The sequence below is a fragment of the Saccoglossus kowalevskii genome, chromosome 3, assembly GCF_978046115.1.
Source record: "Saccoglossus kowalevskii chromosome 3, keSacKowa6.1, whole genome shotgun sequence".
Taxonomy (NCBI): domain Eukaryota; kingdom Metazoa; phylum Hemichordata; class Enteropneusta; family Harrimaniidae; genus Saccoglossus; species Saccoglossus kowalevskii.
Window position 1 is genome coordinate 13,365,660 of NC_140643.1, and position 56,631 is coordinate 13,422,290.

The 56,631-nt window shown below is 36.4% G+C and overlaps 2 protein-coding genes and 1 pseudogene across 2 annotated transcripts; all 3 read left to right on the forward strand.

Moving 5' to 3' along the window:
* The first annotated feature begins 8,666 nt into the window (after positions 1-8,666).
* Positions 8,667-22,980, forward strand: LOC100376009 (ATP-binding cassette sub-family C member 9-like). The gene is made up of 28 exons (XM_085497296.1): positions 8,667-9,298; positions 9,592-9,828; positions 10,117-10,311; positions 11,063-11,215; positions 11,925-12,080; positions 12,299-12,469; positions 13,284-13,577; positions 14,250-14,408; positions 14,495-14,573; positions 14,869-14,974; positions 15,092-15,190; positions 15,317-15,482; positions 15,731-15,868; positions 16,101-16,317; positions 16,469-16,677; positions 16,864-17,103; positions 17,688-17,845; positions 18,210-18,302; positions 18,785-18,887; positions 19,177-19,290; positions 19,396-19,507; positions 19,617-19,747; positions 20,125-20,203; positions 20,421-20,529; positions 21,110-21,213; positions 21,338-21,471; positions 21,566-21,628; positions 21,759-22,980. Exons 1-28 carry the CDS (start codon positions 8,702-8,704, stop codon positions 21,900-21,902), a joined length of 4,560 nt encoding a protein of 1,519 aa, XP_085353422.1. The 5' UTR covers positions 8,667-8,701; the 3' UTR covers positions 21,903-22,980.
* LOC144362985 (ATP-binding cassette sub-family C member 9-like) lies at positions 22,335-36,224 on the forward strand. Its single transcript, XM_085497297.1, has 25 exons — positions 22,335-22,388; positions 26,832-26,994; positions 27,211-27,251; positions 27,580-27,873; positions 28,547-28,705; positions 28,792-28,870; positions 29,137-29,242; positions 29,360-29,458; positions 29,585-29,750; positions 29,999-30,136; positions 30,369-30,585; positions 30,737-30,945; positions 31,132-31,371; positions 31,956-32,113; positions 32,481-32,573; positions 33,056-33,158; positions 33,462-33,575; positions 33,681-33,792; positions 33,902-34,032; positions 34,410-34,488; positions 34,742-34,850; positions 35,430-35,533; positions 35,660-35,793; positions 35,888-35,950; positions 36,081-36,224. The coding sequence occupies exons 1-25, from the start codon at positions 22,335-22,337 to the stop codon at positions 36,222-36,224; spliced, it is 3,309 nt and encodes a 1,102-aa protein (XP_085353423.1).
* An 8,142-nt stretch (positions 36,225-44,366) lies between these two features.
* On the forward strand, positions 44,367-52,656 carry LOC146747491 (ATP-binding cassette sub-family C member 9-like; annotated as a pseudogene).
* Positions 52,657-56,631: the final 3,975 nt, after the last annotated feature.

Sequence of the window (56,631 nt, forward strand, 5' to 3'; positions counted from 1 at the left end):
TAACATTCAGTACGAAACAAGTATTTAGTTTTAATATTACAGTTTATTTATAGCGGTGACATCGCACATAACACAATCACCTGGACGCACAGGAACGTTAATTTTGGCTCAACCTTACAGTTCATAGATGTATAACATTTATAAATCAACAGCAGCAGAATCGTTAGAGCGCCCTCAGTATCCGTTATAGAGTATACAGAATAACGGTGCAAAATTTATTCATTTGTATTGTCATCCGAACAATTTATTGTCATCAAAATTCAGATTTTCTGCTACCTTGATGCACGGGTATGTGCCGCTGTTTGAACCACATTTTTACGGTTGAATCGATTTTTTTTTTACTCCCTATTTTATGATTTTCGGCCATTTCGGACATATTTAACCAAAAAGCGCAATCAACGATGATCTATTTGGGTCTTTTTTAACTTAACTTTTTTAATAAAATGTAACCGAATTCAAAATGCCGAATGACAGACAATATGCATTAACGAATTCTACTCTAGTACAATGTTCTCCGACATGTCGTGAATAGTTTTAATCAAACGTCAGTGTACGTCATGTTACATTTATTAACATTAATTTGTTGCAAGATCTGATTCGAAATGGCTGACGCATTTCAGTGTTGTTTACTGTTCAACTCTTATCGTGTCAGTCACAATTTAAAAAAATAGAGCTAAATTGCTAACTTTAGCGTAGCTATTTAGCTAGCACTTTGGGGGATAATCACTTTTGTTCTTTTTCAACTAGAAAATTGTATGTGCATCACTGCGTCAAATGTGTTGACAAAAGGAGTATTTGCATGTTTCTAGAAGATACAAACTCCGCTCCCTACATTTGCACTACCCAATTACGTAATGTTGACTCTTTGTTTTCGAACATTAAACTAATCATAGACGTTTATATAAATCCATGATGTCACTTTTGAGGTGGTTTGTATCTATCAATTGCGGAGATCTTTTTTTTCTAAAAATTCAAGAAAATCACTCCTGGAAAACACCTGTTTCGTTTGACATCGTCACCTTTATTGCTCAAAGCGATCGTCAAGATGAGTTATGCAAGTAGTACTGTCAATGACTCAACAGAAAACGAACATGAACATATGATGCTACAGTTCAAGCTGGTGCCAGCTTTTTGAGACATGATTCTTATCTGCTGTTATATTAGGAGGCAAATAGGAACGTTTTTGACAAATGTTGTCATATTCCTGTATTGAACTGTTTGTTGTTTACTGAGAAATCTCCATGGCGGGCAATACGAATCCGAATTGTTCTACCCGGTGAAAACATACTATCCCAATCATCCAGCGATATTATTATATTATTAAGTGGTATTATTATAATATCTGGTGATTTTAAATTAAACCTTTGACTGGTAAAATATCTCAGTAGATGCTGTTAAAAACCAGTCAAATCTCCTAAAGTGCTTTCCAGCTTGTTTGATTTCTATGTATCCATTTCCACTGGAACTGAAACCGCTATTAACATTTTGCGTCAGTCTTGTCAATTCCTTCTTTGTGTTATCTGCGTTTAACAGACTGTATTCTAAAAATGATTACATTCAGTAAACAATATCGCCTTTGATTTGATTTGTGGCACAGCTTCAATTAAAGATAATGAACCGATCCGAACACCATGTATGAATGAACAACCGAACAAATGTCCCACCAATGTCAAGAAAATTATTCCGATGTACTCGCAATAAGTCAAATGTAATAATACATTAGTATAATTTCAGCAGTAGCTCAGATTATATTTACATGACCTAATATATATATATATATATGTATATATTTATCAATGTTTTACTCATTCATATTTATAAATAGTCAAACTCATTTGTAGGTAAGATTTATTATTACAAATACGTGCTCTCCTTTTCTCAAAATAGCATTCGTATAAAGTATTCGTCCTCGAACAAGCAGATAATAGCATTACTCGTCTGTTGCATTTCTTTTCTGTATTTGTCCTTTATTGAGCTTTTTGTTGAATACATCACATCAGTCTATCATGTATATTTCCAATCAAATTATAAGGAAAATCACGTTCTGTATTACACAACATTACAGTTACAAGTCTTTGTGTTTGTTGAGAACAATTAACCATCACACATCACAGTTTCTACTATGCATGCCTACATAACTTACCTTATGTGAATGTATGTATGGCTACCCTATGTATATTATGGCACACTTTTTTTTTCTCGTGTAGCACAATAATTACCGTATTACTGTGCATATTAACATATGTATGTGCGTAAGTGTACTATATGTATATTGATATTGTGATTTGTACATTGTATTGAAATCCCTATTCGAGAATTGAACTTCGTTTAATGAATGGGTGTTATTATTTTTGTCAATACATACGTTTTCTTTATTATCCAGCAGTTATTTATGTATTGTTTATGTCATGAATTTGTTTTTGCGTATCTGTTAACCGACTTAATTAGTTGATTACGAGCGAATTGCTGTGTTATGTCTGTCATCGTTTAGGTCTAATTGAAGTTTTGGACGGAACTTGGCTCAGTGATTTGGAACTAATTACCAGATAACCACCGCTTTTTAGACTACTCATTCTGACAGTTTATATTCATAGTTATTAATGTAGTGAACGATTAATCAAAAGATATGACGTATTCAGTACTTAGTGTGATTGGCTTTATGATTGAAGGTTACGCCCTAGAGTCTTTTTACTGCTTTGTAATTGGTTAGAGTTGTGAAAATGAATAAAGAGAGTTTGAGTTGGTCTTGACGAACACAGCACGATAGACGCAGAGTAGAGAGAGAGAGCAGTCCGAGAGAGTCCAGGGGCGAGCCTTGAGGCAGTCCAGTCTTGGGCGAGTCTTGGTTCAGCCTTGTGAGAGTCTTGGGGACTTTTCCCCAGGGCGCTGTGTCTTATAGAGTGCTCCAAAAGATCGACTAAGACGAGAGCTGAAACGTATTTCGTTGTGTGTGCCTTATTTGACTGTAAAGTAAAGTGACTTCCCGATCCCGTACCTCAAGGGGACGAGATAAAGAGACGAGACGAGTTTCCCCCCTGACAAGTGTGGAGAACCCCAGAGAGAGAGAATTTCCCCCTGATACGTGAGTGGAGATCCCGGGCAGGTGTTTAACACACATTGACATCCTGTGAAGAGAAGTGAAATGGCGAAGGTGTGTCTTTCTTGTGAACCGAACTAACTGGCTCGATGGCAGAGACGAAACCGCGCTCGACAACTAACACCGTTAACAGTATGGCACCGATGAACGACGCTGAAGAAATGAAGACTTCTGAACCCCTTATGAAGGACGACTATCGTATAGGACTGTATAATTAAGAATTGAACGACATTAAAGACAAGAAGATGATAAAGAACGACCCGGACTAACGCGACAAGAGAAGAGACGCTTATAGACTTTGACTTTAGCTATCTGTGTATTGCTTAGAGAACCGCTCGTTGGACACTGTAACGGACACTGTGTAACTCAAGACGTTGAACTCTTTTCCACAACCCTAACCCTATTGCTCAGTAATGTAATGTATTGCTGCTTTTCCTATCGTTTTTCTTACCGTTTTTTGTGATTTCGAATTGTATGTTATGTAGGTGCCCAGATCTTTGTTTCGAACTGATATTTGGTGACGTGCGAGGTCCTTTATAACGATTTAAGCGCGCCTCAGTGGACAAGTATTTGCAACACAGTGTTTTGAGTTTTGTGATGTTTTATGGAGTTTTAATGAGTTTATGAGTACGGAATATGATGGGAGGAATGATGCCCCCACGTGTTTTTTTAAAGAGTTTTGAGATTTGTCGAGTACAGAGATACCGACGTTTTAAGAGTTGTTTTTGTTTATGTGTTGTTTCCGGAATACTTCTGACGCTTTTTTGAGTTGATAGCACCTTTGTAACGTTTTTAATGTCTTTTGGGATGAGAGTTTGGTGCGCTTATATATGTATTGTTTGATAACGCAAGCTTTTGTTCATGATTGACAGGTTTATGTAACTCAGTAGTTTCTATCGTTTTGCCTTTCCCGTCTTTTTGCCAGAGGAGTAATGTGTTATGATAGCGGCATTGTCTTTGCATTCTGTTTCCACGCCGTGTGACTTTTGTTTAGATTAACGACTTGTAAGTTCAGTTGAAGTTTATAAGCGTATATGTCAGGAGTTTGATTAATAGCTTTTTATTCATTGTTTATTAGTTACCGCTTTGCAATGCTTTAACCGAGAGACGCATCCCTGGTAATCACGTGATCATGCTATCGACTGCAGCGATTGGCTGGTCGCTTGGTTACACCGCCACGCCTTAGTTTTTTTGACCTTTTGATATAGAGTTTGTAACCTTTAGTAACGGAGACAGTGCAGGAAGGGTTATCTCAGCGAACAGTTTTGAGAAAAGTGAGTCGATTGGTAGCCTTTCCCTTGTTTTTGATTTATAACCGTTGATATTTGTGACTTTATAACCATTGTATTTAGACATTATAATCATTGTACTTAATTAGTGTGTTTTACTTCTTTTGATTTATACCTTTTATTATTAGTATTGTATTTAACCCGTATGACGATGAGTGGCTGACGGTATCTTTGATTTGTGAACGTGCAATGCCGAGAGGCATATCTCAGTTTGGGTGAAGGGATGTGTCATGAATTTGTTTTTGCGTATCTGTTAACCGACTTAATTAGTTGATTACGAGCGAATTGCTGTGTTATGTCTGTCATCGTTTAGGTCGAATTGAAGTTTTGGACGGAACTTGGCTCAGTGATTTGGAACTAATTACCAGATAACCACCGCTTTTTAGACTACTCATTCTGACAGTTTATATTCATAGTTATTAATGTAGTGAACGATTAATCAAAAGATATGACGTATTCAGTACTTAGTGTGATTGGCTTTATGATTGAAGGTTACGCCCTAGAGTCTTTTTACTGCTTTGTAATTGGTTAGAGTTGTGAAAATGAATAAAGAGAGTTTGAGTTGGTCTTGACGAACACAGCACGATAGACGCAGAGTAGAGAGAGAGAGCAGTCCGAGAGAGTCCAGGGGCGAGCCTTGAGGCAGTCCAGTCTTGGGTGAGTCTTGGTTCAGCCTTGTGAGAGTCTTGGGGACTTTTCCCCAGGGCGCTGTGTCTTATAGAGTGCTCCAAAAGATCGACTAAGACGAGAGCTGAAACGTATTTCGTTGTGTGTGCCTTATTTGACTGTAAAGTAAAGTGACTTCCCGATCCCGTACCTCAAGGGGACGAGATAGAGAGACGAGATTAGTTTCCCCCCTGACAAGTGTGTAGAACCCCAGAGAGAGAGAATTTCCCCCTGATATTTAACCCAAAATACAATCAGAAACACTTTTGGTTGCCCTGCGAATGATTTCACGATTACTTTAAGTTGAAAATGGAATAGTCGAATAACCAGCTCTTCCAATATTTAAAACACACCAAATAATTATTAAAATAACCATAATTTCATCTGTATCTAAAATTGTTCATGATAACCTAAGTGATTGTAACCTTCCCATCTAATTGTTTATGCCATGACAATGCTTTAAATGACATTCCATGCGACAAGTGCGCCACACATATGGTCCGTCGTCATGCAAATTTAAATATTGAAACTAATTACCCTGGGTAATATAAGATATATTAACCGGGACAATCATTAGTATATTTAACAAAATTTGTAATTCGAATTCGTCGACTGGTACGCAGATTTCTAAGTTGTTTTGATTTATAAGTTAACATAGTGTATCGTAATCTTAAAATAAATAACGCATTCGCAAGTGAATCAAAGCTTTGTTACCTTTAGTTCATTGAGTTGTATTATTGAACAGATTCTCCCCAGCACATGGCACGTTGTTTCAAGCCATGTAATATGTAATGTTATTTGGTATTAATGAACAAATCACAAGTATTACTCACTGCTGCGAACATAAAGAGTTAAATGACAATATATGATACTGCAGAATGATTCATATAGTTACTCTAAACTATTCACTAAGATTATGAAATGGCAAGATTTTAATGTAATGCAGTTGACGCGGTAATGTGCTAGTCGTTTTCGTACACCTAGAGGCTGATTATGATATTTCACTCAACAGAATAGTTCAAATGATCTCTCACAACCCATGTAAAAAAACAGGATGCCCCCCATAACCAAACTTGTTTTACCCTGCCCCACCCACAAAGCTCTTTCAGTGTTTTTCAGCAATCAATGCGTTATGGTATGTGAACCCAATTGTAGCCTTTTATTTTGGAGCGGAGTATTTTATTGTAGGTAGTGTTTATTTTACAGTACTAATATTTCGTTGTCTAAGACTCCACGTAATACGTATAAAGCTTTAGTGCTGACAGTGACAAGTCGATTGTGATGGATGGCTACACGCAGACAGGTGGTAATATATAGAGAACAAAACAGAAGCGTATTGTTATTAATATGTAGTATGATCCAGGCTTATGATCATCGTCACAATTACCATGTATTACTTTACTTATATATTATCAACATAGCATAAATATTAAAACACTTCTATAATTACAAATTCAGATATTAAATTACAGTAATGCGTGGTACATACAAAACAAGCATGACAGTAGTATAGTTGCTGGTGTCAATTTTACTAATCAAATAACAAGTCATGAGAGACCCTGTTAGTTAAATTGTAGACAAAACTTAGTCGGGCATTAGGAATCAGAACATGAAAAAATACAGTAAGATTCTGTTCTGAAATGGCAGAGTTGTTGATTTTGATGATTTGTCTCCATTACAATGGTAGCCATACATTCATCTTGAATCTGGTAGTCAAACAAATAAATGTGCATATGTGTGATAATATATTTGATGTACCTATACAATTTTTATGGTAAACAATGTTGGTAAATGTATATCAGAAATATGATTTCGAATCAATATTTGTTTAAAAAAGAGTCGCCACTCGGCGAAAATACGAGTTAGTTTTGTTGTCGCCGGCAGGAAAATGACGGCGTGCACTGTTATTTTACTCTCACGACAAAAAATGTAAATGGAGTCCATCCACGGCCAGTGCAGCGATGATTATGATACTACATACACAACACGACACGCTTTACCAAAAATGAGAAAATGAAACTCGCCTATTGGTAGAGATGTATAGCTCATGGATCAGAGGTGAAAGCGGAAGTCAAAATCCCAGTGTAATTGATACCATACTTGCTTTAATGAATTTGTGTTAGCTGTACTGTAAAATGCAGCGTGTATTTTTAGTATGATATATCGCTAGCGGTGATTAGCTGAAAGTAGCCGCTGACACATTGTATCAATGTGATGTTGCAGGAAAATAGAAGGCGGAATTGACGACACTGCCGTAGCGGTAGCACGGGGGGGGGGCAGAGGGGGCGCTCGCCCCTTCGAAAAAATGTTGTGGGCGTCGCCCCCTCTAAAATCAAGCTGCAACCTTTTGTGTCAGCAAAATGTGCCTCTTAAAATGCAAGAATTAGCGTTTCAGAGGTTTTAGATTTTATTTTTTAAGGGAAAGCATGCCGCTGTTCTCTCCCCCCCCCAAATAAGGGGTGATGTGCAGATCACGCCCCTCCATGCAAAATTCCGTGCCGCCACCTCTGCACCATGTGGGTAACCGTAGCCGAAAACTAGATTAAATGTTGTGAAAAACCACGTCCGGGAGACTGCATTCGCGGTATGTCTAAAGAAATAACGTTTTCAAGCTCACTCAAGAATTTTCATCGTTTCTCGCGAACTGACTTCCCGTTCAGTGTTGTTTGAAGACCGCTTGCAACGAGACCTGACAACTGACTGCTGTTTCCCTATATCAGTGAGTACGATTAATGAAAGTCTTTGCTGAGTTTTTGCTTTGACAGTCACAACTGATTTATGAACGCTGGGAGTGTCCGCCGTGAACAACAATACCAGAGCTGCTAAGTCGCGTGCTGTAACTGGACTGTCCTGTGTGTGTTTCTCTTGTTCTAATGTTGTTTAAAACGCCAAGGTGAAACGTCAGTGAATCTCCAACAACCAAAACACTGATCGGACTATCCCTGCTATATGCCACAACGCTATAATAATCAGCTCTTACATTTAATTGTATAATTATGTTTTCTGATCTCTTACAAAATGTCCAAGCTGATCAATACTGTGCGAACGTGAAGTCGCTATCATAACACACTATTGCTATCAGGTTCTTTTGTGTTAACTATATCTCATTGTTAGTGCGCCCTCTATTGCCATTAAGTGACTATTGTTGTGAAAGTGTGTCAGTGTGTCCTTGGGCAGTGCATTCCTCGTTGTATAAACGATAATACATTCGTTGAAGAGATAAATATCAGTATGTTAGTTTGTTGTACGTTGTGATACTTGTATGTGGATGTGACCAACTGGATCTCTGGCGAACGTACTCCTGATAAATTATACTCATCATGCGAGGCTGTGTCGGGGGGGGGGGGGGGGGGCTTATATTGTCATTTCATTCTGATCTCTCTGTAAACTGGTAACACGTTCGAGTGAACGTTCGAATGCAAATGCGAAACAAAATCTCAGTGCAATTCACAATTTTAGTGCAAGTCAAAATATTACTGCGAATGCAATTTAAAACTCAATGTCAGTTAAAATCTCAACCGATCAATTACAATGAGTTTGGTGAACCACTCGTGACCGTGACCCGACTTTGTTAACACGCCCTCTGTTGACAAGTAGCTAACAGGTCAAAGTTGAATGCGGCTGAATACTTAGAGGCGTTTTTATAACGATGGCCGACGTCAGTTCTTTTCCTTTCGAGTGGTTTTGTGGCGGCAACGAAACGGAATATTCTGAAACACTTGGACATCTACGTGATGTTTGCTACGCTCACCTGATTAACTCAGGCATACATTTGACGTTCAGTGTGTTGTTTATAATTGCTCTCGTAACACTGGGTCGTTTTACAAGTCTACGGCTGTACTACTCACGGGCGTTGATTCCATACCCAGGTCACACGATTAAGTGGTTATTAGTGGTGACTCTGTTTATAATTCTACTCTTTGCCGTCGGTGAGGGGATCCTAACGGACATTACCAGACATGACACGACGCAACCACATCTCTATATACCTCAGATACTGGCATGTATAAGTACCATTCTCAGCTTAGTGTATTATCATCATATGGAATACTGGAATCAACCACGATTAGCTTGGCTACTATTAACTTACTGGATATTCGCCATAGTTGGAGAAAGTATCCACCTTGTTAGACTCACTCACGACTTGGAGTTTGATGTCACAATATTACGCCTTGACATGTCGATTATAATCTTAATTATACATTGTTGTTGTGCCTGTGTTGAAATAAATCTAATCAGATCAAAGGTATGGAATGTTTTTGAATAGGTCAATAGGTCATACGAGCCACATAGTATTACTGGGATGACCTTTGTGCACTCGGTGAATTTATTGCATCCAATTTATTAGTTTGCGAGTATTTATCTGTGTAATTCATATCACCCTGATGTGGTAACCGTACAGTGTTTGTGAATACTATAATGTGTGCATCGCAGAAAAACTGTTGCGTGGTTCGATAACAAACATTTCTCGCCTTTCTAAAAAAAGCCAGTAACATGTCTCAATATTGAATTTAATGTTGATATTTCTTCCGTGCACAGGTATTGGGTTGGAAATATACGGATAAACCATACCCACGAGACTTAAAGAAGAAAAACATGTATTTTATCTATAGTTATACGAACATCCTATCACGCGCGATATTCTGGTCCATAAATTGGGTGTTCATCTTGGGCTATAAGCAGCCAATAGAATTGTCCGATTTGGGGTGCTTACCTGAAAATTCTACTTGTAAGGCCGTGTACAGGGAATTTATAAATGGGTACGAGAAGGAACGGGTAAGCCTCAACATTTGTTAAATAACTAATTATACTGTTTATTTTCATAACAATAATAAACTGAATCAGGTAACACCATTGAATATAACAATCTATTTTGCCACGATACAATGCTACATGGAATTTCCAAGCATATAGTTACTGTAGTCGCTTTCAGGCGATTACTTTAAGTTATTAGCAGTTATTTTAATCGCATTACGTTTTGTGCCGATACAGGCAAGGTTTTGTAAAGGAAATAGTACGGTCGAGCACATACATATTGTATTTTTATTTGTTATCTCTCGTTAGGAAAGGGCAGCTCGGAAGAAAAGTTCAGTTCCATCACTTTGGCGAACATACATTCGTGTGTATGGGTCAAAGGTTGTGAAGGCTATTGGAATAAAGCTGGTCGGTGATACATTTAGCTTTGTAGCCCCAGTTGCCGTTGGTGGCGTGGTGGCGTACGCGTCTACACTGAATACGGATAATGAAAATGTTACATATGTAATTATAATTTAATTGCTCTCCCAGTGACGTTGACGTTGGTTTATTTTTAGTTAGCTGACGTTTATATTAATGCGAAGGCTTGATCTTAGCCGATAAATAGAGTTCGATCTGTGTTATCATTACGTTACTTACCAGTGAACAACTAAAGCAAAGTGATCTTCACGTTGCTCGCAAATTTTTGTATAAAATGTACTATCGTAAATTTCCAGAAATGAATTCTCTCCCTTATGTGCTGTTAGTTGATCTTTGTTTTTGCTTGAATTATTGCCACTTAAAATCATTGCTACCTTGTTCAAATTCATATCAATCACATCTTTCAGTAGCTTTATCATTTCCATTTTTGTTTGGTTCAGATTTAACACTTGAAGCGGGAAGTTGTCAAGTCCCAAGCGACAATATCAACGCACACTAAAGAGGGGTAGAAACATGTTTGTGCGCAGCGACATGTTATTTCAGTTGGTTTCATACACAGGTGACGAGTCCTCCGCTTTAAAATGGCATCTGAAGCCTCCGTGCAGAGTCAAACAAGAACTGTTTGTACTCTGTTTGAACTGTATTTAAAGCAGAGGGGTCGTCACTTGCGCACGCGCGGGAGTTGAGTCCGAACCGAAGATAACATGCTTAAAACGCAATGGCTAATGGGTGGATGCTTGTTTGTAAACAATGACACGCCATGGCCATCTGACGCATGAGCAGGTGACGACACCCCCGCTTAAACATTTACATCCAATTTTCTTTGATATTTCAGGCAACAAGATACATTACAGTCAGCGAGTTTTTCAGCAACGGTTTCATTCTTCTTGGAGTTATGTTCGTGTCAGTCATTTTAAAATCGATATTTCTACAACAATCTTTCAATATCACCGTGTTCCAGGCTATAAACTTACGAACCTCATTACAAGTAAGTAATGTGTGTAATATAAATATAACGTGTATGTATCTGAGTCAAAAAAATTCTTTTCAAACTGTTTATATATAAATAATATAAGGTTATTACGAGAATACCTCAAAGTATGTATGAAGACATGAGTACGCAGCGGAAGTCGATGCTTGGCGTACTATCTGAGTGCATACTTTGAGGCATTCTAGTAATAACCTTATTACTGTAAAATGACTAATTTTCACTGGGTTTAAATTTCACTGATTTACCATTTCAGGCATATTCAGTGGGTTTTAAATTCACGGTTTCGTCATTTAGATAATGTGTTCTATGCTAAATTTTACATATTCACTGTGTTTTAATTTAGCGCATTTTGCCAGTCAGCGAAATAAGCTAAATTAAAACCCAGTGAATAATTACCCCCTTTACAGTATTATACATTTTTTCTTCCAAGGATAGACAATGGGAATGCCGAAATTCAAAATGTTTAGAACAGAATCAGCGAACTTCTTTGTGTGGAGTCGGGTCAAACTTTGGTGGCAGCCATGTTTGTTTTTATTATTAGAGGACGCTTACGCGCGTAATCATTCCATATTTGGAATTCGCATTTCCTAATATGGTAGGATGAAAATACCCCGTAAAATACCGCAAAATTACGGGACGTTGTAATTTATGTCGTTACGGTGACAGATGTATAATAATCAAAACTTATTTCGCTGTCGATTATTAGAGTTTTACTTATGAGAAGTCCCTACATTTATCATCCTGGATATTATCTAGTGGCGAAAGAACTGTTGGTCAGATTACTAATCACATGTCCGTAGATGCAATGGCTTTACAGTGGTTTTGTTTGTTTCAACTATTTTTCTGGACTATACCGTACCGGGTAAGATATTCACGGTCTAGAAATGTGTGTAGATACATCGACCTAGTACCAAACTAACTCGGTTAAAATTCGGTTCTCCTCGCAGATATGGTCGATTTTTTAAATATAAATCTGACTTATTATTTTTTATCAGGCATAGTATATATTATTTAATACCTATAATTTCAGGTTATACTTCTTTTAGTGTGTTACCTACAATTTATGTTTCTTTCCCATAGATAATAGCCATTCTTTTATTGCTGTATTTTGAACTCGGAGTAGCTTCTCTCATCGGAGCGTCCATTTTTTTAATCGCTACACCATTACAATACAAGATCGGTGACATTATGTCCAACATCCAAAGAACTGTCCTGGTAAGTTACCGCTTGTTTCTCTGCAAGATAATTATTGTTCGGAACATAAACTTTATTGATTTCAATATTGTGTGAAATGTTCTTACTAATCCTAATGTGTAGGAATATTCTGACAGACGCTTAAAGAAATCGTCTGAGCTATTACAAGGTATTAAGTTATTGAAACTCTACGGATGGGAAGAATTATTCTTATCTGCTATTGAGTCTGTGCGTACAAGTGAAGTGCACTACATGTTAAAATCCGGTTTTTTCATGATTTGTACAAGTAAGTATGTAATTTTAATATTGTATCGAGTTCGCTTAAAGCGTGTCAATCAATATAATACTGCAGCCAACGGTCGGGTTTGGGCTATAGTGTGCAATTATATTACGTTTTTTTTATTTAAAATTATAATCAGGAAAAGTAAAATCCTGCTACGTTGTTTGTAGTAAATGTTGATGATGTCAAAAAAAACTAAACGTATCAATTTTATTCTACAGCTGTCATGTCACAGTCACTGCCGACCGTTGTTACCTTGATTGTAAGTAACGGTATTATGTATATTTGCTGCATGATTGTTGTATAAGTGTCGATTTAGAGAAACAAACAATCATAGATTCGTGATCTACTAATGTTAGCTATCGCATGACAATTTCATTTAGATTGCTACTCAAATACTTGATCCCCCAAGTTATGAATATTTTATCATTGGCATGGAACATAACGAAACTTATCTTTAAAAAATTACAATATTGTGTCGACTGTGCTTCTACGAAGTTAGCAAAGACTTACTAGACTTACTAGCTCCACCTAAAATGTGTTTTTTTTTCTAATTTTACTCCGGGTTGTACATGATTATTGTCGTTACAGTCATTTGCCGTATATTCGTACGTCAGTCCGTCTCCTTTGACACCGGAGTTAGCATTTTCTTCGTTAGCTCTATTCAACGAGTTGGCATTGCCTTTAGCAACACTTCCCAACGCAATTGGATACTTGGTCACAGCTATCGCAAGTACAAATCGATTACAGAAGTTTTTTAATGCGTTCGAGATTGAAGAACACAGTGATGGTCGACAACCGCTCAGTAGGGGATTCGATGATGTCTCCGACAAAACTGATAATGAAATCAATGATGGTCATCCAAAGTATAACGAAAAAATTCAGGTAAAAATACTATTATTCAACGTTCCATTGTACACCTCATCTTGACTTTTCTAATTAGTCCCTGTTCGGACGCAGTTTTGACCTCCGTGTTTCCGTGCGTCCGTGGGTGTGTCCTATATCTTAGAAATTCCTGGACCAATCACAATCAAACTTCACACATACATCATACATGATATTATACATATGCACATCAATTTGTGTCACGATCTGATTCAAGATGGCCGAATCGCGGCCATTTTTGTTCTAAAAATCATCAAAATCAAGTATTTCTCGGCTGTTTACAGATAGATTTTGTTCAAACTTGGTATGTACGTTGGACATTATAGGACCTTGATGCACATCATTTTGTTTTTCAAACAAGATTCAAAATGGCCGACTGGCGACCATTTAATTTTATAAATGTGGTTCTAGTGCCATATCTCTGACTTGCTGATTATGTTTTAAATATTCATTATATATCATATCATAGATATACAGATATATTGGTTTGACGATCCTATTAAAATGGCCGAATGGTGGCCATTTTTGTGCTAAAAAATCATCAAATGTCAAGCATTTCTGGATGGATTTTGTTCAAACTTTGTACATACATTACACATAACGAGTTCCTGGTGCACGTTATTTATTTTCAACTTGTTTTTGTTGCTAAAAAAATATTTTTCAATTTTGTAGGATATTCGAAAAAACGGAAACAGTGAATTCGTTTTTCATAAGGACACTGATACTTTGTTGGAAACAAATGACACGTTATCGTATGGCACGTTCGAAGCAGGAATTCCACGAGCGGACTCACTAGAAACAAGTACCCTGCCACATAACGTTGTCATACAGGTAAAGTACAGTGATTTTTGTCTCACTAATACGATTTGATTTGCAATAAGCAATTAATGCATAATCATTGTTTTCTTTTAACTCAGATTATAAATGGCAACTTCGCATGGGATGCTCATGCAGGTGTACCTCTGTTACGTAACATCAACCTTAAAGTTGAAAAGGGTAGGTGGAATATCATATATCATATCATATATCTCATCTCACATATCATATCACGCATCTTATCTCATCTCATCTCATCTCATCTCATCTCATCTCATCTCATCTCATCTCATCTCATCTCATCTCGTCTCATCTGAAATCTGAATCTGTAACCGGGTCTAAATAAATTATACCATTTCATTGCATGTCGTAAAATCACGTAACATTGTGCTATATTATATAACACTACACCATACCATATGTATAGCATACTAATTATTACATGCCGATTCTAACATGTTTATTCTGTTGTCAGGCTCATTAACAATGATAATTGGCATGGTGGGCAGTGGCAAGTCATCCTTGATATCTGCACTGCTGACGGAAATGACTACAATATCTGGAACAGTACAATTCGACAGGTACGTTTTACACTAAAACGACGTGTGTCGGCTATTTATATAACTAAATGTATAGTGCTTAAAATACAAATTGGAGACTTATTTCAGTCAACCTAGTGCTTAAATTTTATTTTTCAGTACGAGAAGTCGTATATCATACTGTCCCCAGAAAGCGTGGTTGCAGAATGCTTCTTTACAAGATAATATCATATTTGGCAATGAATTTGAATACAAACGGTGAGTAAAGTTTTTATTGCCTATTGACTGAACACTGATAACAACTGTCATTGATAACGATAACGATCTAGGGGGTTATAAATCATGACAACTCAACCTTCTATCACTGATATTCAACTCTCTTAGATATCAAACTGTGTTGGAAGTATGTGCACTGCAGCCTGACATAAATATACTACCTGCTGGTGATCAGACAGAGATAGGAGAGAAAGGTATCAATCTCAGTGGAGGACAGAAACAACGTATCAGTGTTGCACGAGCCTTATATAGTCAAACAGATATAGTTTTACTGGTATGTTATATTGTTACAAATATTACATTGTGGTGTTTGATAACGATAATAACGTGGCGTGGCACGTAGCCGATGGTTGTATTGCTGTTACACTGATTCAACCAAGTCAGTATAGCTCACATGCTAACGACAGCCGTGATCTCGTTAGGAACGAGAGGGCCACGATATTTGTGTTTGATCTATATAACCATGGTATTTAAGGAACAAAGACAGTTTTGTCGGTATATAAGTAATGTTTTATTTCACAGGACGACCCATTCTCTGCATTAGATGTACACGTGGGATCACACCTCATGAATGAGGGAATTATGCGATTCTTGAAAAATGAAAACAGAACAGTTATTCTTGTGACACATCAAATCCAGTATTTGAGCTATGCGGATCAGGTAAATGTATTCATTGAAATTGTAACCATGTATCTGATGAGACGTAGTACAATGGAGAAATGCTTTGTTGTGGTTGTCTGCTCGAATATCATGTGTTACGTGTTCATATGTTTGTAATATTCATGCAATGTATATTGATTTTAGATATCTCTGATAAGCAATATGTGCCTATATCAAGATACTGGAAACGGCGTCAATGATAAATACGTGGAATGTTATTTGTGTGTTCTAGGTCATTGTAATGGATGACTGTATGATACTAAGAGCAGGGGATTTGAAAGAAATCCAGAGAAATGACCCAGAGTTGTATTCAGATTGGAAAAAAACAATCACATTATTGAGTGAATCAGAAAAAGACAGTGAATCTGAAGACGAAACTACTGAAATTGAAAGAGAATTGTTGAAGCAACGTATTTCCAAACGAGAAGTAGAAGACGATGTCGTAGACGGTGGGTTGTGTTTTAACCAGATCGATTCACGTTACTTTGCTTGATTTATGCGTATAGGTGCAAGCTCACATTAATGGGTTAAATGAACATTTGTTACCGCATTATATATTCAACAATTTTAATGCATTTTCAACATCCATTATTTTTTTAGAGGAGACTGGGGCTTTAATTGAAAAGGAGGAACGTGAAACCGGGTCAGTATCCTGGAAAATCTACCTAGCATATGCTCGAGCAATCACATTTCCAATGACTGTGTTGATACTGTTGGCTTACATCGCACAGGTTACAGCGCTTATGTTAAATAACTTCTGGTTGGCAGAATGGTCAGAGACAGGTGCGGATACAATGAACAAGACGCAGGTATCAAATGTTGTTATTTATAAAAGTTATTTAGTTATTTATACAAGTTTTCTTATAATTTGCATAATTTAACAGTAGTCGTTTGCATTATGCTGTGAGTAATACTGCTACAATTATTTTCGATATAGAGTTATAATGAAAATGTATTTATTTATTTCCATTTAATTATTCATTTTTGTTCTTTAGAATGAATTAGATGATGAGCTACAATACTACATTCGTGGATATACAATAATTTCTTTCACATTTGTGGGACTAACACTAATAGCAATCAGCTGCCTGGTTATATGCTCATTATTCGGAGCAAAGCGATTACATATAAAGCTACTGCGCAATCTCATCCATGCACCAATAAGGTTTTTTGATACAACACCAATTGGACGAATACTAAATAGATTGTCTGATGATACCAACGTGATAGACCAGGTAATCGAAATTGTTAATGTTAATGGTGTTTTTTTTTATCAAATATGAGATCCAAGTCCGTTGACACTTATATTCAAACTTATGTCCCAAGTACTTTCGTTTGATTTGTTCCATTTTTTTTTTCACTTTCAACATTTTTTAATATATTGTTTTGGTATTGAAAGATATTTTCTTTCATTCCAGAAACGTTATTCAATATATTTGAGATACGTATATTACCTATTATGTATAAGCAGCGTGTGCGATAATTTTAGACAAATTATTGAAAGCATGCGCATTGCTAACATGTATTATTTTTTTAATAGAATCCGTGGAAAAATATTCTGTAAAAAGTCAAATTTACAGACTTTTGTGGGTATTCCACAAAATATGTGTACATTTTGCTATCAAAACAATACATATTTGGGTGATAAAATACGATATGCACTCTAATATAGGCTGTGTGTAGATTCGGTAAAGTACACACAGTAAATTTTGATAAAAAATGTCATACGAACATGGGTATTTTATTTTTGTATGACATTTTTCTTTTTCTGAATTACTTCAACTATTCTTGAGTTGTTGTGTAATAATCTTGATTTCAGAGATTGTGGGTGACATTATCGGGACTGTTGAACAATGGTGGTTATTGTGTTTCTGCTATTATTGTCAATGGTGTTGTTACTCCAATATTTCTTGCCGTTGTTGCACCTGTATTGGTTGTATTTTATTTAGCTCAACGCTACTACATCACAACTTCAAGGTAAATGGATTTTTATAATATCATTTTTAGAGAAAGAAAAATACACATAGACAGCATTTATAGCAGTACTACATTGCATTTGTAGTTGTATTCGCGTGATTTCAAATGACCACTGTGTGGGGATTGTTTTTAACGAACCATTAAGTATGCGAAAGTGTGTACTTGTGATCAGAATAAAAAACACATTGAAACATAATAAACATTCGATCTTATTACATTTAGATGATTGCTTACTTGCCACAATATCCCTACCATACTGTGGTCGTAGTATTCGCTGAGGTAACTCGATTATGCTATGTTTTGTTTTGTTATAGTGGAGAAATTCATTGCTAATTTAAGTTTTTTGTTTTGTTTTTAATTCAAGGGAACTGCAGCGAATTGTGAGCATAACAAGATCACCAGTATATGCACATTTCTCGGAAACTTTAGGAGGGCTTTCCACAATACGAGCGTACAGGTAAAGTGAAATTATTTACATTGTTCACAATATTAAGTGCGTATATTGGGTTCATAAGATATTTTGAAAATGATTACACAAAGGTCGTATGTTATTCAAACTAAACAGTGGAAACGTTATTCAGTAATGCGTCCTTGTGGTTATTCGTTATGTCTATGGTAAAAGTATAATTATAGGTTTTATCTTTATTTATTGGGTTGCCCGAATTCCGTGTGAATGATGCGCTATATGCAAACCATATGGGTTTTACCCATAATAATGCCATGCAAATTGATATAGAGGGTTCAAAGACAGCTTAACCTTTCTGCATATGTGATACCCACAATTGTTACCATGTGTAAGTCTATTTGGTACAACCACGATCACTTTATAAAGAAATTTGAAAATATCAATAATGTCTTACTATCTATCGCCGCGTCGTTCTGTGTTCTGTACTATCAACTGTCATCAAATCTAATATCAAGATACGTTATTGTTTGCAGAGACGATAGACGTTTCCGAAAACGGTTATTGGAGAGATTGGACGTTAACAACATATCACAATTATTCTTGTTTACAAGTATACGGTGGATAGCCGTTCGCTTGGTAAGACAATTCCCAAATGTGTCAATATTAGTTCATATGTGCACCAAACAGTTGTCTCTAAGCTTTCCTAAGACAAGAAATGTGACCTATCATTGTGAAGTCCGTATCGTGATAAGTGAGAGTATGGCACTTTAGGAGTATATTTGTCGTATATGTGGCTCATGATTTATGCATATATTCATATATGGCTTATGATTAATGTATATAATATGCGAATGCAACTGATAGAATATTATACACCACCAAGATGTGAAAATAGTAACATAAGAAATGTACTTCTTTTCAATAGGAAATGATTGGTGCGACTGTCATTCTTATATCCGGTTTGTCTGGTCTACTGACCAGTGTCTTTGTTGGTCTTGAAGCAAGTTTGGTAGGATTGTCGCTAACATATGCCCTTACTGTAAGTAGTATAGAATGGCTTGGTATTGGTAATATATTAAAATTACGTTGTATGTACATGTATCGACAAATGCCGACTACCACATTGTCATTCTTCTTGTTTTAGATATCTGGTCATCTGACGCTTCTGGTTCGCCTGACATCTGAGTGTGAAATGCAAATGAATTCGGTGGAGCGAGTCGAACATTACACGAATATTGAATCCGAACCGTATCACGGTGAGATTGTCTTTGCCTATGTGCATACACATGTATATACATTAGCAAGTTTTTGAAATATTGTGATTTTATAATATTAATAATATTGACGTGTTTGTCATCTAAATAGGCACGTACAATCCTCCCGATATCTGGCCGGACAAGGGTAATGTTCATTTCCAAAATGTCTCTGTGCGGTATGCCCGGGGTTTGGACTCCGTCTTGAAGAACATACACATAAAATTCAAATGTGGTCAAAAGGTGAGTTAATATTAAAATTAATTGACAAGTTGTGCATTACATCGTCCTGGAACCAACGTACATAATGGATTTGTTTTTGTATTTAGACAGTCATAGACCCACGGTTTCGGTTTGGGTGTTCTGCAAAAATTGATACAGAAATCGAGCGAGTTAGCATAATAGTTCACTCAGCATAAATTTGTTCATCTTGTGTATGTCGAAAGTTGTGCATAGTGTGCGTTTACTTTACCAAGTAACGCTATTTACTTGATATTGAGACCATTGTAATTTATTTAATGCGTTCAAAATGAGAGCATTAATGCTGCATTTTTTCATTGTTTTTAAAAGTGTTTGTTCATTTGTTGGTATAAATTGCGTCTCTAAATTCACTGTTGTAGATTGGTATATGCGGACGTACAGGAAGTGGCAAATCATCTCTGGCATTGTCAATATTTAGAATCATTGACGTATTTCAGGGTAGGTATTTTGGACTCAGACCTTTGTTGTCATAAACGCTTGCCTGTAATGATATGTCTACATAGCAAAAAACTGTCTGACCAGTGCATTGCTCATCGTATCTTATAAGCCATACGTGGCTTTAATGGTAAATCCTCATTTCGTTTCTACAAAATTGATGAGTCTCATATAATCAGGACTTTTTTGTAATTCACGTATGTTTGCACATGTCTTGCAGGACGTATTATTATTGATGGAGTGGATACATCATCCGTGCCGTTGCTGACACTTCGTAATAGACTGGCCATCATACCACAGGATCCAGTGTTATTTCGAGGAACAATAAGGTGAGTACGTTTTTCTGCAAGTGTCGTTGATGGCTGATACTGTTCGTCACCGTCTTCAACTTCTTGTGGTTGCTTTCCTGATATATTTGTGACAAATTATGTATACAATACCTGATGTTAGTGTCGAGGCAGAAAAATCATTTTACGTTTTCTGTATTCTCTCCAAGAGCGTCTGCTTATAACGAATCATTTGTGATGCATCTTTTATGACATTACATTTTATCCTATGGTTAACACTTCGGGTCGATTTCCGAACTGAACTGACTTTCCCGCCGTGTGCTGTATTTAGATATTTGTCGTATATAATAAAATAAGAGCCAAGTTCGAAATGATAATGTAAAGACATACTTGATTCATATTCCTCATCTACATAACGTTTATGTGGCGTAGAAATGTCGTACACCCGTTCAGAGCAATATGTTTATTGGACTGGCTACTGGTTCGTCATTGAGATTAGAGACACAGTATTTGAGAAAAATGTCACCCCAAAGTGCCTCGTCGCTGTTGTCTTGCATGTAACTGGCTAGATATGTATCATCAAGCAATAACAAATTACTCGTCATTTTATTACCAAATTAAGGTTTAATCTTGACCCAGAATGTAAAAGAACCGATGAAGAATTGTGGGAAGCGTTGGAGATTGCGCAGTTGAAACAAGTTGTTTTTGATCTCGACAAGCAGTTGGGTAAGCCCTACACAGATTACTATCTTCTGGTAATTGATTGGATAATATTTTAAAATGTGTATTAATACGTAGACAAATCAGCCAATCATTTTCAGTTATTGCAGTTCAGAATTTTTTTTTCCAGATGCCGATGTTTCGGAGGAGGGAGAAAATTTCAGTGTTGGGCAAAGACAATTAATATGTCTAGCCAGAGCGTTTCTACGGAAAGCATCCATCCTAATAATGGATGAAGCAACGGCATCCATTGATTTGAAAACGGTTTGTAAATTATTGCATTAAATTTACTATTGATTCTGAATAAGTTTTACTTATGGTTCATTGCATTTACTTCTTTCATCATCTCTTCTCACAGGACAATATTTTACAGACAGTAGTTTCTACGGCGTTTTCTAATAGAACTGTCATCACAATTGCTGTAAGTTTTACGTTTCTTATCTCGCTATATATTCTCCCCAATCAATATTTCCGTTATGAATACATAATCCCTCGATATGTTTTAGTTTTAAAAAAATTATTAATCTTATAATACTACTTTACCTTTTTAGCATCGTATATCTACTATACTCAACTCAGACACAGTATTGGTGCTGAGTGACGGTAAAGTTATGGAATATGACACACCACAGAATCTACTTGAGAAAGAAGATAGTATATTTGCTTCGTTGGTTTCGAGATCGATTGATCACTGAGAACGTTAGATTAATTAACTTAATTAATTAATCATATTTTATATTGCATTAGCTTGGAACTCTCAATTAATCGTGCACATCGCCATGCTATCGATGCTATAGTAGGGAATTTGTTTATATATTCAGCTCGTTGTCGTCGCTCTAAACACTTTCGAATTTGGATAGTGAATTAATCCGTTTGGGATCTCAGTCAAATTCAATTTTATCCTGTGTGGTTTTTTCCCCAAGATATTCAGTGGTGACATTCATTTCAAATTGCCTTCTTGTGGACACAATAACATAAACTATGTATATCTGATCATTGTCAACTGGGAATCCTTTCCATCTCTATCAAATATCAAACAAGTTAAATGTGTGTTCGCCTAGCCGGTTAAACATTCAAAATGTAGGCTGAAATAAAATAACCTATAGACATAGAAATAAGCATACAAAATGAATACGTTAATCACGAGGGAGAGGTTGTATTATTTTGCTCTCAAAGATCTGGTAAGAGATAGTGCAATAACTCGATATTATTATTTTTAATATGTAGTATAAGTCATTGTGAACATGTTATAATATTTTATAACGTGTCAGTATACATTTAGTATTAATTGATATTAACCTTATTTTTCATTTCTGGTCAGAAATTATACCAGCATTTACACTACTGTCACCTTTGCTGTCGTCAATGTGCCTTACGATACGTTATTTTTTACCAGATTTTTCCTACTTAAATTTAGCTTATTTTTTTCCCGCAAAATGTTATTTCGCTAAGTATGTTATTATTTTATTCATTTAAAACTTTGCTTTTTTCCCCGGTAAAGATCGTACGTGTCAGCAAGTACATAGTCAGTTTGTATCCATCCTGATGTTGTATTTGTTATTTATTACTTAGTTGGGCAAGGTTGTAATGGTTACACTATGTTTTAAAATAATGATTTTACCAAATAGTGTTTCTGTGACTGCTAAATTCCGTCCATTGTCATTTTATAAATAGAGTCTTTTATTTGGGTTTCAAATGAAAGGATGAATGTGTATTATGTGATGGAACAGGTCGAATTGTTTTTATACATGAAAATAAATAACATAAAGAATATTGCTGATATTTGAGTTATTTCTATGGGGCTTTATTACTCGCTAATAGAGATGATCAGTGCTACGCTCCATGGTTCAAAATTACCGACATTATCCAAAGCAAACGTTGGAGATTACAGGTTCAATTTTCCTTGCGTTCACACAGTTCAACCTGGCGGAATATGTTTAACTTCTGTGTAACATGCCCGCTATATGCATGTCCATGATTGTTCCGAACATAAGAATAAGCATGGTCACAGTCATAATAGAAGCAGTTGAATGCCTGCTGCATTAGGAAAATGGTTTTACAATTGTCATTAACAAATCATACCAAAATGATCGGTTTAAATATCAAATGTCATTTATATCGTCATTAGACCACTTTTCTTATAGAAGTTAGTTTCGAGGACAGATATTTTACACCGATGTAAAGTCCATATTTTGTTACGCTAGCGTAACGTATAGAGAAAGAGAGAAAGAAGAAAATACATGAGCGTTAAATGTACATGATGCCAGTTTATATTTTTGTAGTTTTTCACAATGCATCCAACTGTTGTGTATACCACAACTCAGATAGAATACATACGGTCTTTAAAACGATGCACTGCAAAAGTATGGTACGAATTCACTGTTATGTTATGTTATGTTATGTTATGACATGGAAGAATGTTAATCGGGCTCCAAGTGTGATAGATGGTGATATACGAGGAGAAATTATGGAGTTCCTATAAGTCGCGCCCGCTAGCGACAAAACTCCTATTAGTGACGTCAATGTGTATAAGGGACGCCGCCAACAGCCTGTTTTCTGTGATCTGTGATTGCCCATCAGTAATACTGCATTTAAAGTCTTGTTGCATTGTTTTAAATATCAAACGACTAGAAAACCAAGGAGATTTGTCTATTTGAACATATTACTTATATCTATCTTCGTCATGGCGAGATTTTCAGGGTGAATTCATATCAGGCGATTGTTGTTTCTTCAGTCAGTTATACCGGTGCAAGTATCCCATGACGACTATATTAGCGATATTACGCACCCTAAATATACAAATACATATTTTAGGACAAACTTATTATGGCAGGTGAATTTACAGCTTAAAATGTCAACTCTTCCCGGACCTCTTTGTCGCGGAGTGAAATTCGTAAATGATTTACATGTTAGCCCGCACCTTTATTTGGTTTATCAGTTGTTAAAGATAAAATTGGGTTTACACAAAGAGGCGTAGATCTCATTGATAACGAATGAATTACGACATGACACTTGTGACCCATTGAGATGTCAGTAACGCATATTCATACTATCACACAGTATTTACTACTTAAAAGTGGTGAAGGTAGACGTACAATCAACCAATTGTTTGTTTAACAAGTAGTTACATTACACGTTTTCATTCCATTTCAAACCCCCAAGGAGCTTATTCGCTCCCACCCACAATAAAGTAATCAGTAATTGAAACATCACACACGAGCGGCAGATATGGCGTGGTGCATTGTTTTCCCAGAGCATCACTGAAAACGTCAATAAACGGCGAAAACAGGTAGATAGCTCATATCAGTTAATGTATTATTCTCGCACCAAAAAACGTACATATTATGGTATGTTACTCTACGTGTACGAAAGAAATAGAAATCAGCTAACAATCTATTTTGATATTGTTATGACTAGAGAATGCTTAACTCTAGCGGTGGCTTGACAGATGCAAAGCCATGCACGCGGGTACGTGGTGGTGTCGATACAAACTGCCTAACAATTCTCATTATTCGCGGGCAAGAGATCAGTCATAAACATGAAGTATTCACCTGATTTTTGGATGAGAGTGCTCCACGGCAAATTGAAATCTGGATCCGGCGTTGGGGGCGTTTTGAGCTAAAATGAAACCGCAGAATAATGGCCTAAAATCGGCTCGACCGTGAAAATGGTGGTTCAAAAAAGCGGCGCATACCTGTGTACTTCAACTACGTGAGAAAGCCGATCCCCGTCATCGCATGATATAGGGGCAATTATGGGGCTAATCTGGTACATTGCCATTCAAATCAGCTCGAAGAACTCGGGATAATTCGTTTGGGGGACAATGATCAAAATAATATCGGGTATAAACCGGGATCATACATCAGGCTAGGTCGAGACAGTGTATCGTTTCGCACATCGAGGGGGGTAAGAGATGGCTGTAAAACACTTTTGTGTTTGTCCGGGTGGTGCCTTTCCAGTGATTTCCTTTAATTTGTCCCGCGTGTCAATATCCAGTTCTACAAACATGCCACATCGGGCCCTGAGACAAACTTTGAATGTATGACATTTATTATAGCGAGTATATTTTGTACGACGGAGTGAACCAGATGTTGAAATCCGGTGTCTTTATGATTTGCATTTGTAAGCATACTTACATAGATATTGGTAGATTGTATATTCAGATTAACACATTTCAAGTGGTTTTATTTCTGATGTTACAGCTGAATATTTAATATTTTACTTTGTACGATTGATATACGATTCGCGGACGATTGACGCACGATGGATACTCTTATTGAAACACCCATAATTTACGCAAATGCTGATATATAATAATTTGACACTTGTTGGTAACGAACTGTTTTGGAGTAGAATATATTAAAAGAGATCAAAACACTAATTAAATGATTGCTGATTTCCTTTTTTAAATGAGCGTTATTTATATCTTTGATTTTTAATATTTACACTATGAGGGCGGTGTGTTTCTTTAGAAAAAAGTTTCCACTTCCTTTACTGGGGACTGATAATTTGTTCTTCCGTCAAACCTCCCAACCGCCCGTCTGAGCATCTGTTCGTCCCGAGTGGTATTTCAAAACTTTGCGGACCAAATCCGTTCATTCGTTGCTAGTAACTTTTACTTTACACGAGACATGTGTTTGAAAAAATACAGATTGTCTCTCGTCGTTGTCAAGTTTTCATTTTCTCGTAAATAGTGATTCTTTTGTAAATTTTTTCTATTTTCGACTTGGTACCGTGGGTGACCGGAGTGAGATAAGTTAATGTTGTGACAAGAACTTCCATTCTTTAATTTTAGTAAATATTTCTGTCTTTTTGAAATCCATCATTTCAAAATGTTCATATTTTATTTGTAGTTGTCGTCATTCAAATATTTCTTGTCTTCGTGATACCTATGCTAATTGTGTACATTTTAATACAACGGTACTTCATCGTCTCTGCACGGTGAGCGTTGACATATACACTCAACATTGTTATAAAGCGAATGTGCAATACATGATTTCTTGTAATTAATTCATTTTTTCCATAAAGTAATTGCATCCAATTATAGGTTTCCTGTTTGGTGTTGCGTATAGTTCCATAGCCAATTTAAATTCATATAATCTGTTTGAGTTAATATACTCTTAATACACTGTGAATGTACCAAATGATGAAACAAACATATTTAAAATCAACTCAATATTTTGAAACACTCATACCAAAAGTGATTTTCGAAAACATTGTATTTAAAATGTCATGATGTATCTTATAACGGTTACCTAAATTCATAACCTAATGCCATAATTCATAATCATAATACCATTTAATAATTTAACTCAAACGTTGCATATAGTTTAAGGTGTTATGCATACAATTAGCGTTATTGTGGTAGATAAGGTTTGAGACGTAAACAGTATTAGACAGTCAAAATGACTATTGAACTGTAGGCATTAATCTGTGATTCAGCCAATGAAGAAGAGAGAAATCTAGCAATCAGGGGAAGCCCCATGACCTCATGGATTTTCTTCACGCCACGTAACACGTGGCCGAGGTCAAGAGGGTAACGCCGTCTTGCCTTAGGATCATTTCTGTTTTTCTCCGCACCGAGAGTGCATCGAAGGAAAATAGTGTGATATCCTAATGTGTAGGAATATTCTGACCGACGCTTAAAGAAATCGTCTGAGCTATTACAAGGTATTAAGTTATTGAAACTCTACGGATGGGAAGAATTATTCTTATCTGCTATTGAGTCTGTGCGTACAAGTGAAGTGCACTACATGTTAAAATCCGGTTTTTTCATGATTTGTACAAGTAAGTATGTAATTTTAATATTGTATCGAGTTTGCTTAAAGCGTGTCAATCAATATAATACTGCAGTCAACGGTCGGGTTTGGGCTATAGTGTGCAATTATATTACGTTTTTTTTTAATTAAAATTATAATCAGGAAAAGTAAAATCCTGCTACGTTGTTTGTAGTAAATGTTGATGATGTCAAAAAAAACTAAACGTATCAATTTTATTCTACAGCTGTCATGTCACAGTCACTGCCGACCGTTGTTACCTTGATTGTAAGTAACGGAATTATGTATATTTGCTGCATGATTGTTGTATAAGTGTCGATTTAGAGAAACAAACAATCATAGATTCGTGATCTACTAATGTTAGCTATCGCATGACAATTTCATTTAGATTGCTACTCAAATACTTGATCCCCCAAGTTATGAATATTTTATCATTGGCATGGAACATAACGAAACTTATCTTTAAAAAATTACAATATTGTGTCGACTGTGCTTCTACGAAGTTAGCAAAGACTTACTAGACTTACTAGCTCCACCTAAAATGTTTTTTTTTTCTAATTTTACTCCGGGTTGTACATGATTATTGTCGTTACAGTCATTTGCCGTATATTCGTACGTCAGTCCGTCTCCTTTGACACCGGAGTTAGCATTTTCTTCGTTAGCTCTATTCAACGAGTTGGCATTGCCTTTAGCAACACTTCCCAACGCAATTGGATACTTGGTCACAGCTATCGCAAGTACAAATCGATTACAGAAGTTTTTTAATGCGTTCGAGATTGAAGAACACAGTGATGGTCGACAACCGCTCAGTAGGGGATTCGATGATGTCTCCGACAAAACTGATAATGAAATCAATGATGGTCATCCAAAGTATAACGAAAAAATTCAGGTAAAAATACTATTATTCAACGTTCCATTGTACACCTCATCTTGACTTTTCTAATTAGTCCCCGTTCGGACGCAGTTTTGACCTCCGTGTTTCCGTGCGTCCGTGGGTGTGTCCTATATCTTAGAAATTCCTGGACCAATCACAATCAAACTTCACACATACATCATACATGATATTATACATATGCACATCAATTTGTGTCACGATCTGATTCAAGATGGCCGAATCGCGGCCATTTTTGTTCTAAAAATCATCAAAATCAAGTATTTCTCGGCTGTTTACAGATGGATTTTGTTCAAACTTGGTATGTACGTTGGACATTATAGGACCTTGATGCACATCATTTTGTTTTTCAAACAAGATTCAAAATGGCCGACTGGCGACCATTTAATTTTATAAATGTGGTTCTAGTGCCATATCTCTGACTTGCTGATTATGTTTTAAATATTCATTATATATCATATCATAGATATACAGATATATTGGTTTGACGATCCTATTAAAAATGGCCGAATGGTGGCCATTTTTGTGCTAAAAAATCATCAAATGTCAAGCATTTCTGGATGGATGTTGTTCAAACTTTGTACATACATTACACATAACGAGTTCCTGGTGCACGTTATTTATTTTCAACTTGTTTTTGTTGCTAAAAAAATATTTTTCAATTTTGTAGGATATTCGAAAAAACGGAAACAGTGAATTCGTTTTTCATAAGGACACTGATACTTTGTTGGAAACAAATGACACGTTATCGTATGGCACGTTCGAAGCAGGAATTCCACGAGCGGACTCACTAGAAACAAGTACCCTGCCACATAACGTTGTCATACAGGTAAAGTACAGTGATTTTTGTCTCACTAATACGATTTGATTTGCAATAAGCAATTAATGCATAATCATTGTTTTCTTTTAACTCAGATTATAAATGGCAACTTCGCATGGGATGCTCATGCAGGTGTACCTCTGTTACGTAACATCAACCTTAAAGTTGAAAGGGGTAGGTGGAATATCATATCACATATCACATATCATATCACGCATCTCATCTCATCTCGTCTCGTCTCGTCTCGTCTCGTCTCGTCTCGTCTCATCTCGTCTCATCTAAAATCTGAAACTCTAACCGGGTCTAAATAAATTATACCATTTCATTGCATGTCGTAAAATCACGTAACATTGTACTATATTATATAACACTACACCATACCATACGTATAGCATACTAATTATTACATGACGATTCTAACATGTTTATTCTGTTGTCAGGCTCATTAACAATGATAATTGGCATGGTGGGCAGTGGCAAGTCATCCTTGATATCTGCACTGCTGACGGAAATGACTACAATATCTGGAACAGTACAATTCGACAGGTACGTTTTACACTAAAACGACGTGTGTCGGCTATTTATATAACTAAATGTATAGTGCTTAAAATACAAATTGGAGACTTATTTCAGTCAACCTAGTGCTTAAATTTTATTTTTCAGTACGAGAAGTCGTATATCATACTGTCCCCAGAAAGCGTGGTTGCAGAATGCTTCTTTACAAGATAATATCATATTTGGCAATGAATTTGAATACAAACGGTGAGTAAAGTTTTTATTGCCTATTGACTGAACACTGATAACAACTGTCATTGATAACGATAACGATCTAGGGGGTTATAAATCATGACAACTCAACCTTCTATCACTGATATTCAACTCTCTTAGATATCAAACTGTGTTGGAAGTATGTGCACTGCAGCCTGACATAAATATACTACCTGCTGGTGATCAGACAGAGATAGGAGAGAAAGGTATCAATCTCAGTGGAGGACAGAAACAACGTATCAGTGTTGCACGAGCCTTATATAGTCAAACAGATATAGTTTTACTGGTATGTTATATTGTTACAAATATTACATTGTGGTGTTTGATAACGATAATAACGTGGCGTGGCACGTAGCCGATGGTTGTATTGCTGTTACACTGATTCAACCAAGTCAGTATAGCTCACATGCTAACGACAGCCGTGATCTCGTTAGGAACGAGAGGGCCACGAGATTTGTGTTTGATCTATATAACCATGGTATTTAAGGAACAAAGACAGTTTTGTCGGTATATAAGTAATGTTTTATTTCACAGGACGACCCATTCTCTGCATTAGATGTACACGTGGGATCACACCTCATGAATGAGGGAATTATGCGATTCTTGAAAAATGAAAACAGAACAGTTATTCTTGTGACACATCAAATCCAGTATTTGAGCTATGCGGATCAGGTAAATGTATTCATTGAAATTGTAACCATGTATCTGATGAGACGTAGTACAATGGAGAAATGCTTTGTTGTGGTTGTCTGCTCGAATATCATGTGTTACGTGTTCATATGTTTGTAATATTCATGCAATGTATATTGATTTTAGATATCTCTGATAAGCAATATGTGCCTATATCAAGATACTGGAAACGGCGTCAATGATAAATACGTGGAATGTTATTTGTGTGTTCTAGGTCATTGTAATGGATGACTGTATGATACTAAGAGCAGGGGATTTGAAAGAAATCCAGAGAAATGACCCAGAGTTGTATTCAGATTGGAAAAAAACAATCACATTATTGAGTGAATCAGAAAAAGACAGTGAATCTGAAGACGAAACTACTGAAATTGAAAGAGAATTGTTGAAGCAACGTATTTCCAAACGAGAAGTAGAAGACGATGTCGTAGACGGTGGGTTGTGTTTTAACCAGATCGATTCACGTTACTTTGCTTGATTTATGCGTATAGGTGCAAGCTCACATTAATGGGTTAAATGAACATTTGTTACCGCATTATATATTCAACAATTTTAATGCATTTTCAACATCCATTATTTTTTTAGAGGAGACTGGGGCTTTAATTGAAAAGGAGGAACGTGAAACCGGGTCAGTATCCTGGAAAATCTACCTAGCATATGCTCGAGCAATCACATTTCCAATGACTGTGTTGATACTGTTGGCTTACATCGCACAGGTTACAGCGCTTATGTTAAATAACTTCTGGTTGGCAGAATGGTCAGAGACAGGTGCGGATACAATGAACAAGACGCAGGTATCAAATGTTGTTATTTATAAAAGTTATTTAGTTATTTATACAAGTTTTCTTATAATTTGCATAATTTAACAGTAGTCGTTTGCATTATGCTGTGAGTAATACTGCTACAATTATTTTCGATATAGAGTTATAATGAAAATGTATTTATTTATTTCCATTTAATTATTCATTTTTGTTCTTTAGAATGAATTAGATGATGAGCTACAATACTACATTCGTGGATATACAATAATTTCTTTCACATTTGTGGGACTAACACTAATAGCAATCAGCTGCCTGGTTATATGCTCATTATTCGGAGCAAAGCGATTACATATAAAGCTACTGCGCAATCTCATCCATGCACCAATAAGGTTTTTTGATACAACACCAATTGGACGAATACTAAATAGATTGTCTGATGATACCAACGTGATAGACCAGGTAATCGAAATTGTTAATGTTAATGGTGTTTTTTTTTTATCAAATATGAGATCCAAGTCCGTTGACACTTATATTCAAACTTATGTCCCAAGTACTTTCGTTTGATTTGTTCCATTTTTTTTTCACTTTCAACATTTTTGAATATATTGTTTTGGTATTGAAAGATATTTTCTTTCATTCCAGAAACGTTATTCAATATATTTGAGATACGTATATTACCTATTATGTATAAGCAGCGTGTGCGATAATTTTAGACAAATTATTGAAAGCATGCGCATTGCTAACATGTATTATTTTTTTAATAGAATCCGTGGAAAAATATTCTGTAAAAAGTCAAATTTACAGACTTTTGTGGGTATTCCACAAAATATGTGTACATTTTGCTATCAAAACAATACATATTTGGGTGATAAAATACGATATGCACTCTAATATAGGCTGTGTGTAGATTCGGTAAAGTACACACAGTAAATTTTGATAAAAAATGTCATACGAACATGGGTCTTTTATTTTTGTATGACATTTTTCTTTTTCTGAATTACTTCAACTATTCTTGAGTTGTTGTGTAATAATCTTGATTTCAGAGATTGTGGGTGACATTATCGGGACTGTTGAACAATGGTGGTTATTGTGTTTCTGCTATTATTGTCAATGGTGTTGTTACTCCAATATTTCTTGCCGTTGTTGCACCTGTATTGGTTGTATTTTATTTAGCTCAACGCTACTACATCACAACTTCAAGGTAAATGGATTTTTATAATATCATTTTTAGACAAAGAAAAATACACATAGACAGCATTTATAGCAGTACTATTGCATTTGTAGTTGTATTCGCGTGATTTCAAATGACCACTGTGTGGGGATTGTTTTTAACGAACCATTAAGTATGCGAAAGTGTGTACATGACTTGTGATCAGAATAAAAAACACATTGAAACATAATAAACATTCGATCTTATTACATTTAGATGATTGCTTACTTGCCACAATATCCCTACCATCCTGTGTTCGTAGTATTCGCTGAGGTAACTCGATTATGCTATGTTTTGTTTTGTTATAGTGGAGAAATTCATTGCTAATTTAAGTTTTTTGTTTTGTTTTTAATTCAAGGGAACTGCAGCGAATTGTGAGCATAACAAGATCACCAGTATATGCACATTTCTCGGAAACTTTAGGAGGGCTTTCCACAATACGAGCGTACAGGTAAAGTGAAATTATTTACATTGTTCACAATATTAAGTGCGTATATTGGGTTCATAAGATATTTTGAAAATGATTACACAAAGGTCGTATGTTATTCAAACTAAACAGTGGAAACGTTATTCAGTAATGCGTCCTTGTGGTTATTCGTTATGTCTATGGTAAAAGTATAATTATAGGTTTTATCTTTATTTATTGGGTTGCCCGAATTCCGTGTGAATGATGCGCTATATGCAAACCATATGGGTTTTACCCATAATAATGCCATGCGAATTGATATAGAGGGTTCAAAGACAGCTTAACCTTTCTGCATATGTGATACCCACAATTGTTACCATGTGTAAGTCTATTTGGTACAACCACGATCACTTTATAAAGAAATTTGAAAATATCAATAATGTCTTACTATCTATCGCCGCGTCGTTCTGTGTTCTGTACTATCAACTGTCATCAAATCTAATATCAAGATACGTTATTGTTTGCAGAGACGATAGACGTTTCCGAAAACGGTTATTGGATAGATTGGACGTTAACAATATATCACAATTATTCTTGTTTACAAGTATACGGTGGATAGCCGTTCGCTTGGTAAGACAATTCCCAAATGTGTCAATATTAGTTCATATGTGCACCAAACAGTTGTCTCTAAGCTTTCCTAAACAAGAGTGTGTGTAGGCGTACATGTGACCTATCATTGTGAAGTCCGTATCGTGATAAGTGAGAGTATGGCACTTTAGGAGTATATTTGTCGTATATGTGGCTCATGATTTATGCATATATTCATATATGGCTTATGATTAATGTATATAATATGCGAATGCAACTGATAGAATATTATACACCACCAAGATGTGAAAATAGTAACACAAGAAATGTACTTCTTTTCAATAGGAAATGATTGGTGCGACTGTCATTCTTATATCCGGTTTGTCTGGTCTACTGACCAGTGTCTTTGTTGGTCTTGAAGCAAGTTTGGTAGGATTGTCGCTAACATATGCCCTTACTGTAAGTAGTATAGAATGGCTTGGTATTGGTAATATATTAAAATTACGTTGTATGTACATGTATCGACAAATGCCGACTACCACATTGTCATTCTTCTTGTTTTAGATATCTGGTCATCTGACGCTTCTGGTTCGCCTGACATCTGAGTGTGAAATGCAAATGAATTCGGTGGAGCGAGTCGAACATTACACGAATATTGAATCCGAACCGTATCACGGTGAGATTGTCTTTGCCTATGTGCATACACATGTATATACATTAGCAAGTTTTTGAAATATTGTGATTTTATAATATTAATAATACTGACGTGTTTGTCATCTAAATAGGCACGTACAATCCTCCCGATATCTGGCCGGACAAGGGTAATGTTCATTTCCAAAATGTCTCTGTGCGGTATGCCCGGGGTTTGGACTCCGTCTTGAAGAACATACACATAAAATTCAAATGTGGTCAAAAGGTGAGTTAATATTAAAATTAATTGACAAGTTGTGCATTACATCGTCCTGGAACCAACGTACATAATGGATTTGTTTTTGTATTTAGACAGTCATAGACCCACAGTTTCGGTTTGGGTGTTCTGCAAAAATTGATACAGAAATCGAGCGAGTTAGCATAATAGTTCACTCAGCATAAATTTGTTCATCTTGTGTATGTCGAAAGTTGTGCATAGCGTGCGTTTACTTTACCAAGTAACGCTATTTACTTGATATTGAGGCCATTGTAATTCATTTAATGCGTTCAAAATGAGAGCATTAATGCTGCATTTGTTCATTGTTTTTAAAAGTGTTTGTTCATTTGTTGGTATAAATTGCGTCTCTAAATTCACTGTTGTAGATTGGTATATGCGGACGTACAGGAAGTGGCAAATCATCTCTGGCATTGTCAATATTTAGAATCATTGACGTATTTCAGGGTAGGTATTTTGGACTCAGACCTTTGTTGTCATAAACGCTTGCCTGTAATGATATGTCTACATAGCGAAAAACTGTCTGACCAGTGCATTGCTCATCGTATCTTATAAGCCATACGTGGCTTTAATGGTAAATCCTCATTTCGTTTCTACAAAATTGATGAGTCTCATATAATCAGGACTTTTTTGTAATTCACGTATCCACTAGAATGTCGGCATCATAAACACCGCATATATGTTTGCACATGTCTTGCAGGACGTATTATTATTGATGGAGTGGATACATCATCCGTGCCGTTGCTGACACTTCGTAATAGACTGGCCATCATACCACAGGATCCAGTGTTATTTCGAGGAACAATAAGGTGAGTACGTTTTTCTGCAAGTGTCGTTGATGGCTGATACTGTTCGTCACCGTCTTCAACTTCTTGTGGTTGCTTTCCTGATATGTTTGTGACAAATTATGTATACAATACCTGATGTTAGTGTCGAGGCAGAAAAATCATTTTACGTTTTCTGTATTCTCTCCAAGAGCGTCTGCTTATAACGAATCATTTGTGATGCATCTTTTATGACATTACATTTTATCCTATGGTTAACACTTCGGGTCGATTTCCGAACTGAACTGACTTTCCCGCCGTGTGCTGTATTTAGATATTTGTCGTATATAATAAAATAAGAGCCAAGTTCGAAATGATAATGTAAAGACATACTTGATTCATATTCCTCATCTACATAACGTTTATGTGGCGTAGAATGTCGTACACCCGTTCAGAGCAATATGTTTATTGGACTGGCTACTGGTTCGTCATTTCGATTAGAGACACAGTATTTGAGAAAAATGTCACCCCAAAGTGCCTCGTCGCTGTTGTCTTGCATGTAACTGGCTAGATATGTATCATCAAGCAATAACAAATTACTCGTCATTTTATTACCAAATTAAGGTTTAATCTTGACCCAGAATGTAAAAGAACCGATGAAGAATTGTGGGAAGCGTTGGAGATTGCGCAGTTGAAACAAGTTGTTTTTGATCTCGACAAGCAGTTGGGTAAGCCCTACACAGATTACTATCTTCTGGTAATTGATTGGATAATATTTTAAAATGTGTATTAATACGTAAGACAAATCAGCCAATCATTTTCAGTTATTGCAGTTCAGAATTTTTTTTTTCCAGATGCCGATGTTTCGGAGGAGGGAGAAAATTTCAGTGTTGGGCAAAGACAATTAATATGTCTAGCCAGAGCGTTTCTACGGAAAGCATCCATCTTAATAATGGATGAAGCAACGGCATCCATTGATTTGAAAACGGTTTGTAAATTATTGCATTAAATTTACTATTGATTCTGAATAAGTTTTACTTATGGTTCATTGCATTTACTTCTTTCATCATCTCTTCTCACAGGACAATATTTTACAGACAGTAGTTTCTACGGCGTTTTCTAATAGAACTGTCATCACAATTGCTGTAAGTTTTACGTTTCTTATCTCGCTATATATTCTCCCCAATCAATATTTCCGTTATGAATACATAATACCTCGATATGTTTTAGTTTTAAAAAAATTATTAATCTTATAATACTACTTTACCCTTTTAGCATCGTATATCTACTATACTCAACTCAGACACAGTATTGGTGCTGAGTGACGGTAAAGTTATGGAATATGACACACCACAGAATCTACTTGGGAAAGAAGATAGTATATTTGCTTCGTTGGTTTCGAGATCGATTGATCACTGAGAACGTTAGATTAATTAACTTAATTAATTAATCATATTTTATATTGCATTAGTTTGGAACTCTCAATTAATCGTGCACATCGCCATGCTATAGATGCTATAGTAGGGAATTTGTTTATATATTCAGCTCGTTGTCGTCACTCTAAACATTTTCGAATTTGGATAGAGAATTAATCCGTTTGGGATCTCAGTCAAATTCAATTGTATCCTGTGTGTTTTTTTCCCCAAGATATTCAGTGGTGACATTCATTTCAAATTGCCTTCTTGTGGACACAATAACATAAACTATGTATATCTGATCATTGTCAACTGGGAATCCTTTTCATCTCTATCAAATATCAAACAAGTTAAATGTGTGTTCGCCTAGCCGGTTAAACATTCAAAATGTAGGCTGAAATAAAATAACCTATAGACATAGAAATAAGCATACAAAATGAATACGTTAATCACGAGGGAGAGGTTGTATTATTTTGCTCTCAAAGATCTGGTAACAGTGCAATAACTCGATATTATTATTTTTAATATGTAGTATAAGTCATTGTGAACATGTTATAATATTTTATAACGTGTCAGTATACATTTAGTATTAATTGATATTAACCTTATTTTTCATTTCTGGTCAGAAATTATACCAGCTTTTACACTACTGTCACCTTTGCTGTCGTCAATGTGCCTTACGATACGTTATTTTTTACCAGATTTTTCCTACTTAAATTTAGCTTATTTTTTCCCGCAAAATGTTATTTCGCTAAATATGTTATTTTATTCATTTAAAACTTTGCTTTTTTTCCCCGGTAAAGATCGTACCTGTCAGCAAGTACATAGTCAGTTTGTATCCATCCTGATGTTGTATTTGTTATTTATTACTTAGTTGGGCAAGGTTGTAATGGTTACACTATGTTTTAAAAAAATGATTTTACCAAATAGTGTTTCTGTGACTGCTAAATTCCGTCCATTGTCATTTTATAAATAGTCTTTTATTTGGGTTTCAAATGAAAGGATGAATGTGTATTATGTGATGGAACAGGTCGAATTGTTTTTATACATGAAAATAAATAACATAAGGAATATTGCTGATATTTGAGTTATTTCTATGGGGCTTTATTACTCGCTAATAGAGGTGATCAGTGCTACGCTCCATGGTTCAAAATTACCGACATTATCCAAAGCAAACGTCGGAGATTACAGGTTCAATTTTCCTTGCGTTCACACAGTTCAACCTGGCGGAATATGTTTAACTTCTGTGTAACATGCCCGCTATATGCATGTCCGTGATTGTTCCGAACATAAGAATAAGCATGGTCACAGTCATAATAGAAGCAGTTGAATGCCTGCTGCATTAGGAAAATGGTTTTACAATTGTCATTAACAAATCATACCAAAATGATCGGTTTAAATATCAAATGTCGTTTATATCGTCATTAGATCACTTTTCTTATAGAAGTTAGTTTCGAGGGCAGATATTTTACACCGATGTAAAGTCCATATTTTGTTACGCTAGCGTAAAGTATAGAGAAAGAAGAAAATACATGAGCGTTAAATGTACATGATGCCAGTTTATATTTTTGTAGTTTTTCACAATGCATCCAACTGCTGTGTATACCACAACTCAGATAGAATACATACGGTCTTTAAAACGATGCATATTACTTATATCTATCTTCGTCATGGCGAGATTTTCAAGGTGAATTCATATAAGGCGATTGTTGTTTCTTCAGTCAGTTATACCGGTGCAAGTATCCTATGACGACTATATTAGCGATATTACGCACCCTAACTATGCAAATACATATTTTAGGACAAACTTATTATGGCAGGTGAATTTACAGCTTAAAATGTCAACTCTTCCCGGACCTCTTTATCGCGGAGTGAAATTCGTAAATGATTTACATGTTAGCCCGCACCTTTATTTGGTTTATCAGTTGTTAAAGATAAAATTGGGTTTACACAAAGAGGCGTAGATCTCATTGATAACTAATGAATTACGACATGACACTTGTGACCCATTGAGATGTCAGTAACGCTTATTCATACTATCACACAGTATTTACTACTTAAAAATGGTGAAGGTAGACGTACAATCAACCAATTGTTTGTTTAACAAGTAGTTACATTACACGTTTTCATTCCATTTCAAACCCCCAAGGAGCTTATTCGCTCCCACCCACAATAAAGTAATCAGTAATTGAAACATCACACACGAGCGGCAGATATGGCGTGGTCCATTGTTTTCCCAGAGCATCACTGAAAACGTCAATAAACGGCGAAAACAGGTAGATAGCTCATATCAGTTAATGTATTATTCTCGCACCAAAAAACGTACATATTATGGTATGTTACTCTACGTGTACGAAATAAATAGAAATCAGCTAACAATCTATTTTGATATTGGTATGACTAGAGAATGCTTAACTCTAGCGGTGGCTTCACAGATGCAAAGCCATGCACGCGGGTACGTGGTGGTGTCGATACAAACTGCCTAACGATTCTCATTATTCGCGGGCAAGAGATCGGTCATAAACATGAAGTATTCACCTGAATTTTGGGTGTGAGTACTCCACGGCAAATTGAAATCTGGACCCGGCGTTAAGGGCGCCTTGAGCTAAAATGAAACCGCAGTATAATGAATGGCCTAAAATCGGGTCGACCGTGAAAATGGTGGTTCAAAAAAGCGGCGCATACCTGTGTACTTCAACTATGTGAGAAAGCCGATCCTCGTCATCGCATGATATAGGGGCAATTATGGGGCTAATCTGGTACATTGCCATTCAAATCAGCTCGAAGAACTCGGGATAATTTGTTTGGGGGAAAATGATCAAAATAATATCGGGTATAAACCGGGATCATACATCAGGCTAGGTCGAGACAGTGTATCGTTTCGCATATCGAGGGGGGTAAGAGATGGCTGTAAAACACTTTTGTGTTTGTCCGGGTGGTGTCTTTCCAGTGATTTCCTTTAATTTGTCCCGCGTGTCAATATCCAGTTCTAAAAACCTGCCACATCGGGCCCGAGACAAACTTTGAATGTATGACATGTATTATAGCGAGTATATTTTGTACGGCGGAGTGAACCAGATGTTGAAATCCGGTGTCTTTATGATTTGCATTTGTAAGCATACTTACATAGATATTAGTAGATTGTATATTCAGATTAACACATTTTAAGTGGTTTTATTTCTGATGTTACAGCTAACTATTTAATATTTTACTTTGTACGATTGATCTACGATTCGCGGACGATTGACGCACGATGGATACTCTTATTGAAACACCCATAATTTACGCAAATGCTGATATATAATAATTTGACACTTGTTGGTAACGAACTGTTTTGGAGTAGAATATATTAAAAGAGATCAAAACACTAATTAAATGATTGCTGATTTCCTTTTTTAAATGAGCGTTATCTATATCTTTGATTTTTAATATTTACACTATGAGGGCGGTGTGTTTCTTTAGAAAAAAGTTTCCACTTCCTTTACTGGGGACTGATAATTTGTTCTTCCGTCAAACCTCCCAACCGCCCGTCTGAGCAACTGTTCGTCCCGAGTGGTATTTCAAAACTTTGCGGACCAAATCCGTTCATTCGTTGCTAGTAACTTTTACTTTACACAAGACATGTGTTTGAAAAAATACAGATTGTCCCTCGTCGTTGTCAAGTTTTCATTTCCTTGTAAATAGTGATTATTTTGTAATTTTTTTTCTATTTTCGACTTGGTACCGTGGGTAACCGGAGTGAGATAAGTTAATGTTGTGACAAGAACTTCCATTCTTTAATTTTAGTAAATATTTCTGTCTTTTTGAAATCCATCATTTCAAAATGTTCATATTTTATTTGTAGTTGTCGTCATTCCAATATTTCTTGTCTTCGTGATACCTATGCTGATTATGTACATTTTAATACAACGTTGACATATACACTCAACATTGTTATACAGCGAATGTGCAATACATGATTTCTTGTAATTAATTCATTTTTTCCATAAAGTAATTGCATCCAATTATAGGTTTCCTGTTTGGTGTTGCGTATAGTTCCATAGCCAATTTAAATTCATATAATCTGTTTGAGTTAATATACTCTTAATACACTGTGAATGTACCAACTGATGAAACAAACATATTTAAAATCAACTCAATATTTTGAAACACTCATACCAAAAGTGATTTTCGAAAACATTGTATTTAAAATGTCATGATGTATCTTATAACGGTTACCTAAATTCATAACCTAATGCCATAATTCATAATCATAATACCATTTAATAATTTAACTCAAACGTTGCGTATAGTTTAATGTGTTATGCATACAATTAGCGTTATTGTGGTAGATAAGGTTTGAGACGTAAACAGTATTAGACAGTCAAAATGACTATTGAACTGTAGGCATTAATCTGTGATTCAGCCAATGAAGAAGAGAGAAATCTAGCAATCAGGGGAAGCCCCATGACCTCATGGATTTTCTTCACGCCACGTAACACGTGGCCGAGGTCAAGAGGGTAACGCCGTCTTGCCTTAGAGTCATTTCTGTTTTTCTCCGCACCGAGAGTGCATCGAAGGAAAATAGTGTGATATCAGTCTCCAGATTTTCGACTGAGTTTTGTCTGGGAAGCTGTGAACCGTTGGTAACAGCAGACGCAGTAGCTAGTAGGATAAGTTTTTCTTATTTTTGGGGCCCGTGTCATTTTATGTGTGCACTGTTTACAAAAAAACTCGGATGCTCATTGGGCTACGTCTCATTGTGTCAGCTTTTAACTGTAATTCGTTCCTCTCATGCATGCATTGTTCATTTTACTTATGTGGTTTTAAAAATGGATACGAAGAAAGGGAAGCAGTCCAAGGTCTCTTCACCTCCTAGGCTGTCGCCCCAGAAGCCGAATCGGTTGTCAGGTAATTGCCACCAGGAACTGCCGGGTTGAAACCCCCATAGCAAATGTCATTTCTGTTTGGAGTGTGTTTTGGGGCTCGGGGTTTTGCAACAAGAACGTGTGTGGCAACTGGGATTCCAAGGCCTGGGATATCTTTCAGGGTCACGTGCATGTTTCCGAAACTGGTCGCGTTGCTAGGGCTGCTCCCCAATTGGAAGTGCTGCCAGGGGATCCCCGCAAGGTAGAAGCAATTCAACTGGAGGTAGACAGTTTGCTTACAAAGGGCTATACACAGGATAGAGGACCTGGCGATAAGTCTGGGCTTCTACTCACATGGGTTTGTAGTTCCAAAAGCTGCAGGTGACTGGCATTTAGTTCTGGACTTAAGCAGACTAAATCAGTATGTGCTTCTTGATCGATTTTGCATGAATACACCAAGCACCGTTTTACACCGTTTTTGACTGGTCAGCCTTGCTAGACCAAAGCGATGCTTACCTGCACATACCAATGAACCCAGTGCATCAGCGGCTCCTTCGATTCGCCCATTTGGGTCAAGTGTTCAAGTTCAGGGTGCCCCCTTCAGGGTATGCATAGCTCCATACGTGTTCACCAGAGTGTTGAAACAGGTGGTGCTGCTGCTGCACCTGGCGTTGTTACACAACCAATCCAATGGGTTGTTGGCCGAGCAAGTAAGGCTAACACAGGATTTACTGCACCAGTTGGGCTTCCTAGAAAATCGAGAAATGTCTCAACCACACTCAACACTGCAGTTGGTGTTTCTGTACACGGAGTTCAACACAGAGGCTGTATATCATCACAATGATGATGTCAGTTCACAGGGTAGTTCCCCAAAGCTTCCGGGTACAGCACACTTTGTTGCAATACCGGGCTCACCTACAGGAACTACAGAGGCGAGTAACTCTCGGACCAAGCGAGGGATGCCTTGCCCTGATGGATGGCAATTGCCAACCTCAGGCAGGGGGTTCCCTTGGATCCACTCGCCACGACTGTGATTCTGACTGTGAACAGATGCTTCCCTGATGCTTCACAGGTTGAGGAGCACACATATTGAACCAACAAGCCCGAGGAATATGGCCCCTGCATTTGAGTCAGGGCTGTCATATAATTACCTTGAACTGAAAGCAGTGCACTTAGCACTGATACACTTTCTACCCATAGTTCAAGGCCACAGAGTCTTGCTTCGCACAGACAACACAGCAATGGTCTCCTATATCAACAAGGACCAGATCCCCATCACTGTAGGTTCTGATGGATTAAATTCTCCTTTGGTGCCTGGGATACAATGTGGAGCTAACTACACTCCACCTTCCAGAACATGGAGTGGCAGATACCCCAATGGATAACCTCCAGACTGTTTCTTCTGTGGGACGGTTCATAGATAGATCTGTTTGCCACACCCCGGAATGTCAAGCTCCATGACACTCATGCCGACTCTAGGAGCTTGGGCCATGGACTCATTGTCAATCCTGTGGATCCACATGGATGTGTACACCTTTTGATTCTTCCCGCTAATTCACCCGGTACTGGAGAATGTTCGACAGGAGCACACCTGCACTTTGACGCTGATGGCGCCTAAATGGCCAACCAAGACCTGGTTTCCACTACTGTTGGAAATGTTAGTTGCGACACTTCCGGACATACCGTATCTACTGTCCCAACCAGACGGCGCACTGCCAATGAGCCCAGCAGTGTACCGCTCTCAGTAGACTCGCGAAGACAGAGGGTTTATCTGAGCGGGCTGCCAACGTCCTGGCCAGGGCGAACAGGAATTCTACCGATGCAGCCTATGACTTTACATGACAGGCGTACATTGATTGGTGTAGTGGTGATTCATGCCATCCCTCTGTTGGCCGGATAGTTGATTTTTCGTCCATTTATTTGACGACTTGGGTTTGTCCTATGCAGCAATCAATGGCCAGCCTTGTCACCCAACCACCAACTGATTGTCCTATTGGCCTAGACCCCAAATGAGGGAACCACCCAATTGGTATTGTCTGCTCTAAGCAGACCACTCTTTGAGCCTCTGGGATCAGCACCACTGAAATATTTGACGTGGAAAACAGTCTTCCTACTGGCTTTCGCCTCTTGTAGGTGTCATTTTGAGCTAGGGGCCTTGTCCTTCACAGATGGTTGTGTTGCCTTTATGTACAATCAAGCTATTCTAAAGAAACGAATCGTGTTTTTCGCCAAGAATAAAATCCACAGCCAATCATCATCCCCCGGTCTGGCCAACATTGTCGGCCTGGAGTATCCAGAGGAGTTGCTTCTTTGCCAGGTTTGATTGTTGAGTTACTACAAGACCCGTACTAGGGAGTTGAGGCATGGCAACAAGCACATGTGTATGTGTTATGGCCAGGATAAGCAGGACAGACCACCCTTCCCGACTTTCCAGGTGGATCACTGTGACATTGTTAGAGGTTTACGACCATCTGGCATCCTCAACACAGGGTCCACAGAGACACCAAGTACAAGCGAATGAGGTCCGTGCGATCGCCAACTCATTGGCTCTTGCATCAAGTGCCCCCTTGAGCATGTACTGAGGGCAGGCTTTTTGAGAACGCAAATCGTCTTTATCAATTATTACCTGAGAGATGACTAATTCAATGAGGAAGGTCTTTTTAGGGTGGATTCCGTAATAGCGGAATTTTGGTTACTGACCTTTTTCGGACGACCACAGGGATTTCTCATAGACAATAGAGCAGTCTCAGCAGCAGATTGTTGTGGAGAGTTGGATGTTCCCAGATCTCGCTTTCGGCCCATGTCCTCATGTAGAATTGTTTCCGTCTTTTCTTTTATTTTTTGGGGGGAATGCTAGCTACCCCAGAATTTGGGTTTGGGTCTAGCGTCCTCGGGCATGCCGACCCAGTCACTGTATCAGCAGTTGCTTTTGTTATGGAGACGACACTGGCAGGGTAAGACACCGTTTTTTTCACAGGTCTTAACTGGGTGGTAGTCGTAAGTAAGGAATATTGTCCTGGACGAGGACACCCTTTATAGTTTCTGTTTTTGCTCGGAAACGCACCACACCTCGGCGTCTGAGTCTGCCTACAGTTCAAAATAGTCATTTTGATTGTTCAGAGTCTATGGTGAGTATGAACTATGTGAATAAGCGGGTTTCAAAACCCTCTAAATTTACATCAATTAAACTAAAATCCAACATACTTGAAAGTACATATTGTTGACTGGTTCTTTCACAGTGAACGTATATCACTGACAAGTATTGCCATGTTTTTTTGTTATTGTAAGGTTCCTTAACAATGATAATTGGCATGGTAGGCAGTGGCAAGTCATCCTTGATATCTGCACTACTCACAGAAATGAAAACAATAGCTGGATCCGTTCAGTTCAAAAGGTAAAGCGGTTTTGTTTGCAGTGTTATACTGTTATACTGCTTGCATGCTTCCCTTTCTCCGCCATGGTCTTGTGTCAATATATGTCATTATTTGTGTACCATATATTAATTGGATTCAACTATCATTTGCGAGTTATTTCTATATAGATTTTTTTGTAAATCCCTTATCTATTATTATAATTATTATTAATGCTGCTACCAATACTATTATTTCAGAGAAAGAAGTCAACTGTCATACTGTCCCCAAAAGGCGTGGCTGCAGAATGCTTCTCTTCGTGATAATATTATATTTGGTTGTGATTTCAACACCCAAAGGTGAGATGAAGCATCCAGCGGAATGGCAATGTTTTTCAATTAATAGTCCAAGCAGTCTTTTCCAGGTGTTTCCATATTGTTGTAACTTTATTGGGAATAAAGCGAATATAGATTTTAGCGGTCACATGAAATTTTCCGTCATGTGTTAGTCCCCCTATAGAACGTCAAAACATTTCTTCGAAATTTGTCATGTAGCATCTCAACTAAACTTCTTCATACTCTTAAAAAATAAGTTTGTCACGTGAATTCGCCAGCTTTTTTTCAAAAATTAAATAAAAGTGTGTTTCTTTGTTTCTTCTCTTAGTTCTTTAAACGAGCATCCAAAGTTCTAAAATACAATCAGTCATGTGGTTTGATAGGCATCTTAGATTTCTCGCGAAGATAACCACAATTTAGGCCATTTTTAGAAGTTCGACTTGATATTTTGTATACAGCATGTATGACTTTTTGATTGGCTTTTTGGTTTGGATTTACAGAAAAAATAACCACAATGAGGGACATGTGTGTTTAATGAATACTTTAATCGTTCTACTTACTAGTTTGCTCTGTAGTATGTATAACCAAAGAATCTTCTGAAAATATGTAACTCGCGTATTAGTACATATTAAGGCATAATCAGTCTTCAAACCTTGACAAAGCTGTTCCGTAGCTTTATAAGTAAGTGACATATTTTAATTTACATAAAATACTTAATTTTCAAATTTATATTTACATCTTTTGTCTTTCTGTTAGGTACAACACTATCCTAGAAGTCTGCGCACTCCAACCAGATATAGATATGTTACCAGCTGGTGATCAGACAGAGATTGGAGAGAAAGGTATAAATCTCAGTGGAGGACAGAAACAACGCATCAGTGTAGCAAGAGCATTGTATAGCCACACAGATATATTATTATTGGTATGACTGACACGTATCCACCATGAACTACTATATTAAAATTGTTATCCATTGATGACACCATTGAACATTTGTCAATATAATTGAATTACTGATTAATAATATATGTATTTCTGACAGGATGATCCCTTGTCAGCTTTAGATGTTATCCATTGATGATACCATTGAACATTTGTCAATATAATTGAATTACTGATTATTAATATATGTATTTCTGACAGGATGATCCATTGTCAGCTTTAGATGTCCACGTCGGCTCTCATCTAATAAAGGAAGGAATCCTTGGCTTTCTGAAAAAAGAAAACAGAACTGTCATTCTTGTGACGCACCAAATACAGTATTTCAAATTCGCAGATCAGGTAATGTACATTCGTGATATATTAGAACTACATTTTTGCCTGAAATTATATTGCAATTTATTTATGACATAGGGTATGTATTTTAGGTGATTGTTATGGATGGGTGTATGATATCAGGCAAATTCAAAGAGATCCGTGAACAAGACGCAGAGTGGGAACGAATGCTGCCATTGATAAGTGAATCTGAAAAGGAAACTCTTTCAGAAGATGAATATTCTATCAATTCAAGGAGAATGATAAGGCAAAGGATGTAGGAAACGGAAATTGACGACGACACAAAGCAAGGTACGTATAGTTTAAATATAATTTGAATTTCCTGAATCAATATACGGTTTTTCGTCTTTTTAATTTCATTATATAAATGAATGTTTCATTCGAAGTAATGTTATACTTCCAATGATTATTATACTGATAATTGAATAATCTTTTAACTTAATTTAACCAAGTTTTACGAGGTTTAGGCTCATTTTCATGCTAATTACCATGCATGGTATACTAAAACAGTTTTAACATTCGCATTTATTTGAATAACCATAATATTAACATAGTATGCCACTGTGTGTCTTAAACGCTATTCTGCAGATGAACGTGGAATATTGATTGAAGAGGAAGAACGTGAGACTGGTTCAATATCTTGGAGGGTATATTTAGCATATGCCAGGGCTGTTAGATACCCACTCGTTTTGTTTTAACACTATGTATTGCTCTCGCACAAGGTACTGCGCTTATCTTGAATAACTTCTGGATGGCAAAGTGGTCAGAAGCGGGTAAAAATACCCAAAATAAAACACAGGTAATAAAACTTGTCCAAATAGATAGATTCTGGTATATGATACACAGTAAATATTCACAAAAAAAGTGTTGAAGTTGGAAGTATCTGACAGTGTTCTGAACCTAAAATGTTGGTACGTTTCATTCTATAATCCAGGATGAACTAGACGACAAGCTGCAATACTACATCCGGGGATATGCTATATTTTCATTTACATATATAGGATTGGCACTTTTAGCGACGTCTTGTCTTGTCATATTTTCATTGCTTGGAGCCAAGCGATTACACATAAAGCTGCTTCGAACTATTGTCCATGCTCCAATGAGGTTCTTCGATACAACACCAGTTGGACGAATACTTATTCGGTTTTCTGATGACACAAATATAATAGATCAGGTAATTCAGAATAACTATTCCTAATTTGTATCATCCCTGTTAATTGTAGTGTTAATTTTGTGCTCATATATAACATTGCAGCTGTAAAGTCTGTTAATATATATACTTGGCAAAAAGAAATATAATCGATATTTTCTTTTTCAAAATGTATATAGATTTGTATAATTAAATATTTGTTTACATTTAAGTGGTGTTCAGGACATCCTGATTGATGTTGAGATACTCTATAAACTATTTCATATGCTATTATATCAGGAGAGTTTTGGCGCCCCGCTTGCTTGTATACTTAAAGTATGAACACTGTAAACTTACAGCTAACTTATATGTTGATTCATGATTGAATATGAAATTATTCAGGTACTAGTCTCAAAAATCTTGTATTTGCTGTTGGATGTACATGAAAATATAAATATGAATATCATCATACGACAACTATTCCTATTCTGCGAAATATATTTCTGTCATGATTTCTAACAATTTAACTAGTAATGATAAATACAATAACAATAGTGTTGACTGTGTTGCTTTGCATAATTGCACACATTAATTATATAACTACCATATATGTTATACATTCTACTTAAGCGTTTACTATGCATAGATAAACTTCCGCACCCCATGCTGTGATCTTCTGACCATTTTTTGTGATCTTCCTTTGTAGTCCATCTTATCCAATGATCTATCCCATCTTTACGTATACAGAGCAAGCCATGTATGGTTTAACTGCTAGTTATGTTTAAAATATAGTCAAACTCCATGGACTCAATGAAGTCATTATCATGTCTTTGACTAAACCATGCATCATCCTTATTCTCTATTCTCTATTTGTGAGTTGTTTAACGTAACTGTGTGCGGCTTCATTGTCAATTGTTCATGAAGCCAAGCTGGGACAATTGTATCATGCTTTTGAACTAACAAATAACATATTTCCTTTAATTGTGTTCATTGTTAAAGAGATTGTGGGTTACAATACATGGATTATTTATCAGTGCGTTATTTTGCCTGTCTGCTATTATCGTCAACACTGTTGTTACTCCATTATTTCTTGCCTTCGTTTCCACCATTAATAGTTGTGTATTTCCTAATACAATGATACTATATCACAACTGCGAGGTATGTATTAGTCCAGTATGGTGTTTTGAGATAGTAGCCACACACAGCCTAGTTAAATCTAATAGTAGTCTGCAAATGCTATGTGACTATATTGTAGTATTGTTCGTCGTAATATGAATGTTAAATACAGTTGGAAATCTTTAAAAAAGCATATAGGATTCAAATAAAACGCTATTTTCAATCGAGGAACATGCTCAAAGTCTTTGGTCACAGAAATATAACCATTCAGTACATTTTGTTTTGTATTTATTATTTTAAGACAACTGCAACGGATTATTAGCATAACAAGATCACCTGTGTATGCACATTTCTCAGAAACTATAGGAGGTCTGTCCACGATACGAGCATACAGGTAATTATTGACCGTTTTGCCAAGATTCTGCTAGTTTTCTTTAATATAGTGCTTATTGAGATCAGCAAATTGCTAACGTAAGTTGTTAATCAACGGATGAATCATTCATCTACGAATTATCCTATTGTTAGCTTGATTTGTTTGTATAGAATACATGTGGTAGGTAGTGAATGTCTTTCTGGTTTATTGTTTGTCTTATCAACAATTATGTACATTTTTATATTTTTCTTGTTTCAATATAGACATGAAAAACGTTTCCGAAAGCGATTGTTGGAAAAAATAGATGTGAATAATATAGCACAGGCATGCTAAAATAACTATGCTTGAAACTGTCAGTGTGATGTGAATCCCTGATATCTGATTGTAACTGATCTGGCAACTTGCCATTGGATACTTGATGATGTGTAGTACTGTTTGATCTTTACAGGAACTTATTGGTGCAATCATTATTTTCATATCGGGCTTGTCTGGACTACTATCCAGTGTATTTTATGGTCTTGAAGCAAGTTTGGTAGGATTGTCGCTTACATATGCCCTAACATTAAGTGGTACTAAGCCATGGATGATTTGTTGGAATCGATATCGAGTTTTTTATTGTGATGCTTATTGACATTTGTTATTGAAATTCCAATTTATTTATCTTCAGATATCAGGTCATCTTACATACTTTGTGCGCATGTCGGCAGATTGTGAAATGCAGATGAATTCTGTTGAGCGTGTTGAGCATTACACAAAGATAGAGCATGAACTAAATCAAGGTAATTCACATAGAATGAACGATATGTCATATACACACTCAAACTTAATTATTTCCCTCTTATAACACACAATAGATGTTATACGTGTAATCGGTTATGCAATGTGACCTCTTATGTTAACGTATGAACATTACAAATATTGTCAATGAATATTAACACTGACTTGTTTTATTATCGCAAACCTAGAATAGTGTCAGTATAATCGAGATCTATGAATATCAATGACATTTTGCTAGCATGCACACCTTGGTTTTCATACTGATGTACATGTAATGTCTCCCTTCATTTTAAGGAATATACAACCCTCCACGTGACTGGTACAGTAAAGCTGCAAAATATTTCTGTGCGTTATGCTGATAGCTTACCTCCTGTATTAGAAGACGTAAATGTCCATATCAAGGCGGCTCAAAAGGTAGATTCATTATTACGTACTGCACTTGAATCTCAAGATGTGTCTTGAATATTTGTATGCTGTTGTCATCGATGTAGCGGGCGTGTATATATATACTTATGCATTAAATTAAATTAAAACCACACTCCCAGCGACTGCATCACGTGATCATGGCTAATTTCATTACCAAAACTCCACCTATGTTTACTGTGTAAAGTATTGTTTATTTTACAACGTCTCATTTACCCATTAAGATATAAACGTCCCTTGAAAAGATCGCAATAACAAAGATGTTTAATTTAATACAAACGAATGGCAAACAGGACACACTCTGCTCTGTCATTTATGCCAAACGACATAGACTCATTTTAAGTACTCGTTTTTTTGTACGTTGTCATTGAGTAAAAAATACTAACTACATTATACTGTTTGTACACAAGCTCTTTATATTGAATGAACCTCTGGTTATTAACATGTTAATTTACTCAAACTGTTATTGACAGTCATAATGCAACTGGCTTTGGTCAGATTAGCATAATAATGTGTCATCGTGTCCTATGTATACCCTATATTCTTTATTAAATACACCAGTTACCACTTACAAGATGTAATGTTGATTTTACTAACGTAATGGTATAATTAATCATGCATGTAAATGTTGCATGCTTGAGTATATGTGTACATATATGTATGTGTGTCTGTGCGTGCGCGCGGGTGTAAATTCTGACACTATCGTGTTTTATATGTACTGATATTATGTTAAATGTATGACAAATCACATAACATTTCATTATTATTATTTCTAGATCGGTATTTGTGGACGTACAGGAAGTGGTAAATCATCTCTGGCATTGTCAATATTTAGAATAATTGACACTTTCCGAGGTAAATTATTACTGCTTTTTTATTTATTTATCACTAACCAAGACAAAATTTCACTTCGTCCCAGGGGACATCAGCACTCGTATCAAAAATGCTCAGTGAATAATTGATAAACAAATTAAACGAAAAAAGAATGAGACGGCAGTGTCTGTATGGTACCAAATAACTCGGTGGTCCGAAACAACTTCGTGGTATAATACGACCTCGTGGTGCGAAGTGATCATGGGTTGCAAATTGACCTAATGGTGTGAAGTAGCCTTGTGGCACGAATTGACTAAAGTGCAAAGCGGCCACGTTGGGCAAAGTGACCGGTGTGACTTTGTACGACCTGGTTAGAAGTGTTGTTTTTATTATGAAATAACCGTCTCTCACAAAGATTGACTACACATGTATTACCCACTGTTGTACTATTTTCAGGACGAATAGTAATTGATGGCGTTGATATATCAACCGTGTACCATTGTTGACACTTTGTAATCGACTAGCAATTACTCCACAAGATCCAGTGTTATTTCAAGGAACAATTAGGTAATATATGTATTTTTACACAATGCATATTGCATGCACATTGTATTGGTACTCTGATATATTTTTTTCAAAGACTAAATTGGTTACTTTTAAATGCGCATTATAAGAACAATAGTAGCGTAATGAAGGTTTAATCCATTTAAAGTTGGTTATGGTGCCAAATGTAAATATTTTCTTTCCACCTGACGATTTCATGTTTCCTTAACTATTATGTTGAAACAAAGATTTAATTTGAACCCAGTTTGTAAAAGAATTGATGAAGAATTATGGGAAGCACTGGAAATTGCTCAGTTGAGGGAAGTTGTATCAGGATTGGACATCCAGTTGGGTACGTCTATGCGATATGTAGCATTATTGTTTGAGAGTTTATTAATGCAAACTTTCCATAGCGTATGTGGACAAAAGCTTAACAGAATGTTATGTTTAAAAGGCAATTTGTGCAAATATATATATTATTATAATGGTTGAAATCATTAGTAGAATTTATTACTATCATATAAAACATATATATCAAAATATTGAAACGACGACAAATTATTGAGAATCAACAAAGGATGAAAACATAGTTTAAATGGGTTAAGATCAGATAAATTTGCTCGCATGGGGGTTGTCTCTCACTAAATATTAAAGAGAACGTGCACAAAGGTAGTGGAAGCAGCGCAAAATTGCGTATAATTTGGTAGCTAGGGGGAAATCAATTTCCTGTGTCCTGCCTATCATGAGATGAGGACATAATTCAGGCCACATCAATTCTTAATAAATCTGAGTGATTTCAAATTTATTTCATTTTTACCCTCCGCAAAAAATCTAATATTTATGGGAACGAGATATAAGAAAAAAATCATCACGATTTTTCATTCTGTAATTTCACAATGATTTTTTTTTTAATATTTATTTTTGATATAATTACCGTAATATTCCCGGAGACCATGAAATGCAAATAAACTTACTTTTACTCCATTACAGACTCGGACGTTTCTGAAGGTGGGTACAACTTTAGTGTTAGTCAGAGACAGCTGATATGTCTTGCCAGAGCATTCTTGAGAAAAGCTCATATTCTTGTCATGGATGAAGCAACAGCGTCGATAGATTTGAAAACGGTTCGTGAATATGTGTTGTACTACCAATAAAATTGTTCATTTGTGTTGTTTTCCTTTATGTTGCTATTAATGGTAATTTATATTGTACATGTATATATATACATGTCACAATATGACGTCATTCCGTGCTAAACGCCAAACATGGGGGAAACTGTAATTAGCGAACATACTGTTCTGTTCTTGTCTTCAGCATCGTATATCTACAATTCTCGACTCTGACGTTGTACTTGTGTTGAGTGATGGCAAGGTTATAGAATATGATACACCACAGAATCTACTCAAGAAAGAAGATAGTATGTTTGCCTCATTAGTTAAAGGGTCGTCTGATTAATAGTATTTTTAAAAGAACCAGATTGTGTTGATGTTGTTCGTGAGCAAATATCTTGTTTGAAATTTTATTTATTTTTTCTGTGATTTGTTAAACTAACTGTAAGTGTTCAGATTTACACAATTGTTAAATGTATTTAAAAAAGCAAATACAAATTATTTTTAGAAGTAGTGGAATGCATAGTTATATATACGCTGTTTGTGCATTACTATCTAGTTGATTTGGGGAGCTGTTCACTTTACGTCATTTCAAACTGGCGTGATAGGTAGCAAGTCTGCGTGCATTAGTGAAGAGATTGCGGTGATTGTGAGTTCTAATCCTGTGTACTGTGTCGTGCGAGATGTGTCTGTTGATATCTAACTTGTAGTTCGGGTACTTAATTGCAGCCAGCGTCCTTGGCAACTAAGTATCGTCACGGTATTGTAACTGCTTTGATCGAAACTATAGAATTATTTTTGATAGCCAAATTAAATTGAAGTGACACTTGTATAAATACGTAAAATCACGAGACAGCTGGGAGTCTCGCCCTTCCAACACCGGCCACCTCCCCTTGATGATACCTACACCTCGCGCAGTCTAAGTGAAGGCCATACTACCAAACATGCCCGGGTGGCTGGCTGCGAAATTGCCAAAGTTTTATAATCAAAATGCCAAAATTGCTGTTAACATGTTGTTGTAAACATTAAGCAGTGCTTATCGGAGAAACAATCATTGGCGTAGCCTATTTCGCTCAAACTTGACTGGGCGGTCATACCGTCACTAATCGGGAAAAAAAACCTGGCCCACTACTGCCAGACAATTTTTGAATACTTTCGCCCCAAATGTATTACCTCCCACCAGTCTTGTATTATATAGCAGTGTTCAAATGATCATGCTTTTTATTTTAGCTAAGTTGCGCACAGCTGGAGATCGCCGGCGCCGACATTTTTACACTACATCAACGTAATCCCAAGGCAACTTTGAACTTTAAGTGAACTATAAATGCTGCCTTTAGTCAAAGAATCGCAAGAACACAATCGCAAAACCGTAGAAAATTATAATTACAACAGTAGGATACGTGCTAGTAATAAAGTAAAGTGACTTCTAAAGACTGAATGTGTTTGGTGCACTTCGTTAACGGCGCCCGGTTTTAGTTATAAACCAACGTTAGCTTCACGTTCATGTCCCACCGAAAACTTGTTTACTTTGTTTTATGGGCGGAGCGTATCGCCAACCAGCCTACGGGCTTGTAATATTTTTACTTCACACTCGCTACGACAATCCTTGGAAACTACGCCGAGTAATCGTTTTTTTCCGCTTGGGTGTTACCGATAGTAAATTTGATTGTTAACGTGTTAGTTCTAGTACATTCATACCTCCATGCATTGTTTTCCTTTATTTGAAAGGTGACAGTAAATGTTGTTGTGAATCTCATGAATTCATGTTACCTCAACTTGTGAACAGTACGAATTTTAGTATGTATATAGGCTATCTATTTTAAGTTGCTGCACTTGAAAAGGGGTATAATTTCATAAAAATAAGTATGTGTTTAGAGGCTTTTTCGTGGGAAGGGGGGACAATTCATTGTCGATTCATGAGGATCGTGGCTAGGTCTGAGAATTGAACTTACTCATCGCCCCCCCCCCCAGTTTACAGACATTTCCAGAACACAGTAAATTAAATTATTTGTTTTTAATTATGGTACAGGATTGTGTATTCTTATTGTACAGGCAATTCATTGTTGTGTTTTTGGCTTTGTTAGGCGTTTCGTATTTTTCAAAAGCCACGAAGTTTCCGTTATGTATTTATCATTTGCAAAAAAACTCCTGAAATTAGTGTATATTATGGTTAAATATTGCATATGTGTGTTTTAAATTACAGAATGTTCTCTGTAGAATCCTACTTGTATGTTATAAAGTTGGTTATATGTCGCAATATAATGATTTTGTTTTATTATGTGCAATGTTTTTTTATGGGGCAACAGCTGTGTTACATTACTATTACTGTGAAAAAAGTATTCCTACATTGCTAATTTTTAGACAATTTCTACATGACACAAATCCAAAGCAAAATATCATATATAATATAATTTTATTAATATTTATATCACTTTCTGAAGTAATTCAGAATTACAAAAAGCATTCCATCATTCCGATATATAATAATCTTATTATCCTATGTTATGCGCCAACAATTCGAGATGTGATGTATTATCACGGGCATAAATTATGTTGTCGAGCCATCGGTGGTTTGGCATAAAGATTCGGCATGTATCATTTCTTATTAACAGTAGCCGACAAACTCCAAATGTTTGATAAAAGTCGTAATTATTTTTATGTTACAAGCGACTGTGCACAAAATGGTCAGAAATTACTCTTTTTCCCCTATTATTTTGTCTTGTTCAGCAGGGGACAACACTCGTGGTGTAGGAGCCGTATAACTACGAGTTGAATACCCGCTATGAATACAAAGTTGATGAAGTTTCTATTTTCCAGCATTTTAATGCATAATGTATGGACACGAACTTATTAAAGATGCAATATGGAGGAGAATTGACTTTTATTTCACTCTTCAATAAATCACACATAATCATAGCTTACCTATTCAATCCAAGCATCATGCATTCAAAATTCCGATATGCTCAATCATGGCAACATGACAGCGATGTAAAGAGTTTGTTTGTAAACATAGTTTGAATCCGCCGCCATTGCTGGAGATACGGGTCACGTGAATGCGAACGCAGAAAATGATGTTGTCACAGTGGTCATAGGCCATTACAACAATGGCGGAGTTCGCCACTTCCAGAACTGCAGCGCATTACCTTTCGGACTGTTTGTTGCAACATTATTGAAAACTGTGAAATGGACACTAAAAAGTTATTTTCACAAGGAATGCTTTCACTGTTGACAGTTCTTCATGGCGTAAAACCGTAATTATTTTGTATTTCCACTGTTTCCACTTTGCTATTTTTTTTAGGAAAGGTAAATTTAGACTCAACCCACCCAATGTCGATCGCTATGTTTATATAACTGTATGAAGATCTCATCGGCTTTACGTAATCCATTGTGTCCCTCCCTACGTGGAAATGATAACACGACGCCATGACAGTTTTCACGCAAGGTTTTGACTCGCTGACGATTTTACGACCGTTTCCCTCGTATTGTAAATATTTTTATTTGTTTTTATCTGACGATTTAACATCAGCAAGCAACGGTGTATGATGGATTTTGGCATGCCGTCGAGATGCAAGAGCCATTTTATTTTTGTGGACGATTAACGTCACGTTCATAAAACGGGCATTATCTTCGTTGGTGTTTTCTGGTTGCTCCCTGGCCAGAGAGATTGACAATTAAATATCTCCCACAGTTTTCATCAGTTTGTCTTGCAATGTTCACACTATTTTGACAACGTCTCTAAGAATAAAAGGCCGTCTGAGCTTTTTAAAGCTTTGCATTCTCGGACAATGACATTTGAAGTGTGAAATACTGACCGGGATTGAATACACGGCACACATGCTGCTTGACAACTTTGTTATACGAAAACGAATCATACTATATATACACCCGGAAGCCCTTTTGTTAATAACCAACTGATAAACGTCGTATGTAAGTTTCACACGAAATAAACAAGAATTGTGAGAGCTATTTAGATTTGAACGTCCATGGTAAACTGAAAAATAAAAGTGGAGATAATGGCTAATTTGCATAACCATTCACTCAGTAAGAAGTTTGCTAATGCAAATTAAAATGGCTGTAACAGTTCCAAATTTAAATGTATTATCGTTTTGTTACAAGTGAAATATAGTGCATAATATGGAGATCTCGTCATTACTTTTTTTTCACCATGTTTCTTTTTGATTATTTATGTACAGCCTTGCTGAATCTTGCTAAGTATTCAAAAAGAGAGAATGTTTGTACATGTTTTCTATATTTTAAAATCGTCTTTCGAGTATGTTCCAAAATTCATAATGCTGCGAAATTTTAGCAGTCTATAGACAAG

What these genes read in the sequence shown, in the direction of transcription:
- LOC100376009 (XM_085497296.1), top strand. Translation starts at nt 8,702, where the DNA reads ATGGCCGACGTCAGTTCTTTTCCTTTCGAGTGGTTTTGTGGCGGCAAC. An exon ending in AATGAATTTGAATACAAACG is followed by an intron (nt 15,191 to 15,316) that starts GTGAGTAAAGTT and finishes CAACTCTCTTAG; the next exon opens with ATATCAAACTGTGTTGGAAG. An exon ending in TCCACAATACGAGCGTACAG is followed by an intron (nt 18,303 to 18,784) that starts GTAAAGTGAAAT and finishes TATTGTTTGCAG; the next exon opens with AGACGATAGACGTTTCCGAA.
- LOC144362985 (XM_085497297.1), top strand. Translation starts at nt 22,335, where the DNA reads ATGAATACGTTAATCACGAGGGAGAGGTTGTATTATTTTGCTCTCAAA. An exon ending in CACATAACGTTGTCATACAG is followed by an intron (nt 28,706 to 28,791) that starts GTAAAGTACAGT and finishes CTTTTAACTCAG; the next exon opens with ATTATAAATGGCAACTTCGC. An exon ending in CGCTAACATATGCCCTTACT is followed by an intron (nt 33,576 to 33,680) that starts GTAAGTAGTATA and finishes TTCTTGTTTTAG; the next exon opens with ATATCTGGTCATCTGACGCT.